General features: G+C 43.4%; 1 protein-coding gene and 1 pseudogene across 1 annotated transcript; one reads left to right on the forward strand and one right to left on the reverse strand.

Annotated features, from left to right (window-relative positions):
- Positions 1-2,826: 2,826 nt before the first annotated feature.
- ZDHHC9 (zinc finger DHHC-type palmitoyltransferase 9) lies at positions 2,827-42,244 on the reverse strand (the record flags this gene model as incomplete). The annotated part of the gene is given in 11 exon segments (NM_001133280.1): positions 2,827-3,983; positions 8,075-8,171; positions 8,575-8,678; positions 9,879-9,981; positions 10,838-10,886; positions 11,829-11,966; positions 22,024-22,182; positions 27,359-27,519; positions 40,152-40,453; positions 41,644-41,711; positions 42,081-42,244. Coding segments are annotated over 9 exon segments (1,095 nt in total). The 3' UTR covers positions 2,827-3,866.
- Positions 42,245-66,409: 24,165 nt separating this feature from the next.
- LOC100432004 (sal-like protein 4) overlaps positions 66,410-72,089 on the forward strand; it is a 7,188-nt pseudogene continuing 1,508 nt past the window's right edge.

Genomic DNA, 72,089 nt, shown 5'->3' on the forward strand with positions numbered 1-72,089 from the left:
TTTGAACAAAATAAAATATCCTCTTCCCCCAATGTACACAGTTGTTGCATTCCTGGAAATTCAGTGTATATATTAAAACCGTAAAAACATTTTGTCTTCATTTGTAAAATAACTAGGTCTAGCTAATTACACCAGGTTTTTCCACCTACATTAACATATAGAACATTGAAAGTTTTACTGATGTAGATTTGCAGTTCCCATTGCCCTTTCATATTAATCCCAAACATAAAGTTTATAATGATTCTTTTTTCTGTGAGCTGGGCTTGCATCCTTTAAAACAAATGATATTCAGAGTTGTAGCCTTTGACACTGTTTCTAAAGCCTATCACCAAGAACAGCAAGAGATTCCTAGAATGTATTCTCCAAACTGACACAAATGCTTTTTGAATTACTGGGAACATGACTCTTCTTTAGTAGCACCAAGGCATGAGAACGAATTATCATTTTTTTAAAACCATTTACTGTGCTCCCTTGGTGATTTTCCCTGGCCTGGCCCCAGCTCAGGAGTATAAAATGAACTGAGCTGGAAGAAAAGGACTAACAGGGGCCAGGCCATGGTGGTGGGGGGGGGGGGGTGCTGGGTTGCTAGGTTACTACTAGAGCCAATCCAAGTGGTCCCAGAGGGGTACCAGATACAGGACAGGTCCTTCTCTCTGCCCCACTAAGTTGAGGGCCCTCTCAGAGGAAGGGGGTCAAAAGGTGGGGGAGGGAGGCCAATCACTCACACTAGGCACAAGTAAAGAAATGAGGCAGAAGCACAAAGAAACAGACAGCCCTGTATTTCTAAAACCATTCAAGGCTCCTTCATTAATTGGCTTCCCCCCAAAAGAAAGATTTCTTTATTAAGAAATACCAGAGAGTGAAAAACCCCCAACACATATACATTTGTAGGCTCACACAAAAGTGCAGAGATTTACATATTAAATTGCATTTAAGTTAGAAAATAGATTTAAAAACAAAATACTTTTTTTCTCCAACAAAGTAAAGAGATTTGGTCAGTAGGAATGGGTGCTTTATGGGTAAAGGCAGGATGGTCAGGACAGGGAGAATGGAATTTAGCTGCTATGGAATCAGAATCCACCTCTAACCCAACCTCACTCCTGGGGTAAAAGCAAAGGAGGAGATGATGATCTCAGCTAGGGCCAGGAAGGCCTCAGAGCTGAATGGACATGAAGAAATGGCTCACTACAGCCAATTTCCACCTGCCCCCAGAGGTTTGGGATCAGTGCCAACCATCCTGGCCTGGGAAAGTAGGGTGCATAGGAAGCTTGAGGAAGAAAGAGGAAGGGGAGAGTTGGAGACAGTGTCAGCCATTGAAAAGACCAAACAATTTAAGGCCCTTTTCCCCTGGGAAGATTGATTCTTTAATCTCCCCTCTGATCAGATAGGGACAGTCCCGGCTGGTGCATGGTATGAATGGGACAGATCTTCAGGCCAACATCTTAAACACAGAAGATTTATTAAGGAAAAGAAAGAGGGCAGGGAGTATGAAAAAGCAGAAACTTAAAAAAAAAATCATTTCACACTAGAGATAAGAGATTTCCACTTTGACCCTTCCCATCAGAAAGAGAAAGCTTCTCTGTCTGACCTAAGGGTCCTCAGGAGAACACTTGAGGTAAGGTGAGGGAGGAGAGAGAGCCATCTGAGCCCAGGAAAGGAGATGGGCTGAGTACTTATTAAAATGGGGTTCATATGAGTGCCAAGTTACCTGGGAAAACCTAACAACTTACAAACTCTCCAGGTTTGGCTTTATAACTTCAAGAAAAAAAACTGAGAGAACCAGAAAAAGAAGCAGACAGGAGAGGGATCTGAGTCAGTCTCTCCCCATCTCTCTTCCAATCTCTCTCCCTCTCTCTTTATCTCTCTCTCTCTCTCTCAAGAATGCTCAACTTAAATCCTGTTACAAGGAAAATAGGAAGACATGGAAAAAAGTCTGGGAGCAGCCAAATTTCATTAATTCCAATTAACTGGGAAGTATGAGATGGGAATTGATAGGGAGTCTTGATTATACACCACCTAGAAAGAAATATATACCATCACTTGTAAAAGACCACTGATCAAATATTTCCAGGGGGGGGCCCTGATGAGCCTGCGTTAATAACTAAGACTTATTAGCAATTAACGGCATCCATCTGCTTCAAAACAATATCCTAATATAGAGCTTGTTCTCTTAAGTAAATATAATCCCTCTACCTTCCCGATCCTGTTCACACTATATCTCCTTGAAAGTCCTTTCTTCATAGTCCAGAATAAGAAAAACTTCAGCCCAGAATGTAGTATAGATCAATGGAGAGTTTGGAACTACCTCTCCAACCCAAGGGTGCCCTGGTTAATGGAAGTTTGGGGAGTAACAAGCAACCCTTTCCAACCCCCACCCCCACCCTACACACAAACATATTCTTGAAATGGAAGGGGGAAGGAGGAGGCAGGAAGTTTGCATTAGACACAGTTTAATCGCCTTCGAATAGATGAAAAGTTCTGGTTTACACTCCCCCACCGCGTAAGTCATCCAGACAGGACCCTGGCTTAGAAAGAGGAAAACACAGGTGCTCTAGGAAATATAGCCACATATAATACATAAATCTTCTTCCCTGAAATAGAGCAGGTCCTAAGCAGAGCTGACTGGGGGCCACAGCCCACCCCCAGGGTGAAGTGGCTCTGGGACTCTGCCGGTGGAAGTGCTGGAAGAGTGGGGCTTGGAGGAAGCCCTCAGTGTGGTTACCATAGCCAGAGGTGGGCCGAGGCCTTAGAGTGAGTTACCCGAGAGGGCAGCAGTACTGGGCTTTCCCTCACTCAGCCGAGGCTTAATGGAAGAACTGGTTAGCATTTTTTTTTTTTGAGGGTACATCGGGGGAGAGGAGAGGAGAGGAGAGCCTCTCTGTGCCTTGGTTTCCCATTTGTGCATTCAGGGCCTCTGCAGGCCTCACACAGGGAGTCTGAGGGGATAGTGTTTAAGTGAGCACTCGGGCTTCCTCTGAGGAAAAGAAATGACCAAAGTGCAGACTTTTATTACTGCCATTCCTGCTCCTAATGGGAGCAGGAGTCAAAAGGAAAAACAAATTAAAAGGGGCTAATGAGAAAGGAGGAGAGATGAGACAGAGAGTGTGAAGGGCTATGCCGTTGGCATCTCATAAATTCTTATTGAGAATGGCACAGGTATTAAAAAAGTTTCTGGGTAGTCTACAAGAAATGTCAATTATTATCTCTACTACAACTACTTACATATATCTAATGGGAAAAGAGTGGGGTTTAGGTGTCAGAGTGGATGGGAGACAAAGGAGAAGCTACACTAATAAATACAACGAGTGGAAGGTACCTGTCCCATTCCCAAAAGGATTTGTGGGCAATGCTGGCACCCGGTGGCCAGGAGAATCCTCTGACCCCACTCTCCCTCCTCTTCAATCCTGAAGACTCCAAGAACCCAGTTAGGATCCCCTGGCCAGAGGTCTCTGTGACCGCCTCTGGACTCGGGACGTGCAGCAGCTTGGGAGGATTTGAGCCAGTCTCAAAAACTTTTAGCCCCAGAATGAGACCAGTGACCCCAAGCAGGAGGGCTGGGATCTGGAGGGAAGAGAGGAGGTCCAAGGGGACCCTGTGGCTGAGGCCATGGAGAACCAGTGCCAGGGCCCAAGAGACCCATTTGTCCAGTTATCAGAGGTGACCGACATCTTCTGCCACTGCCTTGAGTTCAGAAATTTAAAAAAGCTTGCAGCAAGAAAATGCCAGTGTGCAACTGGGTGACTAAAGACCAAAGAAAAACAGTTAAAAGGGACAGCTTACTTGCTCTCTGTCTCAGGTTTATCTTCTCACCTGAAATCTCTCATAGCCCTAATTAAACACAAACAAAAGTCTCTTCCATAGATAGGCTACTTCTCAGCTTCAGCTGCCTCCTGTGGTGGCTCTGGGGGCTCTGGAGGTGGCATCTCTTCGGGAGTGCTGCTGTCGTCTGGCATCTCATTTGAGTTCAGGTGTTCTGTGGGGGCCTGAGAAGGAAAAGATATGAGATTCAACACAAAGCTGTCCCTCAAAATCCAAATGCAGATAAACGTTAGACACTGAACCCTTCCTCTCAGCCCCCTGACCACACTGATGCTACAGATATGCAGCCACCGACACCAAACTCAGAACCAACATCAGGCTATCGTCTTCTCGGCAGAACACAACTGAAGTTTATTTGAGTTTGATCCTTAACCGTCTGTTGGGGACAGATTTTTCTATTATTATTAATAGTCATAATAATAGGGATCAAATAATTACACAGGTCCTCCCCACTTCAGAACAAGTGTCATAACATACTTATGTAACGAGGCCCGACCCAATGGTCCTCAATCGTGTTTCTGCCCAAACACATAGCTCACTAGAATAGTGATTCTGAACCAAAGAAGGCCAAGTGTCCAAATTTTCAGCTGGTCATATGTGGTTTGAAAATGTCCCCAAGTGATTCTAAAATACCACCGTTCTCCACTTTGAATCAAGAATAACTAACCTAGATTGTTACAATTTGAGTCCAGACTCATTTAAAAAATAATATTAAAAATGACAACAATAATATACAAACATGGGTTGCTGTACTTTAAAAGGAAATTCAAAATTTAGGAAAGGCAAAGTAGAGAACAATTATCTACCTTATAAAAAGCATTCACTTAAACGTATGATTCTATTTTAAAACAAAGTTCAAACTACTAAAAATCTATTAGAACTAATGAACAAGGGCCAAGCACGGTGGCTCATGCCTATAATCCCAGCACTTTGGGAGGCCGAGGAGGGCAGATCACTTGAGGTCAGGAGTTTGAGACCAGCCTGGCCAACATGGTGAAACGCGGTCTCTACTAAAAACACAAAAATTAGCCAGCGTGGTGGTGGGCACCTGTAATCCCAGCTACTTGGGAGGCTGAGGCAGGAGAATCACTTGAACCTAGGAGGTGGAGGTTGCAGTGAGCCAAGATGGTGCCGCCACACTCCAGCCTGGGCAACAGAGTGAAACTCCATCTCATAAAATAAAAACAAAAACGAACTAATGAACAAGCTTGGCAAGGTTTTAGGATATAAGATCCATATATAAAAATCAATTGTATTTCTACACACACCAAGTGAAAAATCCAAAAATGAAATTAGTAAAACAATTTCACTTACAATAACATGAAAAATAATCAAATATTTATGAATAAATGTAACAAAAGTGTAAAACTTATACTCTGAAAACTACAAAATGTTGTTGAAAGAAATCAAATCATACTTAAATATGTGAAAATATAGTCCATGTAAATGGCTCAGAATATTTAATCTTGTTAGGATGGCAATATTTCCCCAAATTGATCTATAGATTCAATGAAATCCCCATCAAAATTCCCGCTGGCTTCTTTTCATAAACGACAAGTTGATCCTAAGATTCATATGGAAATTTAAGGCACTCAGAAGAGCCAAAACAATCATGAAAAAGAAGTATAAAGTTGGAGGACTCACATTTCCTGATTTCAAAACTTACTACAATGCTAAAGTAATCAAGACAGCGTGGTACTAGCATAAGAACAGACATATTGAGCAATACAATAGAACTGAAAGTCCAGAAACGAACACTCACATTTATAGATTTTCAACAAAGGTGCCAAGACAAGTCTATGGGAAAAGAATAGTCTTTTCAACAAATGGTGCAGAGACAATTGGATAGCTACAGGCAAAAGAAAGAATGTGGACCCTCTACCTCACACCATATATAAAAATTAACTCAAAATGGATCAAAAACCTAAATGTGAGAGCTAAAACTATACAACTCTTACAAGAAAACAAGGTCATAAATCTTCGTGACTTTGGATTAGGCAACAGTTTCTCAGATATAACACCAAAAAGTACAAACAACAAAAGAAAAACATAGACAAACAGGACTACATCAAAATTTAAAAATTTTGTGCTCCAAAAGACACTATCAAGAAAATTAAAAGATAACCCACAGAATAGGAGAAAATATTTGCAAATTGTATATCTGGTAAGGGACTTGCATACAGATTACATAAAGAACTCTTACAACTCAATAATAAAAAAGACAAACAATCCAATTAAAAAATAGACAAAAGCTCTGAACAGACACTTCTCCAATGAGCATATAAAAATGGCCAATAAGCACATGAAAAGATATTTGACATCATTAGTCATCAGGGAAATGCAAATCAAAACCACAATGAGATACCACTTCACATTCACTAAGATGGCTAGAATCAAAATGTCAGATAATAAGTGTGGCCGAGGATGTAGAGAAACTGGAACCCTCAGGCACTGTTAGTGGGGGTATAAAATGGTGCAGCCACTTTGGAAAACAGTTCAGCAGTACCTTAAAGGTTAAACATAGAGCTACCATATGACCTAGCTATTTTACTCCCAGGTATATAGCCAAGAGAAATGAAAATATATGGCCATGCAAAAATTGGTACACAAATGTTCATAGCAGCATCACTCATAATAATCAAAGGTGGAAACAATCCAAATGTCCATCAACTGATGAATGGATAAATGAAATGTGGTATATCCATATAATGGAATATCATTTGCCCATATAAAGGAACGAAGTACTGCTACGTAGTACAACATGGACAAACCTCAAAAACATGCTAAGTAAAAGAAGCCAGTCACAAAAGACCACATATTGTATGATTTCATTTACATGAAATACCCAGAAGAGAGAAATCTATACTAAAAGGAAGTAGATTAGTGGTTGCCTAGGGGTGTGGCTGGGGAAGTTGAGAGGAAAGGGAGAGAGACTGCTAATGGGTACAGGGTTTCTTAGGGTAGAAGGGTAACGAAAATGCTCTAAAACTGATTGTTATAAGATTGTACGACTCTGTGAATATTCTAGACCAGTGAATCATACATTTTAAATAGGGATCAGCTGGGCGCAGTGGCTCACGCCTATAATCCTCCACTTTGGGAGGCCGAGGTGGGCAGATCACCTGAGGTCAGAAGTTCGAGACCAGCCTGACCAACATGGAGAAACCCCGTCTCTACTAAAAAATACAAAATTAGCTGGGCGTGGTGGTACATGCCTGTAATCCCAGCTACTCAGGAGGCCGAGGCAGGAGAATCGCTTGAACCCGGGAGGCGGAGGTTGCAGTGAGCTGAGATTGCACTACTGCACTCCAGCCTGGGTGACAGAGCAAGACTCTGTCTCAAAAAAAAAAAAAAAAACAGGGATCTATGGTATGTGAATCATATCTCAATAAAGTTCTTATTAAAAAAAGAAAGCTCAGCTGGGCACGGTGGCTCACGCCTGTAATCCCAACACTTTGGGAGACTGAGGCGGGAGGATCACGAGGTCAGGGGATGGAGACCATCCTGGCCAGGATGGTGAAACCCTGTCTCTACTGAAAATACAAAAATTAGCCAGGCATGGTGGTGGGCACCTGTAATCCCAGCTACTCTGAGGCTGAGGCAGAGAATTGCTTGAACCTGGGAGGTGGAGTTGCAGTGAGCCGAGATCACACCACTGCGCTCCAGCCTAGGCGACAGAGCAAAACTCCATCTCAAAAAAAAAAAGCTCAAATAATGTTTATTTTTAGCAAAGTACTTTATATACTTTAAAGATATACTTTATATATCTTAAATAGGACAGCTGGGAGAGTTTCCACAACTTTTGAGTATTCCAGTTAGGAAGCCCCCTTCTACCAAGGTAACCACATCACTAACTCTAATACAATCCCCTGACCTCTGTCTTTGCCCCTATAGCATTTTATGTTTTCCTCATCAAGGCACTTTTTACAATGTTGAGCAATGGCCTGTTTACTTGTCTCTTGCCCCCACTAGACAATGAGCTCCTTGAGAGCAGGGACGTCGTTTGCCTCATTCATTGGTATATCCCTGGCAGCTAGTACAGTGGCTGGCACAGAGTCACTCAATATACACCAAAGAAATGACTAAATCTTAATCTACATCAAGGACACAAAGATCTGAAGGCAACGTCAGGGCAGGTGTAGAGGCAGGGAAGCTGGGGTGATTAGAATACAATATTGCCTAATTATATTTCCAAGGTGTAAATTAGCCTCCGCCCTCTCTATCATCGACCCAGCCTTAAGTCAGGAACACTTACTGGGCTCTGTGGCAAGAGGCTGCTACTGGTCTCTTGAGTACTGGGAGGTCGACTTCCACTTTCCTCCAGTGGCAAAATACCCCTTCGATCCAGCACGCTGAAGGAGATAAGAGAGTTAACAAAGAACTGGGCATTCACCCTTCCACCCACCCGGCCTACTGAATTTTGCTGCATAGACTGGAAAATATAAACCTGTCCTTTGGCAATCCAGCCTGAACATAGCACATGCCTCTTATCTCCCATTCACTTTTTCTTCCACAAACCAGGAAATGTCACGTTAACCAGGGAACAAACAAATGAAATAAGAATGAAAGATCATCCCTCCAAAACAACCAGCCCATGGTCTATGGTCCATGTAGACATGGTACCAAGTGGCAAGCCCTGGGAAGACCTATTTGACACCAAGAGGCCACACTCAGAAAAACACATCAGACCAGGTAACAGGATCAGGTTGAGCTGCTCATCCCAAGAGTCCCAGGACTTTTGAGTGCCCTGAGCACCTGGGGGGCAAGGGGCCACACAGCACTTCACAGCAGTTCTTCACAATATTGCCATGGCTATAGGGATTCTGGACGCGATTCTTCCCTGTCCATGATCCTTTGATCTGCAAGATAAAAGCCAAGGCTGACATTAAAAATAATGTTAAAATGAACAAATAATAAAATTAAAAACACACACAAAAAAGAAAAATAATAATAATGTTGAAGAAACACATGCAGCATAGGATAATAAAAAAGTTCTGGAAATGGATGGTGGCAATGGTTGCACAACAATGTGACACCACTGAACTGTACATTTAGGATGTGAGGGCGATCTGGCTGCAACATCTGTCACCCCATTGATCGCCAGGGTTGAAAGACATTTAATATAGCACACTTTATATTATGTATATTTTATCACAATAAAAAAGAAATACACAGCCATGAAAAATACTCACAATAGAGTGAAAAAAGCAGATAACTGAATGATATATATTATTTTTATTTAAAAGTACATAATATAAACACATAAATAAACATGGGAAAAAGTCTAGACAAGTCTAGAATATATAAATCATACTACTAACAAAGGTGATGTCTAAGAAGTAAAGTAAGACGAACTTACCTTTTCTTTTTGCTCATCTGTACTTTCTGATTTTCTACAGTGAATGTAGATTAACTGCTAACTTTTTTTTTTTTTTTTGAGACAGAGTCTCATTCTGTTCTCCAGGCTGGAGTGCAGTGGCATGATCTTTGCTCGCTGCAAACTCCACCTCCCGGGTTCAAGTGATTCTCCTGCTTCAGCCTCCCGAGTAGCTGGGACTACAGGTGCACCCTACCACACCCGGCTAATTTTTGCATTTTTAGTAGAGACAGGGTTTTGCCATGTCGGCCAGGCTGGTCTTGAACTCCTAACTTCAGGTGATCCACCCGCCTCAGCCTCCCAAAGTGCTGGGATTACAGGCGTGAGCCACCACACCCAGCCTAATTGGTAACTTTTTATGTAGCAAGGATTCATCCAGTGCAACTGTCCCTCTCCATGCCAAACAGAGGCACCAGCTAGCCTTTAAGGACCTGTGAACAGTTAAAGGCTGTATACCCACCCAACCTTTCAACCTCTTCTTCCTAATGCTCCACAAGCATTCAACTCCAAACAAAGCCCTCTCCTTTCTCTTCCACACATCTGACTTAACAATCTCATACACCACGTTTCTGCCTGCCTCAACCTCCCAGGCCCTGGAGACTCGGTAGTTCTCTAGCAGGTAGCAAGAGGATAGGCTTTGGGAAGAAGAATATGTGGTGAGGAGAAGAGAAAGTTGACTCACGTCTTCATTGGTTGTCTGGTTGAGAGCCACGAGGAAAGTGTGAAATCCAGTCAGTCCCACGACGGACCAGAGTGTAAAGAAGCAAATGAGGACTTCTAGAACAGTGAGGTGTGGTTAAGGAATATTGAAGAACTCAATATCAGGAGACTTGATGCCTCCGCCCATACTCAAGGCACAAGTCACACCATCTTTACCTCCTAGAACGTATATCACAAAAAGCCATGTTTCCATATATAAGAATAGATGAATTCTGAACTTACTGGATAGATCCCTTATGAAAGAATTTCTAGTGTATCTAGGGTATTTAAGAGTGTGCCTATTTACTCATCATTGGCTCTTGGAAGGGGATGTGTTGGAGGGGCCAAAGCTAAACAATGTTGGCCATCATTGCCAATGGAAATTCTGTCAAAAAACAAAATTCATGTAATCCCGGCACTTTGGGAGGCCAAGGTGGGCAGATCACGAGGTCAGCAGTTCAAGAACAGCCTGGCCAACATGGTGAAACCCCCGTCTGTACTAAAAATACAAAAAATTAGCTGGGCGTGGTGGCGGGCACCTGTAGTCCCAGCTACTCGGGAGGCTGAGGCAGGAGAATCCTTTGAACCCGGGAGGCGAGCTGGGGCGACAGTGCAAGACTCTGTCTCAAAAAAAGAAAATTCATAAATGAAGAACTGGTGGGGGGAAAAAAGAGGATGTGATTTATAGAAATCTCATCTGAACCCCCTTTGCAGAAATGCAGTCACTGTCCTGAGCAGGGGGTGAAGGAAAGACCTCCCTTTTAGTCCCGGTCATCTTCCATTCTGGTTGCTACCACTAAGACTATGTTTTTTTTTAATTATTTTAGACCTTGGCACTCTCTGATGTCTGAAAAACCAGATAGTGGGAGAACTGTGGGGAAAAAGCATGCTGGAAAGTAGCTTAAGAAGCCTTCACAGGGACATACTGCCAGGGGAGGATATGTTCCAGGAGTTTCTTTCAACGTCTCCAAGAAGCCAATTTTCAAAGATTCTGTGAAATTGGATGGAGGAGTAGAGAGAAAAATTAGTGACTTCAGTCAAAACTACACACTATCCTAGTGCCTACTCACTTCCTTCCCTCCGTCTCCCGTGTTACACACTGGCAAGAGCTAAGCTCTCACTCGGGCAAGGGTGAAGAGCCTCATCTCCTAGCTGGTAGTCTCATGACTAAAGAGTTCACATTTCCAGTGCAGGACCAGGCCCTGGACTAGACAGGTGGGCAGAAAAGCAGCAGGCTCCCTTCCCTTTTCCCTAGCCCCCAACTATGGACATGTTAGGGGGATATTAACAGATAAAAGAAATCAGAAATACCCAAGAAAAATCCTCTCTCCTCGCCAATACGTGTCCCTCCCTTGTTCAAAATTCAGCTCAGAACTCTTCTCTTTCCACAAAGCTGTCTTAAGACCACTCCCTTAACTCCACATCACATCTGCTCTTAGACTGGTGTGTGTGTGTGTGTGTGTGCGTGTGGGTGTGTTTGTATGTGCACTTGCATACATGTGGGTGTGCTTTCTATCTCTCAAACTAGACCACAAGCTACCAAAAGACATTTCTCAGGCAAAACCCTTTTCTACCCCTTAGCACAAGGCAAGTTTTACAAGGCAGAAGAAGAGAGGATGCTCCGAGACAAAATACATCCCCAACCTTTGGGATTACCTCAGAAATGCCCCAGTACTCTGGATACAGACCAGTAATTATGGTCCCAGTCCCCAGCAGTTGGCCAAAGAGAAGGCCAACACACTGATTAATACTCATTGATGTGCACTGAGGTTTGCAACCCTGCTCAAGAGCAGATAACTGTGCTCATTTCTAACCTGTCCTAAAGTACCTTTCACAATGGTACCACCAGGAAACCCAACCACCCTCTAAGCTGCCCTTAACTCTTCCCCCACCCCGCCCCACTCCAACAACGGACACTGCCCTGTGTACTCACTGAGGGCCACATAGACGATGTTGAAGGCGAAGACATAGATTGTGAGGAGGGAGAGAGAAAGGATGAAGAGGTAGAAGTAGCGGTAGTTCCTCTTTCCAACACAATTCCCCACCCAGGGGCAGTGATGGTCGAAGCGCTCTGTGGGAGAAAGAGAGAGTCCAAAGCCAAAAGCCTCCAGAACAAAAATCAACCCCGCCATCCCCATAATACCTAATTCAAAGACCTCCAGGATCATTGTCTATTTCAGTTGTAAAAAATACAGGGTTGTTTTTTTTTTTTACTTTTTCAAAATGTTTTCATAACCATCTCATTTGATCCTCACAATTTCCCTGGAATTGGGGCAAAAGGAGATCTTTTCCCCACTTTACAGATGAAAAAACAAAGGCATGGAGAGGTTAAGTGATCTGCCTCACTCTGCTCATTAAAAGCAGAGACACTGCTTTTCCAAATAAAATCTTAATCGGTGGGCCTACTAAGTTCAAGAAGAATAAACAGGTCAAAATAGCCAAGGAAAAATGTAAAACTACAATATTTAAAATGGTATGGCATAGCTCAATGGAATGGAAAGAGCCCAGAAACAGATCTTAGAATATATAAGATTTTGTTGTCTAATAAACTCAGCATTACAAAATCAGAGGTAAAAGGAAGTATTATTCCATAAACAATTATGTGACAATTGGCTATTTGGTGCAAAATAAGGATCGATTTTTTTGTCTTCATACTACTTGTCATAGTAAATTCCAGATGAATTAAAGAACTAAATGTAAAAACAAAGTGAATCCATAAAATAACTATAAAGAATAAATGTTTATTTGTCCTCTATATGCAGAAGGACTTTCTAAGCATAAAAGTACTGGAAGAAAACAGATGACAAGGAAAAATAGATTTGACTCCATAAACTTTAAAAAAGTATTTTGTGGTTTTGATTTGCATTTCCTTGGTGATCAGTGATGTGATTATTACACATTGCATGCCTGTATCAAAACTTCTCATGTACACCATAAATATATATACCTACTATATACCAACAAAAAGTTAAAAATTTAAAAAATATTTTGTGTATGTTAAAATTACCATAAAGAAGACTAAAGAAAAAAAAAACCAGTGGCAATCTGTGTAAAGTTGTACCTGACTATATGAAAAGTTCTTAGAAATCAATAGGAAAATACAAATACTTCATCAAGAAAATAATACTCAAAGGTTACTTGAAATTTGCTAAGAGAGTAATCTTAAGTGTCCTCACCACACACACACATGCACACACAATGGTAACTATGTGTGTTGATGAAATTTCATTTGATCGTGGTAAGCATTACAGGCAGATACCAAAATCCACCCATACTCAAGTCATTCAGCAGCCCTGCAGAACCCACGGATAAGAAAAGTTGCCCCTCATGTACACAGGTTTTGCATCTTGTGAATACTGTACATTTGAACCTTGAACAACTCAGGTTAGAACTGCGTGCGTCCACTTGTACATGGATTTGTTTCAATAAATACAGTTGGCCCTCCGTATCAACAGGTTCTGCATCCACAACTAAACCCAGATCAAAAATATGGTATTCACAAAATATGAAACTCCCGGATACGGATACAGAGGGCTGACTTTTCATATCCATGGGTTCCACAGGGCCACTGCAGGACTTGAGAATACATGGGGTTTGGTATTCAAGGGCAATCCCTGAAACCAATCCCCCAAGGATACTTAGGGACGACTGTATTTTGGATCCACACTTGGTTGCAGATGAGGAACACACTGATACTGTATTTACTGGAAAAAAAAAAAAAACCCCTCATTATTAAGTGGGCCCATGCAGTTCAAAACTGCATTGTTCAAGAGTCAACTGTACATAAAACAAAAACAAAAAACAAACAAATGGTATTTCTAGTTCTAGATCCCTGAGGAATCGCCACACTGACTTCCACAATGGTTGATTGAACTAGTTTATAGTCCCACCAACAGTGTAAAAGTGTTCCTATTTCTCCACATCCTCTCCAGCACCTGTTGTTTCCTGACTTTTTAATGATTGCCATTCTAACTGGTGTGAGATGGTATCTCATTGTGTGTCCTTTGTAGGGACATGGATGAAATTGGAAATCATCATTCTCAGTAAACTATCGCAAGAACAAAAAACCAAACACCACATATTCTCACTCATAGGTGGGAACTGAACAATGAGAACACATTGACACAGGAAGGGGAACATCACACTCTGGGGACTGTTGTGGGGTGGGGGGAGGGGGGAGGGATAGCATTGGGAGATATACCTAATGCTAGATGACGAGTTAGTGGGTGCGGCGCACCAGCATGGCACATGTATACATATGTAACTAACCTGCACATTGTGCACATGTACCCTAAAACCTAAAGTATAATAATAATAATTAATTAATTAATTAATTTAAAAAAACAAAAAGGAAATAGGGCAAAAACTAATAAATACCATAAAACCTATATTTAATATTTTTCCTAGCCACCAATAATTCAGTGTAATACTAGTAAAATAATAGCATATTTTATGCCTATCAAAATAAGAATATAAATAATAAAATCCAGTGCTAGTGAGAATAGGGTAAAATGGACACTCTAACATACTGCTTGTGGGAGCATAAAATGAAAGAACCTTTCCAGAAAGCAATTTGGCAGTACGTATCAAGAGCCTTCATAAAGCTTGTACCCCTTTGGCAGAATAAGTCCATTTTCAGCAATTTCTCATAAGAAAATAGAAATGTACACAGAAATTTTAAGTTCAAATTTTTATTTTTATTTATTTATTTATTTTTGAGACACGGTTTCATGCTTGTCACCCAGGCTGGAGTGCAATGGTGCGATCTCGGCTCACTGCAACCTCCGCCTCCCAGGTTCAAGCCTCATCAGCCACCCGAGTAGCTGGGATTACAGGCGTCCGCCACCACGCCCAGCTAATTTTTGTATTTTTAGTAGAGACGGGGTTTTGCCATGTTAGCCAGGCTGGTCTCGAACTCCTGACCTCAGGTGAAATGCCCGGCTCAGCCTCCCAAGGTACTGGGATTACAGGCATGAGCCACTGTGCCCAGCCGAACTTCAAACTTTTTTTTTTTTTTTTTTATACTTTAAGTTTTAGGGTACATGTGCACAATGTGCAGGTTAGTTACATATGTATACATGTGCCACGCTGGTGTGCTGCACCCAGTAACTCGTCATTTAGCATTAGGTATATCTCCTAATGCTATCCCTCCCCCCTCCCCCCACCCCACAACAGTCCCCAGAGTGTGATGTTCCCCTTCCTGTGTCCATGTGTTCTCATTGTTCAATTCCCATCTATGAGTGAGAACATGCAGTGTTTGGTTTTTTGTTCTTGCGATAGTTTACTGAGAATGATGATTTCCAATTTCATCCATGTCCCTACAAAGGACATGAACTCATCCTTTTTTATGGCTGCATAGTATTCCATGGTGTATATGTGCCACATTTTCTTAATCCAGTCTATCATTGTTGGATATTTGGGTTGGTTCCAAGTCTTTGCTATTGTGAATAGTGCCACAGAGGATGTGGAGAAATAGGAACACTTTTACACTGTTGGTGGGACTGTAAACTAGTTCAACCATTGTGGAAGTCAGTGTGGCGATTCCTCAGGGATCTAGAACTAGAAATACCATTTGACCCAGCCATCCCATTACTGGGTATACACCCAAAGGACTATAAATCATGCTGCTATAAAGACACATGCACATGTATGTTTATTGCGGCATTATTCAAACTTTTAAATTAAATTTTGTATTGTTTGGAAGGCCCAGGCAGGGGAATCACGAGGTCAGGAGTTTGAGACCAGCCTGGCCAACATGGTGAAACCCCATCTCTACCAAAAAATGCAAAAATTCATGGGTCGTGGTGGTGCATGCCTGTAATCCCAGCCAATCAGGAGGCTGAGGTGGGGGGATCACTTGAGCTCGGGAGGTGGAGGTTGCAGTGAGCTGAGATCATGCCACTGCACTCCAGCCTGGGTGACAGAGTGAGACCATGTCTTAAAAAAAAAATCTATTATGGTAAAATATACATAACATACAATTTGCCATTTTAACCATTTTAAGTGTGCAATTCAGTGGCATTAATTACATTCATAATGTTGTGGAACCATCACCATTATCTATTTCCAAAACCCTTTCATTACTCCAAACAGAAACTCTGCACCCATTAAGCAGTAACTCTCCATTTTCCCCTTCCCCTATCCCCTAGCAATCTCTAATCTTCTGTCTCTATGAATTTGCCCATTCTAGATATCTCATATAAGTGGAATCACACAATATTTGTCTTTTGTGTCTTTTTTTTTTTTTCACATAGCATGTTTTCAAGGTTCATCCACGTTGTATCAGTACTGTATTCCTTTTTATGACTGGATAATATTCCACCGTATGTACATACCACATTTTGTTTAGCCATTCATCTGTTGATAGACACTTGGGTTGGTTACACCTTTTGGCTACTGTGAATAATGATGCTACGAACACTGGCGTACAAGTAGGTTTTGAGTCCTTGTTGTCAATTCTTGTGGCTATTGTTATGGAATGAACCGTACCCTCACTCCCCAGTTCCATATGTTGAAGCCCTAACCCCCAATGTGGCTGCACTTGGAGGCAGAACCTTTAAGGAGGTAACTAAAGTTAAATGAGGTCATCTGGGTGGGGCCCTAATCCAATGGGACTGGTGTCCTTGTAAGGAGAGGATGAGACACCAGTAGTGTGTGAGCACGGAGAAAAGATCACGTGAGGACACAGCAAGAAGGCAGCCATCTGCAAGCCAGGGGGAGAGGCCTCACCAGAAACCATCCCTTCTCGCACCTCTATCTTGGACTTCCAGCCTCCAGAATTGTGAGAGAAAAATTCCCATTGTTTGAGCCAGCCAGACTGAGGTATTTTGTTATGGTAACCCAAGCAGATTAATATAGGTATACACCCAGGAGTGGAATTGCTGGGTCATGTGGTAATTCTATGTTTAACTTTTTGAGGAACCACCAAACTTTTCCACAGCAGCTGCATGATTTTACATTCTCACCAGAAATGTATGAAGGTTCCAATTGTTCCATATCCTTAAGTTTAATAATTATGATTGCAGTGTTACAACAATGAATAAAATAGAAGAATGAATAATGTCTAACGACAGAAGACTGCCTGAATAAACTTGAATAGAACCATATGATGGATTATGCAGTCATTAAAATAATATATTAAAGAAACATTTATTAAAGATGCAGAAAAATGCTCAGGATAGAATGTTAAATGACAAAAGCAGGATTAAAAACCCTATAATGTTACAGTCCAATTTTGCAGAAACACTAGTAGGAAATATAGCAAAATGGAGAGTGAATTTAGGATTAAGTTTTATTTATACTTTTTGCACTTCCCATATTTTCCACAATGAACATGTGTTATTTTAATGAATAAAAGACTACAAAAGAATAAAATACATCAATTTGGGCCAGGCGCGGTGGCTCATGCCAGTAATCCCAGCACTTTGGGAGGCCGACACGGGTGGATCACAAGGTCAGGAGATAGAGACCATTCTGGCTAACACGGTGAAACCCCGTCTCTACTAAAAATACAAAAAAATTAGCTGGGCGTGGTGGCGGAAGCCTGTAGTCCCAGCTACTCGGGAGGCTGAGGCAGAAGAATGGCGTGAACCTGGGAGGTGGAGCTTGCAGTGAACCGAGATCGCGCCACTGCACTCCAGACTGGAAGAGAGAGACAGCCTCCGTCTCAAAAAACAAAAAAAGAAGAAGAAAATATATCAATTTGAAAGAAAAGTGAGCTGTGTACTGGTCAAAAAATAAGGCTGTAAAAATGGTCTATCTCCTACTGAGGAGGCTACATCTTTTCAGGAAAGGGAAGAAAGGTATAGAGAAGAATGGTTATACAGATATATATTTTTTACAATATTTTAAATCACATCTTTTCTGATAATACAAGTAATACATGCTCATTGTAGAAAACTTGAAAAAAATAAAAACAAAAATGAAGAAATCACAGTAGTGGAGGATGGCATATGAAAAAATGAAGGAAACAAAATCACTCATAATCCCACAACCTATAGATAATAAACTATAAAAATCGTGGCATATTTCCTGTATTTCCTTGCATATTTCTTTACACATCATTAGATTTTTTTTAAATAGGTAACTGACTTCACACTATAAATGTAGCCTATCTCCTGTTTTGTCATTTAGCTTTCTGGTATGAACTCTTTCCATCAGTCTAATGTACGAATGTCCTATTATTTATTTATTTATTTATTTAAAGACAGAGTCTTACTCTGTCGCCCAGGCTGGAGTGCAGTGGCACAATCTCGGTTCAATGCAGCCTCCACCTCATGGGTTTTTGATTCTCATGCCTCAGCCGGGGTCTCAGCTGGGATTACAGGCACATGTCACCACGTCCAGCGAATTTTTGCATGTTTTAGTAGAGACGAGGTTTCACCATGTTGCTCAGGCCGGTCTCAAACTTCTGGCCTCAAGTGATCTGCCCACCTCGGCCTCCCAAAGTGCTGGGATTACAGGAGTGAGCCACTACGCCCGGCTCTATAATTTCTTTGGCTACTCATCTATTGGTAGACAATTAGGTTCTTTTCAACTTTTAACTGTCATAATAATCCTGAGTTAAACATTTCCACCCCGAAATATTTTCCCACATCTCTGATTTCATTGGACAGACTCCCTAGAAAGGGAACCACTGGCATCAAAAGGTATAGATGTTTTAAGGCTTTCAATTAATCTTACTAGGTTGCCTTCCAAAAAGTTTGTTCCAATTTACACTCTTGCTAGTGGAAGAGTAAACATCAGGTTTTCCTTGCTAATTTTCTAGATTTAAAAAAGCATATTGGGCTGGGGGTATTGGCTCACACCTGCAATCACAACACTTTGGGAGGCTGCAGCAGGTGGGTTGATTGAGCCCAGGAGTTTGAGACCAGCCTGGGCAACATGGGCAAAACCCATCTCTACAAAAAATACAAAAAAAAAAAAAAATGGCCAGGCATGGTAGTGCATGCCTGTAGTCTCAGCAACTTGGGAGGCTGAGGTGGGAGGATCACCTGAGCCCAGGAGGTTGAGTCTGCAGTGAGCTGTGATTGTGCCACTGCCCTCCAGCCTGGGAAAAAGAGTGAGATCCTATCTCAAAACAAAAGCATCCTGAAATCATTTCTTTGACTATTAGTCATGATAACTAGCCAATTATATTGTTATGAACTGTTTCTATTTCTCCTGGAATGTCAGTGCTTTTTAAAAAAATTGATTTGTATGAGTTCCTTATAGTTAAGAATGCTAATAAGGAAAGGGAATACTACCTCACATCAGACCTTTCTATTTTACTTAAGTTCTGGGGTACATGTGCAGGACGTGCAGGTTTGTTACATAGGTAAATGTGTGCCATGGTGGTTTGCTGTACCTATCAAGCCATCACCTAGGTATTAAGCCCAGCATGCGTTAGCTATTTTTCCTAATGCTCTCCCTCCCTTCCCCATCCCTCAACATGCCCCGGTGTGTGTTGTTCCCCTCCCTGTGTCCATGTGTTCTCATTGTTCTCAAAAGAAGACATTCATGCAGCCAACAAATATATGAAAAAATGCTCAACATCACTGATCATTAGAGAAATGCAAATCAAAAACCACACTGAGATACCATCTCATGCCAGTCAGAATGGCGATTATTAAAAAGTCAAAAAACAACAGATGCTGGCGAGGTTGCGGAGAAACAGGAACGCTATTGTTGTTGGGATTGTAAATTCGTTCAACCATTGTGGAAGATGTGGCGATTCCTCAAAGATCTAGAACCAGAAATACCATTTTTTTTTTTTTTTTGAGATGGAGTCTTGCTCTGTCACCCAGGCTGGAGTGCAGTGGCACGATCTTGGCTCACTGCAACCTCCGCCTCCCGGGTTCACGCCATTCTCCTGCCTTAGCCTCCCGAGTAGCTGGGACTACAGGCGCCCACCACCATGCCCGGCTAATTTTTTGTATTTTTAGTAGAGACGGGGTTTCACCGTGTTAGCCAGAATGGTCTCGATCTCCTGACCTCGTGATCCGCCCGCCTCGGTCCCCCAAAGTGCTGGGATTAGAGGCGTGAGCCACCGCGCCCAGCCAGACCTTCTTTAAATATCAAGTTTCCTGCTTCATTTAAAATGGGTTTCGACAGCCGGGTGCGGTGGCTCATGCCTGTAATCTCAGCACTTTGGGAGGCCTAGGTGGGTGGATCACAAGGTCAGGAGTTCCAGACCAGCCTGACCAACATGGTGAAACTCCATCTCTACTAAAAATACAAAAATTAGCCGGGCGTGGTGGTGTGCGCCTGTAATACCAGCTACTCAGGAGGATGAGGCAGGAGAATCGCTTGAACCCGGGAGGTGGAGGTTGCAGTGAGCCGAGATCATGCCACTGCACTCCAGCCTGGGCGACACAGTGAGACTCCATCTCAAAAAAATAAATAAATAAAATGGGCTTTGACAATAGATGCTGATGAGGCTGTGGAGAAATAGGAACACTTTTACACTGTTGATGGGACTGTAAATTAGTTCAACCATTGTGGAAGACAGTGTGGCGATTCCTCAAGGATCCAGTACCAGAAATACCATTTGACCCAGCAATCCCATTACTGGGTATATACCCAAAGCATTATAAATCATTCTACCATAAAGACACATGCACACATATGTTTATTGCAGCACTATTTATAATACCAAAGACTTGGAACCAACCCAAATGCTCATCAATGATAGACCGGATAAAGAAAATGTGGCACATATACACCATGGAATACTATGCAGCCATAAAAAAGGATGAGTTCATGTCCTTTGTAGGGACATGGATGAAGCTGGAAGCCATCATTCTCAGCAAACTAACACAGGAACAGAAAACCAAACACCGCATGTTCTCACTCATAAGTGGGAGTCGAACAATGAGAACACATGGACACAGGGAGGGGAACAACACATACTGGGGTCTGTCGGGGGGTGGGGTGAGGAGGGAGGGCATTAGGACAAATACCTAATGCATGCAGGGCTTAAAACCTAGATGACAGGTTGATAGGTGCAGCAAACCACCATGGCACATGTATACCTATGTAACAAACCTGCACATTCTGCACATGTATCCCAGAACTTAAAGTAAAATAAATAATAATAATAATAATAAAATGGGTTTTGATTTATAAAAATCTTATCTACATATAGTAGTTTTTTAGTATACATGCTGCCGAAGAGAGCACCATATAGCTTTTACCATATAAAGCAATATATATCTCCCAACCTTTGCCTAAAGAAATGGCTAGTAAGAGGAAAGCAACGCCCTCAGGATGCCACATGGTATACAGAAAAAAACATTATCCAATGATGGGAACTCAAGAAAAAGTAATTTTAAAAAGAACGTTAGAAGTATGCCTAGTGATTATATAAGCAATTTCACATATAGGCCTATCAACAGGAATCTTTATGGCCCATTTCTTGTTTTGGCCAGGGTTTAGCACACAGTAGGCAGTGATTACAACAAAGCCACATATATGTGGATGGAAGCACAGACCACTGTATTAGACACACATATACCTGACCCTCTTGCAGCAGCAGCAGAGAGAAGAAATAAGCAGTTTGGAATCAGACCTGCTCTAGCTTAATCTCATACTAATTATGTGAACTTACATACTGGTGCTTCACCTATTTCCTCATCCGTAAAATGGGGATTATACCAATCTCATGGGGCTGTTACAAGTCTTAAATGAGAGAAAGGTAAATCACTTAGCACAGTGCCCAATATGTAGTAGAAACTCAATAAATGCTAGCAACTTTCCTCTTCTTGGGTTGCGTCTTAGACAGAACTTCCTTCCTCAATGCTGCCCTCCAGTGGACTAGGTGTCTCCTCCCACTACGTAAGGTGGGTCCCACATGAAAATCCAGTACAGGAAAATCTAAATTTCAAAAATAGGTAAAGTTTATTTTTCCCATTTACTAAAGAGGTTTTTGTAAAGTTTAGGCTAGAGGATATTTAAATTTTGATTCGATCTACACAAGTACAGCTGATTTGCAGTTTTTCAGGAGCTTGTTGCCTATCTAAATTTCCTATCTAAATCTAGCTCATTTCTCATCTAAATCTATCTTCCCTCCTCCCAAAATTGGTGACCACCCTGACTTTCTTGTTCAACTCAGCCTTTTCCCTAGGCAATGTCCCCGCAGTTTTACTCACCCACACAGTTGTCACAGATGCTGCAATGGGAGGCCCGGGGAGGCCGGAAGATCTTGCATGTGTAACAGTATTTCAGTTTCACAATCTGGTTGTTTATCTGGAAATTCTTGATACGAGGGGGTGGTCGCTGGCCCTGGGGCACCGCACCATTGGTAGCTTCTGTAAATCAATAAAGACAGTTAATATCACAGCTAGCCATTATTTGAGCCCAAAAGTCTCACCACCTCTCCAAAACCAATGGGGGCATTCAAAGGTTCCCTAAGCCCCCTGTCTTTTATAGACTAGACACTCAACATCACAGAATATGCCCATAAAACTCCACTAAGTGCATGCAGTTCTGTTGTATACATACGAAAAAGTGTTTCTTCGAGGCTTTTTTTTCTGATTACAAAGAAAAACATTCATTTAAAAAAATAGCTAAAAATACATTAAATGAAAACATCCAATTTCACTAGTAATCAGAGAAATAAAAATTAAAGCACAAAGATACCATTTTTACCTATCATATTAAAAAACATTACAAAGAATAAAAATATATCCCATGTTAGCAAGGGTGGGGAAAGGTCATTCTTAGATCTTATCAGTGAGCAATATGGCAGCTGCTACTAAACTTTTTTTTTCTTCTAAGATGAAGTCTCGCTCTGTTGCCTAGGCTGGAGTGGAGTGGTGGGATCTCAGTCTTGGCTCACTGCAACTTCTGCCTCCTGGGTTCAAGTGATTCTCCTGTCTCAGCCTCCTGAATAGCTGGGATTACAGGGGCCCACCACCATGCCTGGCTGATTTTTGTATTTTTAATAGAGATGGGGTTTTATCATGTTTGTCAGGCCGGTCTCAAACTCCCTGCCTCAGCCTCCCAAAGTGCTGGGATTACAGGTGTGAGCCACCGTGCCCAGCCAGCTACCAAAGTTTTAAACGTGTATATTCATTTACTGATCAAGTCTACTTATAGAAACTTATCAAAATTATGAGATATATGAAAGATGTTTATATAAGGATATTTATATATCCTTATATATAAAAATATATATATTTATATATTAAAAGGAACAGAGTTCCTTTTAATAGTGAAAAACTAAAAATAGCTTCAATGTCACAATAGGAGGTTGGTTAAGTAAATTATGTTATGTGCATAGAATGGAATATTATGCAGCCATTAAAAATGATATAGACAAAAGAATGGTGAAAACAGGAAAATACAATATATGGCAAAATGAAAATGTATGTTAAAAAGCAATATGCATAAAACAATACTATCTTGCAAACATAAAATATATGCATGTGAAAAGAAAAGACTGGTAATACAAAAACAGTTATTGAAATAGAAGTAATGCTTGCTTATTGTAAAAATTTTGGAAAAAAACAGAATAGGGCCAGGCATGGTGGCTCACGCCTGTAATCCCAGCACTTTGGGAGGCTGAGGCAGGCGGAGCACCTGAGATCAGGAGTTCGAGACCAGTCTGGCCAACATGGCAAAACCCCGTGTCTACTAAAAATACAAAAATTAGCCAAGCATGGTGGCACGCATCTGTAATCCCAGCTACTCTGGAGGCTGAGGCAGGAGAATCGCTTGAACCTGGGAGGCAGCCTGGGTGACAGAGCGAGCGAGACTCCATCTCAAAAAAAAATTTTTTTTTGGAAAAAAACAGAAAGTATAAACAAGAAAACATAAAAATCACTGACAGTCTCTCAGCTCAGAGATATTTATATTTTTTGGTGTATTTCCTTCTAATCTTCTATTAACAGGTAAACATTCATAATTTTTAAAAAATTGAGATCATATTATAAATGCAGCTTTCTACCATGAAGTATTTACTTAATATTATATGCTGTGAACATGTTCTCATGGTTAATTTTTTTCTAAAACATAACTACTGGTAATATTCCATCATATACGTGTACTATGATTTATTTAAATATTCCATATTGTTGGGATTTTTTACTATTTAGGTGATGTTACATGTAAAAATTTAAAACATTACAGATAAAAGCTTAAATCCCCTTCAATCACCACCTCAATCCTAGTCCCCTCTTCCCTTCCAAGAACATACTCATGTGTTAAAATTAATTTCTAAAACACAAAGAATAAAGAAAAGAATGGTGAAGTCTAAGCAGTAATACATGAAGTTGCCGGCATTAAAATAGCTACTCATATTTAAAAGAAAAGAAAAAACGATGCACCAAAAATCCTTCTACAGTAATTTGTAAAAATCTGTTTATCTCCTTTAGCTAAACCCTCAGAGAAGTAGAACTACTAGGTCAAAGGGTATGACCCTTTAAAGTACATATTACTTGTTGCCAAACTGCTTCCCAGACAGACCGTATGAATTTGCATGCCTGCCCATCCGCAGCATATGAGAGTGCCTGTCTCATTGCACTCTCACCATGCAGTATAATTCTAAAAACAGAATATTTTTCAATTCACTTTGATTTTAAAAATATCTGCCATATGGAACATTTTTCCTTTTTTTGTGGAGTGGGGTAGATGCTGTGAAATCAAACAATAACAATGTGTCACAAGTCTTAAAAGGATGAGGACAGCTATTCATTAGAGGATAAGCACCAGCATGCCACCTTAATATTCTATGCATATGCTTTCCATGAGGGCACCTGGGAGACAGGGTTCATAGTTCACCTTTCTCAGGAGGCCGTATCAGGCAAGGGTATCACATGACTTCCTCTCTCCCCATCCCCCACCCACAGCATACCCAGTACAGGACTGAATATAAGATGATAAAAACTTGCTAACATAAACATACATACGAACGGAAAAATGTACTCTTCTAGTGAGAGAAACATGCTAAATGCAGAGGCCGCAATGTGACTGCTTGAGTCTGAGCCCCAGGCCCAGTGATCAGGCAGAAAAGAGCTAACTTTGTTAACAACCTGCTATGAGAGGCAGGAGACAAGTCAAGGTACTGCCTTGACTCTCAGTTTCTCCATATGTGAATGGGAAGGGAACTGGAAAAGAATAATCCAGATGGAGAAAAAACAGCACTCACAACTCTTCCTCATCATCTTGCTCCTAACTACTCCTAGTTCTATCGGGTCTCCCCAGGACTCCAGCTGTGCCAGCACACGTCGCCTCTGCTCTCTTCCCACTATCCCCACCCTCACCCCATCCCCAAATAGTTATAGCTCACATGTGCACAAACCCATTTCTCCTTAGCTCAACTAAAACAGGCTGGAATTTTTCAAAATGAAATCCATTAAGAAGCCTAATGGAAAACACAGCTAAAATAAACAAAAGAAATACATGGGCCGGGCGCGGTGGCTCACCCCTGTAATCCCAGAACTTTAGAAGGCCAAGGCGAGAGGATAACTTGAGGTCGGGAGTTCAAGACTAGCCTGGTCAATATGGTGAAACACCGTCTCTACTAAAAATACAAAAATTAGCTGGGAGTGGTGGTGGGCGCCCGTAATCCCAGCTACTCTGGAGGCTGAGGCACGAGAATCACTTGAACCTGGGAGGTGGTGGTTGCAGTGAGCTGAGATCACGCCACTGCACTCCAGCGTGGGGGACAGAGTGAAACTGTGAAAAATAAAAAAGAAGAAAGGAAGGAAAAATAAAAAAGAAGAAAGGAAGGAAGAAGAAAGGAAGGAAGAAGGAAGGAACGAAGGAACGAAGGAAGGGAGGGAGGGAGGAAGGGAGGGAAAGAAAAAGAAAAAAGAAATACATGGAAGCCTTCAAAGCACCCTCAAAGAACTAAAGGCTAGCCACAGATTGGTGCTCTACTGGCACAGCTTCTTAGTCTTACAAGTCCTGGGACCCTTTTTCTTACTCTGTCTAGCTTGGATGCTGACTCAAGCTACCTGGGTACCAAACCAGAGAACCATTTAGGTAGGCACTGCTGTTGATCTGGTGGGCTCCCACTCCCTCCTAGTACTCACATCATAGTCTTCTTTCTCACTGTGAGATCCCAGGATAACTCCTCCTCTGGCCCTGGGATGGTTCTGCTTCAATTTGTGAAGCCACCCTGGCTCCTAGATAATGTAGCACTTCATCTCTGTACCAAAGATCCTTATCCTGAGCTGCAATCTGCACTCTACTGAGCCTGCAATTGCTTCTTTTACCCCTCCTAGAATTCTCAGTGGTTCCTGGCACCACAGCTGCCCCCTTTCACGTTGCATGTTCCCCTAAAGCAGGGTTTTTTGTTTGTTTGTTTTGGTTTGGTTTTTTGAGACGGAGTCTCACTCTGTTGCCCAGGCTGGAGTGCAGTGGCGCAATCTAGACTCACTGCAACCTCTGCCTCCCAGGTTCAAGCGATTCTCGTGCCTCAGCCTCCCGAGTAGCTGGGATTACAGGCACATGCCACCACGCCCAGCTAATTTTTGTATTTTAAGTAGAGACAGGGTTTCACCATGTTGGCCAGGCTAGTCTTGAACTCCTGACCTCAATGATCTGCCCGCCTCAGCCTCCCCAAGTGCTGGGATTACAGGCGTGAGCCACAGCGCCCGGCCTAAAGCAGGAATTCTTGGTTGGGGGGGACATGAATGTGCTTCAGAAGATCTATGAATCCCTGAAATTACATACAAAACTGTGTACATGTACATGCATATAAGCATTTTTATGAGGAGAAGGTTTACAGCTTTCATCAAAAAACCAAAAAGTGGCTCTTGAGCCACTTGCTCGAGCCCCCTCCCACTCTGTGGAGTGTACTTTTGTTTCAATAAATTTGTGCTGGCCGGGTGTGGTGGCTCACACTTGTAATCCCAGCAATTTGGGAGACCAAGGCGGGCGGATCACAAGGTCAGGAGATCGAGACCATCCTGGCCAACATGGTGAAATCCCCATCTCTACTAAAAATACAAAAATTAGCTAGGTGTGGTGGCGTGTGCCTGTAATCCCAGCTACTCGGGAGGCTGAGGCAGGAGAATCACTTAAACCTGGGAGTCAGAGGTTGCAGTGAGCCAAGATCACGCCACTGCACTTCAGCCTGGTAACAGAGCCAGACTCTGTCTCTAAATAAATAAATAAATAAATAAATAAATAAATAAATAAATAATCTGTGCTTTCGTTGCTTCAGAAAAAATGTGTTGGTGACCACCTCTCCCAAAAAAGTAAAAAACCATCCTCCTGGGAACAATACAGCAGGACCTTGGTAACAAATCCTTGCTGAAATGTGACCAAATGCAGTGAAGGACGAAGTCTATGACTTTAGACTGTTGCTAGACCTGCATTACTAAATTCACAGGGTAGTCATGATCTCAGATTCAGGATCTCAGAGAGAAAAGGCTAGAAGTGATTATTAATCTGCAACTACTATTATGATTCCATTCTCTTACTGATTAGGGCCACCCACTACACAGCAGCTTGCCAGCTGGTTGGGAGACTCACCTATCTCCATTTCTATGAAAGCTGCTTCATCTGGTAGCGCCCGAGGAATCACTCCAGGGTCACTGAAGCTGGTCCTCAACAGTGTAGCCATGGAGAAAAGGAAGAGCATGGCAGCAAACACAGGGATGGCAGGAGACAGCTGAACAGCCAGGTAGCGGCACCTGAAGAAAGCAGGCAATTCAGCATTTAATGATACCTACCCTACATTGATCTCCAATTGTTACCAGTATGTCAATCTGGCCCCCACAACAGAATCAGCAGCACCTCAAGGGCAGGGACCATGTTTCTTCTCTTGAATTACCCAAAACTCCTAACATATGGCTTTACCCATAGCAGGAGCTCAACAAATAATTGACTGCTGCCACCTGTAACATACAGAAGACACTCTCGAGGACACTCTCTTACCCCCAAGTCCAGTCTATCCTATCAACCCACTGGGAGCTACATTTCCTCTACCTCAGGAAAGGTTCACACCTGCTAAGAATAGGGAAGCAACTGAATTTGGATTTCTAAGCAACACAGGTTGATCTCACTCTGGGAATCTCCAGGGCTTTTCATATCCACTGATCTGGCATTCAAGCTGAGCTTGATGAAGAGGGAGAAAAGATGAGGACCAACCAGAAAGCAGGTTCACAGTGTCAGACAGAGAGTATCTCAGCATGCTTCAAGACCAGTGAAAACCTTCAGGGCTGTTGACTGACTCTGCAACATCCATTCCTCTGGTCTCCTCAATTAGCTCAGCTAATAAGTGACTAATGACCAACAGCAAGAAAATAAGAAAATCGTTTATCCTTAGTACCCCTTCCCAACAACATGTTCACTCCCCTCTTTCCTCATAATGCATCTGGCAAGCTATTTCTCTTCCTCTCTGAATATCCCAACTCTACTCATCTTTCAGGTGCCAGAGACATCAATATCATTGTCATCATTGCAACTATAATTTATTGAGGGCTCTCCATAAGACAAGCACTGCACTAAGCTCTTCATCTACATTATCCCATCCAATTCTCACACTAAATCTATGAAATAGATTCTACTATACCCATTTGATAGACGAAGAATCTGAGACTTAGAGAATTCTTACCTCCTCCAAAAGGCTTATGCTAAGCTGCACCAATCTCTCTCTTCTCTACTCCCTGTGGTCCTCACTTCCAGAGCCTTGCATTATTTCCTAGCTATTTCTCAGTATGTTGATGGCATCTCCCTCAACTGGACTTCCTAAGAACAAGGACCTAGTCTTATTGGACTGGGAATGCTCGGGTTTGAATTCTGGCTCTACCAGCTCCTAGTTGGGTGACTTAGTTAACTTCAGTCTCCTTATCCATAAAATGAGGATAATAACAGTGCTTGATGAGGTCACTGTGTGGATCAAACACACTAGTATAAATAAAGTGCTTAGAACTGCACTTCACACACAGTAAATACTAAACACTAAGTAAAATGTTAGCTATTAACATTATCACCATGATTCTGTATCTCCCAGAGCTTTAATACAAGGGAACAAAGAAGCTATCAATAAATACTTGTTGATCTGAACTGAATTTCAAACAAAATAAATAGGAATATGTGAGGAGAGTTATCGCTGACCTATTTTTATCCTCCTCCTCCTGAGGCACATTTCTCCTTGAAAACAGAGTTTTCACTTGGAGGCAGACTATAAGTGGATGAGCAAGGAACAGAGAGAGAGCAGAGAAAGTAAGCTAAGAAAAACGCTTACCTCATCAGCACGGGGAGTAAGCAAGCTGCTGGCCATTCAAAGCAAACGTTTAACCTCCAGTTATATATTCTCTGCAGTTTTGGAACAACCCCCATGAGGTCTTCCCCTAGCTCCCTGCCACACACACAACTTCATGGGGGGACACAAGCCAAGTTTTATATTAGACTAAGCAGTTTTTGATGAAGGTGAACATATGTACTGAACCTGGAGGATGATTTTAGTGACTTTTGTGTTTGCTTGCTTGCTTATTTTTAACAAAATCCTTCATCTTAAGTTGCTTTTTTAATGATTTACTTCCTTCTCCTAAAAGCCAAGGGTTGGGGGAAAACTGGAGAACTGAAGGATCTGGCAGCTGAGTTCAGGGTAATTAAGGTTCTTACATATCACTAGCTTGTGGATTACCCTATTTTCCACTACTCCTTTTCACTGGTACAGATTAACCAAAAAGGGAATTCAGAAGCGAAAATCACCCCCACTTATCAGGAACCCAAAGGATGCAGGAGAAGCATGAGGCTTCATTTCATGAACAAGCCAAGTGAAATTACCACACTAACAGCAAATAGGAATCTTCCTGGCCACTGCCCATCACTAAGATCATTCTTGAAAACAAAGAAGTAATGTCTCCAGGACGCAAACTGCCCTGGATGTATAGTCTCCAATCAAAAGCCTTAAAAAATCAGATGTATCTGATTGGCCACCAAAGAGAGTTTAATTTTTTTATTAAAGGGAAAACATACAGAGTGAGTAGAGCAACAGCAAAAAATTCTAAATTAATGCTGCCCCGCTGCACAGAAGGACCCGAGCTTAACTAAGTCCAGTTCCAACACCTGCTTGTAGGCCAGACAAAGGACAACTTAGATTTGAATTACGCTATGCCATCAAGGATAAAGGTCTCTGTAATCTCCACACAGAGCATCTTCTGCACCTGCTAAAACAATCCACTCTGTATGTCAACAAGTACACAACAGGCCTATTGTATTGTTCTCCTCCAGAGATGAGGTTATTGGCAGCCAGTCGTCTCTAGTGAGTGGGTGTGGCTGGGAAGCCAGATGTGGGACTAGCAGGCCTTTCTACTCTGAGTAAGGGGAAACTTCGAGCGCCAGCCACTAAGACTTTTGTGAACTACAACCCATAGTGCTTGTCTTCAAAAGTTATGATAAAAAATACCCCCACCGGGCGTATTGGGAAGGGAGGATTGGGAAGATATTTGTCAAAGGACATAAAATTTCAGTAAGGAAGAATAAGTTCATGAGATCTATTGCCCAACATGGGGACTATGGTTAATAACACTATATTGTATACCAGAAAATTGCTAGGAGAGTAGATTTTAAGTGTTCTCACCATTAAAAAAATAAGTATGTAAGGTAATACATATGTTAATTAGCTTGATTTAACTATTCCAAATGTATACATGTATCAAAACATCATATTGTATACCAGATATATATATATATCTTTGTATATATATCTTTATATATATATATTAAATATTTGTCAATTTAAAAAATACTTCAAAAATATCACCCTAGGCTAATCCCATAATTGCTATAAGCTGGAAGTCTGTCTCTGACAAGAATAAGCTACGTGAAAGTTTGGTGGTAATTCCCAACACAGACCTCCAAAGTCAGGAGTATCCTCAAACATCACTAATTTGTCTTAGATAAAGACTAGATCAGCCAGGCGCAGTGGCTCACACCTGTAATCCTAGCACTTTGGGAGGCCAAGACAGGTGGATCATCTGAGGTCAGGAGTTCAAGACCATCCTGGCCAACATGGCAAAACCCCGTCTCTACTAAAAATACAAAAATAAGGCCGGGTGCAGTGGCTCATGCCTGTAATCCCAGTACTTTGGGAGGCTGAGGTGGGCGGATCACAAGGTCAGGAGATCAAGACCATCCTGGCTAACATAGTGAAACCCCGTCTCTACTAAAAATACAAAAAATTAGCCAGGCGTGGTGGCGGGCGCCTGTAGTCCCAGCTACTTGGGAGGCTGAGGCAGGAGAATGGCGTGAACCCGGGAGGTGGAGCTTACAGTGAGCGGAGATCGTGCCACTGCACTCCAGCCTGGGCGACAGTGCAAGACTCCATCTCAAAAATAAATAAATAAATAAATAAATAAGCCAGACGTGGTGGCATGCACCTGTAATCCCAGCTTACTCAGGAAGCTGAGACAGGAGAATCACTTGAACCCATGAGGTGGAGGTTGCAGTGAGCTGAGATTGCACCACTGCACTCCAGCCTGGTGACAGAGCAAGACTCCACCTCAAAAAAAAAAAAAAAAAGACTAGATCAGATCTGTCATCCACGAATATAAGCTAATTGTTTTTGAAACTCCCTATATCACTCCTTGGAATAATAATATCCATATACTTCTTAAAACAGAACTCTCCCGTATTCAAAGTACCAAGAGGCCTTTCTCCTTCCTGGGGATTAGAGTTCCTTTTCTCCCTTGTGAATTTTATAAATGCAACCATGTCCCAACTAAGTCTTCATTTCTGCCACCTGAAGGGACATCATCATTTTAAACCATCCTCTACTGACTTCTTGACTGTCCTCAGGCTACCATAGCTGGACTAGACAACTGGACTCCCACATGTCCCCTCAGGCGGCACGGTGGTACTGACCAGCAGTAACCATCAGTGCCAGGCTGGGCTCATGTGTTGTGTCCCATCCCCCATCCCTAGCATGCTAATTCACTGGAGGGATGATGATAATGACACAGACTTCAATTCACATGAAAACACTCAGAAGAGATTCATGAGTAGAATGGGTAAGAATCTAGACAGAGAGCTATGCCTTACAGATTGGCAGCTTGGATTGGTGTTCTGTACAATACACTGCTTCTATGCCTCCCTAACAGCTTTCTTGCTATGTTTTTTGGTTTGTTTGTTCTTTTATCAATGTAATCAGTCAGCCAACAAGTACTTGTTGGTCTAACAAATGAAGAACAAGGGAAATAGGAGTTAATTTTGTTGGGGAAAACATAACTGAAATATGAAACAGCTAAAGAATAAGATGACCGATAATCAAGTGTTAGAATGGTGACTCAGCCTCTAAGGGCTGTAAGTGGTCAGGGAAGAGTTCTGTAGGGGAGCTGCTGGCTGCTTGAAACTGCTCCAGTAGCAGCTGGTAAGTATGACTTTAAGGAAGAAGGCCCAAGGATCAGAGCCCCATGATACTCTTTGGTCACACATGAGAGAAATAAGCCTTTGCTATAATACCTCCCTGATATGGATGGCCATCTGTCCTCTTACTACCTACCTGCTACTGACTGAATGTCTGTATCCCTGCAAAATTCAGATGTTGAAATCTTAACATCCAATGTGATGGATTTTGGAGGTGGGGCCTTTGGGGGGTGATTAGGTCACCTAAGGCTCCACCGTCATGAATGGGATTAGTATCCTTATAAAAGAAATCCTAGCAAGCTCCCTCGCCCCTTTGGCCATGTGAACACACAGAGAGAAGACAGCCATCTATGAATCAGAAAGCAGGCCTTCATCAGTCACCAAACCTGCAGGCATCTTGATCTTGTACTTGCCAGCCTCCAGAACTATGAGACACAAATTTCTGTTGTTTATAAGCCACCCAGTTGATGGTAGTTTCTTACAGCAGCCAGAACAGACTAAGACACTACCTCTAGAACACAATAAACATGTAGAACCACCCATAAGACTGTTTCAAGATTCTTCTGATGACCCTCAGAGTCTGCTGAGAGGGGAAGTTTCCCTTAACACTAAAACATAATTTACAATCAGCCTCCAGATTTACTTCTATGTGAAGGTCAGAGAAAAATGTACAACCCTTTTTTGCTCCAGTAGCAATAAAGAAAATTAACCAAACAGGGACACTTTCAATTCTGAAGTGAGAAGCCATCCTCTCATCAAAATCTCTATCCAGGCAAACCCGCTCAGTAGTTTCCAAATTTCAGTTATAATAACAAAGTTCAAATTTCAGTTACAATATACCCCTGCTCGAGAACTTAGAACCATTCACTGCTGCCTATTATATTATGCCCCAAACTCCACAGGTCAGTATTCCAAGGCTCTCCATTAACTGGCCTTATCTAATCATCATCATAAGGGCCCTGTCTTCCCCACTCCATTCCAGAAACATCCCACTAATTAATTAGTCTGAATTAGCTAGCTTCTTGCTACTGCAAATAGCCTAAGGTACCTCCTTTGTTCTTAAGCACAATACCAGCTCCAACATCTCTGAGGAGAAAGATTTAGGAGTCTCTTCTTTCCCTCAATAACATCTCAACTGATGTCAGCATGTTGGGGAACATCTCTGTTCTCTGGGCTTGCTTTTCCCAAAACAGAGGATCACTGTATTTAATTAAGACTCATCCTCAAAAGATGGGAGAGGCATTCAGTGGAGACTGACAATGTGAAACTCATTACCACAAATAGAGGCTGAAATAGAGGCTGAAAATGTAGAGAAATTCTGAATGACAGAACCATAAAGAATTATTAAAAGAGCCAGGCATGGTGGCTCACACCTGTAATCCCAGCACTTTGGGAGGCCAAGGCTGTTGGATCACTTGAGCTCAGGAGTTCAAGACCAGCCTGGGCAAGATGGTGAGATCCTGTCTCTACAAAAAATACAAAACTTAGTCAGGCATAGTGGCTCACTCCTATAGTCCCAGATACTTGGGAGGCTGAGGTGGGAGGACTGTTTAAGCCCAGGAGGCAGAGGATGTAGTGAGCCAAGATCACACCACTGCACTCCAGCCTGGGCAAGAGAGGGAGACCCTATCTCAAAAAAAAAAAAAAAAAAGAGGAAAAAAAAGAATTATTAAAAGAAAGCAAACTGCCGCCAGGTGCAGTGGCTCACGCCTGTAATCCCAGCACTTTGGGAGGCAGAGGTGGGCGGATTACCTGAGGTCAGGAGTTCGAGACCAGCCTGGCCAACATGGAAAACTCTGTCTCTACTAAAAAATACAAAATTAGCAAGGCGTGGTGGCGCATGCCTGTAATCCCAGCTACTCAGGAGGCTGAGGCAGGAGAATCGCTTGAACCCGGGAGGCGGAGGTTGCAGTGAGCCGAGATCGCGCCATTGCACTCCAGCCTGGGCAACAAGAATGAAACTCCGTCTCAAAGAAAAAGAAAGCAAACTGTTCAGGAGATACAACCCAAGGAACTCTTGGGAAGAACTCTCTCAAGGAACATACTTCATCAGGAAGTTAAGTTTAGCTAAGTACTGTAACAGATTGTTATCAAAGAGGCAACTATGTCTTTCTAAAACTCATTTGGTTAGCCAAGTCACAGACAGAATCCGAAGCTAGATAAAGCCAAGACTGACCTCCATAGAGTCATTCCCCAGAGAATGCACTCTTGGTTACAGAGCACAATATAGTCACTTTTTCCTCTTCCCAATCTCACATAAGGATGCTCTTCAGGAACCTGGACCTTGTCACTGTGGGCACTAACATTCTGGCATGTCAAAGTTTGGCTTTGGTCTACATAGTCTTGTGTCTCCTCAAACCTAGTAAGTTCATATTATCAGGTCTGCTTTTTCTACTTCACCTGTCTGCCAGACATGCCTCCTCTTTCTTTATTTTATTTTATTTATGTATTTATTTACTTAGATGGAGTTTTGTTCTTGTTTTGTTGCCCAGGCTGGAGTGTAATGGCACAATTTCGGCTCACTGCAACCTCCACCTCCCAGGTTCAAGTGATTCTCCTGCCTCAGCCTCCCAAGTAGCTGGGAATACAGGTGTGCACCACCAAGCCCAGCTGACTTTTCGTACTTTTAGTAGAGACAGAGTTTCACCATGTTGGCCCGGCTGCTCTCAAACTCCTGACCTCAAGTGATCCACCTGCCTCAGCATCCCAAAGTGCTAGGATTACAGGCATGAGCCACTGCGCCCAGCCCACGCTGCCCCTTTCATCAGGATAACTCACTAAGTAACAATGTACAGAGCACACATTGCTCGATTTTTCTCCAAGCCATCCTCATCTTGGCAGCAGGGACCAGGAGTGACCACAGCAGTGATGATCCCTCGTTAACTCACAAAGCTCCTGATAGGCTTCCCTGTTCCTGCAAGGCTACCAGAAATGCCATGCTGCAATACCATCAGTTCTCTACAAAGATGCCTTCATTTTGTAGGAGCATAAGCTTGGGAGACCCAAAGAGCCTAGACGCCATTGGGCAACACACACACTAGCTCGCAAGAATCCAGAATACGCTGGCCTAGTATTTGGTACTATGTACACTTTACTAAAGCATGTGTGTTTGAATGTCTTCAGGATTCCATAGCCAAAGGGTAACAACGAACAATGAGATGAAATGTCGAAATTAGAAGAAAAAGCCCTGAGTCAGTATAGAGACGTTGGCTGGCCAACTCATCTTGATGAAGGAACCTCACTTCTGTGGGCCTGGTTTCCTCACCCACACAAGGATGGAGATAGTCTCCAAAGCCCTTTCCAGATCTACCATCCTATGATTCTGTGGGTCAAGATTGTTAAATTTTAAGTACATCCAGAATGTTTTAATTCAGCAACACTTATTGGCCATCTACTCTATGTAAGGCATGGTAGAGAGCACTGTGGGGGCTACACAGCCATTGAACATAGTCTCTGACCTTGAAAGAGACTAGCTGTGGGGGACAACAACAGTTAGAAGTGTAATCACCATATAGCTCCAAACTATAAGAAATGTCATGTGATTATCTGTTGAATAAGCGGTGTGTACAATTAGCCCAATGAATGCAGAAATTACTGGAAAGTTTTCATGAAGAAAGACTCAAGAAAGAATTTGAAAGAGGGGTAGAATTTGGATAGGCTAGAAAAGTATTTTTTGTATTGATTACTATTGATTACTAAGCAGTGTTACAAAGCTGTTTTCAGTTCATCCAATTCAATGACTCTTCTGCCAATATATACATCAAAAGCTCTAATGGGGACCAATCTGACAGAACCTGGTCTGACAGTGCCTTGATAAGATTTCCTTCATATACAGAGGCCACAGTGAGACCATAAGCACTGATTATAGCAGCAAACTGCTTCTGCTTCAGGGGTCAAGAGTCTCATAGTCATTCTTGCCACAAGAGAAGTCTGAGGACCTTGACCCCACTAGTGGCCAGGTCAGAAAGCTAAAAGAGAAAGCTGGAAGCCAATTCCAGGAGACAGTGCACTTGTTCCTTTCTCCAGGATCACACTTTATCAGGAAGTTGAATTTGACTGAATACCACGATAGCCTTTCAGTAGCTGGATGGCTCCTAGGTTGTCAGTGGCATTCTGCTACAGTGTCCTGACACTTCAGGCCAAGCTGGTAGCTATGTGTTCATCGCGCAAGATGGATAGAGCTTGAGCGGAAAGAACTGAAAATTGTTCATGTGCTCAAAGCTGAAACTGGCAATACACACTCACATTTCTTAAATACCTCACCCTAAGAATTAATTAGAAAATCCTTTTTCTTTAAGCATTATACCATTTTTCACTCTGCTTTTAAACTTAAATACGTTTACCATGAATACAATTATATTTAAATATAGCAACCTACTGGTAATCTATAATCTCCTTTTGTGTGTATTTGAGTCTTCCAGACAGACACAGAGTTATACAGAATTTCAGGTTCTTGGAGTTGCAACAGGCTTAGTGAATATTCGGCCAAATTTCTACTCTGTGACAGCGGCCCTGAGAGAGACCCCCCGGCTTCTTCAGAAACACCTCTAACAGGCCGGGCGCAGTGGCTCATGCCTGTAATCCCAGCACTTGGTGAGGCTGAGGCGGGTGGATCACTTGAGGTCAGGAGTTCGAGACAAGCCTGGCCAACATGGTGAAACCCTGTCTCTACTGAAAATACAAAAATTATTTGTATGCGGCAGGTGTCTGTAATCCCAGCTACTCGGGAGGCTGAGGCAGGAGAAGTGCTTGAACCCGGAAGGCAGAGGTTGCAAAAGCAGAGATCATGCCACTGCACTCCAGCCTGGGTGATGGGGCAAGGCCCTGTCTCAAAAAATAAATAAAAAATAAAAAATAATTAAAAAAAAAAAAGAAACACTCTAACAATACAGAGCTAACTGGCCCCAGGATGGACAACTTTTTTTTGTTTTATGTATTCAATCTACTATCTGTCCACTGAAAATTACAGGTCACTCATTTGAAAAGTCTTCTAGAAGATATGTAAAGGCATAATCCAAAAATAAAAGGACATCTGCCAGCACTGCTAACATTATGCGTCTTTCATTAAGGGGCACCCACATGCCTGACCAGACTTCTCAAGCCATCTGGCTGGCCCAGAGCTGTGCTGTAGGCAGCTATAAATCAACTCACACTTGTTCCTAAGCACCTGCTACAAGCAGGACCCTGCTACTAAAATGCAGCTCCAGATGTGCCTCAAGATTTGGACTATCTTCCCACAAGGCAAAAATGCAGCAGCCAGAGGATGTGGATTCTCTACTCCTAGACAATGTAAGAATGAAAATAGATCACCATTTGTCTATTCAGACACCCTCACCTGCCTGAAGGCAGGGGGCTAGATCAACTGATTTCCTGAGGCCTCACTAAGTTCTTTTTTTTTTTTAAGACAGAGTCTCACTCTGTCATCCACGCTAAGATCTCAGCTCACTGCAACCTTCGCCTCCCAGGTGCAAGGGATTCTCCTGCCTCAGCCTTCCGAGTAACTGGGACTACAGGCAGGCAACATCCACACGGGGCTAATTTTTGTATTTTCAGTAGAGACGGGGGTTTCACCATGTTGGCCAGGCTGGTCTCAAACTCCTGACCTCAAGTGATCTGCCTGCCTCGGCCTCCCCAAGTGCTGGGATTACAGGCATGAGCCACTGCGCTAAGTCCTAATACTAACAAAGCAGCCCACATTTTGCTCCCCAAACCCTGCCCCCACTATGTGGTGGACAGGAAATTATAGACGCCAAAGAAAAAGGCCGACCAGAAGGAGATTTCATTCCTCAGAGGCATGCTGGTGTACCTTGTACAACCTGTCACTGGCTAGGCACAAGGCAGCCACCACCTAAAGTGTCTATGTGTCTGTATATGACAGACACACACACACACAAGCACGCACATTCACAAACAGAAATTCCGCCATTCTCAGTACAAAGTATTCATCACCAGGGTCCTCTCCTCTGTGGTCACATTTCCACCTCCCCACTCCACTCCTCTGCTAACACATTTACTTCCTTCTCCCCTCTTCTTCCCACTACTCCCTCCGCCAGCCCTATCTTCAAAAATATTTAGTCTTTCACACAGACAGCTGGTACTCAATTAAGTTTTACAAATAACCTCACCCTTCAAAATGCAAGAAATAACCTCGGGGGGGAAGTCATCATGGTAGAAAACTCAACCTGCCTCTGTCAAACAGTAACTTGGCTAATTAGAAGCTTCATCCCACCAGCGGTTTTCTTCAGAGGCCTGCAGGGGCCTCAGTGGAACAGATTCCAATCAGATTCTTCTGCTGGCTCCCAGATACAAAAGGGGACAAATGGCAATAGCTCCAAATTTCAAGTACCCCTGGCCAGTCAAACCAGAGGTTTCCTGGGCCCAGAACTACCAACTAACTCAAAGCCTGGGAACAAGGCTCATCTCTGTTTGGAATAGTTGCAATAATAAAAATTTAACCTGGGGGTGGGGGTGGGGACAAAAAGAGAAAAAGAGAGGAAGAATGATAAAGAACAGAGGTCAGCTTTGCACTTCCAAGAAGAAGCAGGGCAGGAATGAGGCAAGGAAGACTTGGAGAGAAGGGTGAGGAGAAGGAAAAACAATTTTTAACGCTAGGGGCTTATGCCTGCCTGACTACACATGCTCACTGGTACCACACACAAGCACGTGCGTGCACACATGCACACATACACACTCATTCAGGGAACTCAAACTGGAAAGCAAATAAGAAGCCTTCAGCAACCTGCCTGACTTCGCTAAACACTTCACAAAGTCAGCAGTAGCGGCAGCAGCAGCAAAAGGACCTTTAACAAAGAGTTCCTCTGACCTTACTTTCCCAGCCCCATTATAAACTGGGTCCCCCTCCTCTGCTGTTACTCAAGCCAGCTGCAACCACCCAAAAGTCTGGCAAAGCAGCCCAAAAATCACTCTGGGTGCACTGGGAAAGCCTGAAGCCCTCACAGAAGGACAAAAATGAGCCCCAAGGGACCAGAGCTCATTTTACTTCCCCACTAGGCTGGCCAAGGTGCCCCCTCCTACCTCCCATGGCCACACCCCAGCATGAGCCCTCCATTTCCAGGTCACCCATGTACATACACCATAGCACACTCACCTCAGGTGTGGCTTACAGTCCACACACACACCTCTTGGCTCTCAAAGGCCTCCTCACAGTAATCCCAAAACAATTAGCAATGCTCCCATCCCTAGAGTGTAGAGCATTCTCAGCACACCCAGGAGACACGCCACAGTGCCCTAGAATCCAGCCGGCCACCTCCCCTAGAGACGAGACCTACACAGACTTCAAACAGTGGCTCGAGTACGAGGTATTACACCACAGAAAAAAAATCACTCCAAGGCTGGTACCAGGCATACACAGAATATAGAGTTGTTTACGTTGAGTGATTTTGAGGGAAAGAGCAACTCACTTCTAATAAGCACGTATGTGCCACGCACACAACTAGTACGTGGTCCAGCTGAGGCTGGAACTAATCCGTAGGTTCCCAACTCAGTTGGCTTTTCACTGTAACAGCTAGCTGAGAGCTCAGCCTTAAGGAAACAGGACCCAGAATAACAAAATAGGTGAGGAGTGCTGAGTGACGTAACAATGAGGGGTGCCCTTAGGTTTGTGTGCAGGGGAGGCCATCTGTCATTTAGCTTCTAAGGAGACCACTAAAAGGGAGAGGTGAGTAATTAAGACAAACTTCCTTTTTCCCAAGTCTATCAAGGATAGCTCCAAATCAGTACTACAAAATTGGTATCAAAGGTATTGGTCTTTTTAGGAAGCACATACTCTGTGATGACCACGAAGCAATGAATTCAGCTGGCATCTCTACAGACATTGCTCAAGAGGACGTTAAAGTCATCCAAGGACCAGCCCCAAACTCCCCAGAAAGCAGGTTCTTCCCCTGGACCCAAAGTAACCATAATCAGGCAACTCTACTCAACCGAAACTCACTCAAAGGCGAAGAAGAGTGTACATGTCCCCAGGATGAGGAAAAGGGTCAGGTAGAAAATGCCCTTTTGCCGGGCCATCATGACGCGGCCATCACAGCAAAAGGTGTTCCTGCCTGGGAGTTTCTCCCATTTCCGTGTCACCTTCTTTCTCACCACCATCACAGACATGATTGGAATTCCTGCTCCAAAATGCGTTTTGCGATTACACGAGAGAAGAAACAGAGGCTGAGCCCAGCTTTAAAATCACGTTGCCTGCTATTCCTGCCGCTGGGTCAAACATCATCAAAAGTCCAATTGCTAGCCCTAAGAAAAAGCAGAAAAAGAAAAAAAAAAATGAGGCAATAATAAGAAAATACAGTTCAACCCTCCTTTCCCAGAGACAGAAAGTTGAAAACTGACTGAAGGGGTGGGGACGGGGAAGTGGGAAAAGTTTATTTCCAATTCGTGTTTGTTCTCTAAAAGAAGGTATGATTAAAGGTTCTCAAAAAAGGAAAGGGGCTAGTATTTCTTCTTAAATAAGCCTCTATGCTTCCAATCTAATGCTGATGATCTGATCATCACAGAACCTTGGAACTAGAGAGGATTTTATAGGTGATCGTGCCAACTATTAATACTCTGTTTTGTAAATGAGTAAACTGAGGACCAGAGAGAGGAAATAACTTATCCAGGGCCACACAGCAGCAATGCTGATACTGCTAACTTCCAGTCAAGGGCATGTTCCACTATGCCACAATGTTCTTTCAATATCATTAAAAGGACTCTAAAAATAATAGTAGAGTTTCTGTCCTTATAAAGCCTCCCTCCCTTCCTCCACTTCACCTTCTTTCTTCAATTAGCCACTCGAATATGAATCACAGTGGGGAACAAGTCACCCTCTGGCAGGGCCAGGAGGTTCTGGACGCTCTGTGCACATACATGCATTGTATTTACACAAAACAGATTTCCCCTCATCAAACCCTCTGCAGCTTCCTGAGTCCGGGAAATGAAACAATCTGGCTGGTCTAGCCTAACATTTGTGGGAATCTTAATGAAACCACATCAGAGACCTGTAGGTGAAAGGCTGACTTAAGCAGGAGAGATTCTGGAATGGTTGGTGACTGCTGATGGCTGGTTGGGGGGTGGGGAATGGCAGCAGCTAAGAAAAGTCACAAGGGCGCTTTCTGGGGCATGTCCTAAGTACCATCTCTACTCAGCATCCTGAATTCCCAGGCCCAGACTTTCTCAGCCTCTGCCACCCTTCTCCTCCACTCAGGTGTGGTGCTGTGGCCTCTATTTACCGACACCACATGCCCCACGCTGGCAGGACTGAGGCGGAAGCCTGCAGCCCGACGGAAGGAGGGAGAAACGGCCAACTCGAGATCATTCCCGGGCTGGAGAGGGCAAAGGTCCAAAAACAGCCTAGGAGCGGAGCAGGGAAACGAGAAGGTAGAAGGCTCGGGGAAGGGGAGGGGGACCCAGAGGTGCAGAGAACCCGTTCTTTGTGTAAAACTAACCTGGAAGACAATCTCCTCCCGATAAACCGGCCCAGCGGGAGAAGGGAGACCAGGAAGGGGGAGCCGGCCTGGAAGAACAAAGATCAAAATCCGTCGGGAAGCAGCGACCGGCTCCCCAGCGGGGGGCCGGAGGCCGGAGGCCGGAGTCCGGGGCCGAGCCGCGGGCGCGGCCTCTTGAGGCCCGCCCTGACTCCGCCACGCCGCGGACCACCGCCCCAGGCAGGTTGGGACGCGCGCCTCATCCACACGCACACGCAGCCACACGCTCGTACACACTCACACACGCCCCGCCACGTGTAGTCACCCCGGGCCAGGGGCTCGGCGGCTGCCGAGTTGAGAAGGGCGGTGCCGACGTCCCCGCGTCCAGGCGCCGCGTAAGGGGAGGCAGCCCACCCTGCAGCCGAGCCCGGGAGACCCCCGCCCCCACCCCTCGTTACCTGAACCACGGAGACCCAACTCGGCCGGCAGCTGACGGCAGGAAACGGACCGTCCCAGGGAATCGCGTCGGCAGCCAAAGGTGGCAGCGACTTCTCCTCCCCGGGCCGGGAGGCTGTCTCCTCCTGACAAGGGGCCCCAGTGGTCGGGGCCCTAAACCAGCTGTGGCAACCGCCCACCACTGGCCAAATGGAACGCTCCTCACGTCACCAGGTCGCTCCAGTAGTTGCTCGCCCTCTATTGGCCGATCGGCCTCGGCGCCTCCGCCCCGGCCGCCCCTATCCCGAACTGCCATTGGTTTTGCCGAACGCCACTCGACGATGCCTCCGCCCACCCCTCCACCCATCTCCCTGCTGCATGCCCACCTGCCAAGCCACTGCCAGCCTCTCTTTGGGGTCTGAGCGCCAGTATGTGAAGTGTTGCCTTCTATTAATATAGTTACGCAGAGACGGAGGTTAAGGGTAGTGCCGATGGGACAGCGAAGGGTGGAACCAGCCTACACACAGACGCGCGCGCGCGCGCGCGCACACACACACACACACACACACACACACACACACACACACACACACACACACACACACACACACACAGTGAGATGCTGAAGCAACACTAGCTCACAGATCCGGGTGCTCACCCCAAACTAGGTCTGCCGTGGGCCTCTCCAGCCCTACTTGCATTTTAAAATCAACCGCAACTTGAGATTTTACTCTTTATCAGCATAAAAACAAGTCCTCTGCCTCCCAAGTCTCATTCAGTAGCCAGGGACCCCATATCTGTCCCAGTCACCCTAGCCTGCATCTCTAAGGCTTTCAAATCAAAACACACAAACAAGCATAAAAAGCATGTTGTAAAGGATAAATGTCCCCAAGAACATATTATCATTTTGCAGCACCTAAAACAACTAATTGATATTAATGGAGTTAAAGAAACTCCTCTGAGGACATAAATTCTTCCAGGTAGGTAATGAAGTAAAGATTGCCAAGAGGTTGTAAATTTTTATTCGGTTTGGAAAGCTTATGATAATTAAGGGGAGAATCCAAGGCAGAATTCCCACCCACCAACCAGATTGATTCTTTCCTTCTGCCACCCAGCTCTGCATTACTGCCACCATGAGCCACTGCTACTGATCCGAGTGAGTTGCATGCATGAAAAGTTTGAGATTGGGCTGGGCATGGTGGCTCACACCTGTAATCCCAGCACTTTGGGAGGCCGAGGTGGGTGGATCACCTGAGGTCAGGAGTTCAAGACCAGCCTGGCCAACATGGCAAAACCTGTCTCTACTAGAAATACAAAAGTTAGTGGGGAGCGGTGGGACTCGCCTGTAGTCCCAGCTACCAGGGAAGCTGAGGCAGGAGGATCGCTTGAACCCAGGAGGTGAAGGTTGCAGTGAGCCAAGATCATGCCACTGCACTCCAGCCTGGGCGACAGAGAGCGACCCTGTCTTAAAAAAAAAAAAAAGTTTGAGATTGAAGTGGGGAAACAATTGAGAACCACAGTATTATACTATAGGGTGACTTTAAAAGACACTAGGTCTGTTTTCACCAGTATGGCTCCTGCCTTCCAAATATAAGAGGAAATAAGAGAAAAGGTTGAAGATTGGAGGAGAATGCCTACATTACCAGCCTAGGTTTTCCTAAGCGTGATAAAAATTTCAAAGTTTTAGAAATTTGGTATTTGGAATTAGTACAGAAGAGACTGCCAAAGCTCTTCCTAAGGCAGTTGTATGTTAGTTGAAGGACCACATACATGATCAAAAACTATTTTTCCTTTACAGCATATGTGTCCCACACGATATGAAACAAAAAGCTACATAATAATTACATTTGACACTTTCATGGCACCCTTCAAAATTTTTAAAGGATTTTAAAAACACTAGGTAATTCTGAGATGTGTTGTAATTAATTTGCAAAGGAAGGTTTGTCTTTATAAAGCTTCCATTGTTCCTTAGCACTCATGCTGATTATAATCATCAGTTTATTCATCATTAAGTGTACGATCAGTATCATTGCCTCCAATTCTCCTGCTTTGAATTCTGGAGGGTGCTGGTATTGCACACACTTGGTATGGGAGGGAGAAGAACTTCCCTAAACCTCATCAGCTCTCTGGATTTCCAAGCCTATGTATATCAGATGCCCTTAGGAATAGTATGGTCACCCCAGCTGCCATCCTTCTGACTATGGAGCAGTGAAAAATAAGCCTCTGTAGCACTCAAACATATTTTGTCCATAGCTCAAGTGCAGGTGAAGCCTGAGGAGTCCTGGAATCGATGTGTCATGGTGACACGTTCCTGAGCTCTGCCCCTCCCTGCTCTGGGTCACATTCCCTCTGGGATTAAGTGGCTATGTGAGTCAGGCTTGTTTTATTACAATCTGTTATTATTTATGCTCAACACTCAAAGAAAAATAAGGAAAATTTACTTGGACAAACATCCCATAGTACTTCCTTCTATGTAGTTACATCATTTTATATAATCCTTAAAGTCTTAATACACACACACAACTAAATTGTGACTATAAACTGAGACTGTTTTTTCCTATTCTTTTCTCTTCTCTTTTCAACAGACTTCCCACTATTTACATCCAGGTCAGTGTTGGCTCTTTCGAAAAGAGGTTATAGGCCGGGCGGAGTGGCTCACATCTGTAATGCCAGCACTATGGGAGGCCAAGGCGGACAGATCACTTGAGGACAGGAGTTTGAGACCAGCCTGGCCAACATGGTGAAACCCTGTCTCTAGCCAGGCGTGGTGGCAGGCGCCTGTAATTGCAGCTACTCAGGAGGCTGAGCATGAGAATCACTTGAACCTGGGAGGCGGAGGTTGCAATGAGCCCAGATCGCTCCGCTGCACTCCAGCCTGGACGACAGAGCGAGATTCCGTCTGAGAGAGAGAGAGAGAGAAAGAAAGAAAGAAAGAGAGAGAAGAAAAGGGGTTATAGTCATGTGATGAGCACTAGAAACACCACAAAAATCAAGGTATAGCCTTCCAATTTATAAGACAGCTCCTTGTGTTATCATGTATGTTCTGGAGTATTTGTTTAAAAATACCTGTCTCCACATTTATGCTTCGTGTGTGTGTGTGTTTGTGTGTGTGTGTGTGTGTGTGTGTGTGTGTAGGCATGTGTAGGTGTAGGTGTAATATGCTGTTTGATCCTGAGTGCCACCACTGGGTTGAAGCTTTCCTGTTAGTGTTGCTTCAAAGACTCTCTTCTGTAACCACCCAGAGACCCATTCAGTACTACATCCAGGAGCAGACATAAAGCATCAGCCCCCATCCTGCTTTTGAGCTCATGATAGCTCCTTTATTCTCTGTTTTCTGTAGCCTCAAACTTGTCATGTCACTTTGCCCTCCTCCCCACACACACGGCCCTTTCCACCCCACCTCTCTGACTTGCACATCTCTTTCTGCTTTCTGGCTATAAATACATGTGTGTGTAGAACAAATTGATGAACAAAAGAATGAACCACGGAATGCCCTACCCACGCATGATGAGCTAGTATTCTTAAGCAACATCTGTTTCTCTGAGGCCTGGGCTGCTATCACTGACATAGAAGAGCCAAGATGGTAGGTAGCTCAGAAAGCACATAAGCCTTATGGCCAGACAGGCCTAGGTTCAAATCCTGGCTCTGCTACATAATAGCTTGTATAACCTGTGGCAAGTAATTTATTCTTTCTGAGACTATTTCTTCGTCTGTAAAATAAAGCTAATACCTATTTCATGGAGTTATAAAGGGAATTGTGTGCTAACTGTCTGGCATGGAAGAGAGACACAGTCAATGCTGTATGTTATAATGACGTCTCCATTACTGCCCCCTCCCACCTCCCTCCCTTAGCCACCCTGCTGACTGGGGTAGAGAGATAGAAAAAATGAGACCCATTCTTCACTGTATAGAGTCCTTGTCATCCATGTACCACCACGTTTTCCTAACCTCTAAATTCATCACTGAATTGAATCCTTATCTGACTGGGTTTCCCAGTCCCCTACCCCACCCGGGACTGGGGAAAGCCTGGATAGTAATCTTGTTCTAGTAGAATGGCTGATCCTTAGCCTCATCTTCTCAAGTAAATCATTGACATTCCTTCCACATTATCTGTTTCAACAGGCAAAAGGTAAATGGGATTGCTTTCACTGAGCACCTCCTATGTTCACAGCCCTGTGCTGAGATTGTTGGCTTCTCTTGGGAACTGAGCAGGACCTTAAAGATGTCCTCACATGGCCAGGTGCGGTGGCTCACGCTTGTAATCCCAGAACTTTGGGGGGCTGAGGCGGGTGGATCACCTGAGGTCAGCAGTTCAAGACCAGCCTGACCAACATGGCGAAACCCTGACTCTAATAAAAACACAAAAATTGGCTGGGCTTGGTGGCAGGTGCCTATAATCCCAGCTACTTGGGAGGCTGAGGCACAAGAATCGCTTCAGCCTGGGAGACAAAGGTTGCAGTGGGCTGAGATTGCGCCACTGCACTCCAACCTGGGCAACAGAGCAAGACTCCGTCTCAAAAACAAACAAACAAAAAAGATACTTTTGCATGAAAGCCAAACATGTAGAAAGCCCCCCCAAAAAAACAGCCTGAGATGGCCAGGAAAGTGTTCATCACAATGCAGCTGAACTGCCCAAACCCAGGTCTCTGTTTCTGCCTCAGATGCCTGGCTGCTCCCACTGGTTCCCAATTTGACTTCATCTCTAGACTATGGATTTCTGACTCTGCCTGGGATGGCTTTAGGTCCTATGCTTGAACCCTCAACAGTAGCCCTAAGACAATCCTCTCATTAAAAGAGAATCATAACAGCAATAGAAATCATTTATTGGGGACCTCCTCTGAGCCAGGGGTTGTAGTAGGTGCTTTATACATTTAGATTCTCAGATTACGGTCTAAACTTGATGTGCAAGTGACAGCATCTGATACTGACCCTGCACAGCCCTAGTCTCTGACTCTGCCCAGCTCTCTCATTCCAAGAGCTGACCTCAATCACTGTGCAGCCCAAAAATAGAACCAGTTTATCAGTCAATCATGAAGTATGTATTAAGCAGCAGCCATAGTTTGTTCCGCCTGTACTAGGCAATATGGGAAATACTAAGGAAGTATATGACATGATCCCAGCCTCCAAGGAACTTAAAATATTCTAGGGGCAAAAAGACTAGCACCTATGAAGTCATTAAAGATAAATACAAAACAGTACAGAGCCAAATTCTCAACTATGCATAGCAGAGTCTCCAACTTCTTAAGGAGATCTTGCCTCAAAGGGTTGTAGCTTCTCAAATACTATTGGTAGAGGAGTAAACTGGTAAAAATCTTTCAGCAGGGCTATTTGGCGGTATCTTTTAACATTTTTGCATTACACAACCACTGACCCAACAATCCTACTTCTATCTAGAAGTACTCACACAAATGTTCAAAGATACACGTTCAAAGATGTTCACTACACACATTGCAATTGTTTGTGAATGTGCATAATTGTGTATGTGTAATTGCAAAAATTAGCAAACAAAAAAGGCCATTAACTATTGGAAATCTAAATAGTGCAGTACTATGCAACTATTAAAAATAATGGTATATAACATTCATACAGAAAAGAGCAGACCACTGCCTTCCTATATGTGGGAATATTTCAATGGAAATTTTACATTAAAATACTTTCTTGAGGCCGGGCACACTAGCTCACGCCTGTAATCCCAGCACTTTGGGAGGCTAAGGCGGGTGGATTGCTTGGGGCCAGGAGTTTGAGACCAGCCTGGCCAACATGGTGAAACCCCGTCTCTACTAAAAATACAAAAATTAGCCAGGTGTGGTGGTGCACACCTGTAGTCCCAGGTACTCAGGAGGCTGAGGCAGGGGAATCATTTGAACCCAGGAGGCGGAGGTTGCAGTGAGCCGAGATTGCGCCACTGCACTCCAGCCTGGTGACAGAGTGAGACTCCGTCTCAGAAAAAATAAAAAATAAAAACATTTTTTTCAAAAAGAAGCTCTGGAAGCATATAGGCAAGAGCAGAAAGGCAAGAAGGGGGCCTCAGAGCAAAAGAAGAAGGACAAAGACAAAAAAAAAAAAAACAGACTTGGAAGAGCAAGACAAGAGCAGAGATGAGAACAATGATGAAGATGAAGAAAGGCTGGAAGAAGAACAGAACGAAGAGGAAGAAGTAGACAACTGAATAGGGCAGGAGACTGTGGCACCTTGGAAGGTACCACTTGAGCTGAGATGTGCTACATGTTTCTGTGAAGCTTTTTCATGCTGGGCAGAGTAGTCTCAGGCAGAAGTGCCTGAAAAGATCAGAATAAAAACTGACTAGAAATACCATCAAAACCAGTACTTCTAAACTCAAAGCATCTGAGTAGCAGAATCCTGTTTTACTTCATCAACCTCAAGGTTATGACTTTTTGGCAAGAGGGATTCTGAACGGCTAAATTAGTCAGTTTGATCACTTTTGGTTACTTATTTGTATGGTTAGGTGGTTTTTGATCCGCAGTCTTTCCTATTCCCCCAAATAAGTAATAATAACTTCCATGCTGCCTGCTGTGTTCCAGATCACAGAGGCAGCCAAGGCTCAGGAAAATTGGGGCTTTGCTTATGGTCAGCCTATGTTTGATTGCACAGTCTTTGACAATAGTAGCTTGCTAAGACTGGTCAGAATGAGTAAGCTTTAGGAAACTACTAAAATGCTGTGAGAGAATAACAAAATCTGTTCTGTCTCTTCAATTGACAGAAGCATTAACTGAATTTTGTTTTTCATAGACCCACTTGGCTCAAAACCTTTCTAAATTGCCTGTAGATATTCGACCTGCTGGGGTGGGGGTAATCTAGTCACAGATGTTCTTAAATCAGCAGTTTAAAATGGTATTCATCAAGCAAGGGTGCCAGTGTCTTACTTTTACAAAAACAGATGGCATAGTGTCACATGTACCTTACTCTCTGCTACTGTACAGCTTTAGGATTTGTCATCACCTGCTGGAAGGGGTAAAACCCCAGGCTTCCTCTTTTTGAAGTCCATCTCCCAGACTTGTGACTATGGCTTTTCATTCTTCAGTTCATGATGAGTTCCAAACTTTATTTCCTCTAGGCACAGCTTCCTCCCTCTGCGCCTCTTACTTCCTTTCTCTCTTCTGCCTCTCCTCTGCTCCCCATCCTACTTTCTGCTCTCCCTCCTTTTCTCACTTCTGTCAGTCTAGGAGCTTTTATTACCTGCTTAGTACTCCAAAGTGTGAGTTCCTCTGATCTCTTGATTCCTTAGTTCTAATCTCATCATGTTTTTTGTTGTCGTTGTGGCTGTTTGTTTGTTTGTTTGTTTTTGAGATGGAGTCTTGCTCTGTCGCCAGGCTGGAGTGCAGTGGCATGATCTCGGCTCACTGTAACCTCCACCTCCTGGGTTCCAGTGATTCCCCTACCTCAGCCTTTCAAGTAGCTGGGACTACAGGTGCGCACCACCATGTCCAGGTAATTTTTTTGCATTTTTGTAGAGAAAGGGTTTCACCATGTTGGCCAGGATGGTCTCGATCTCCTGACCTCATGATCCACCCACCTCGGCCTCCCAAAGTGCTGGGATTACAGGCGTGAACCACCATGCCCGGCCTTGTTTATTTATTTATTTATTTAATTATACTTTAAGTTCTAGGGTACATGTGCACAACGAGCAAGTTTGCTACAAATGTACACATGTGCCATGTTGGTGTGCTGCACCCATTAACTTGTCATTTATATTAGGTATATCTCCTAATGCTATCCCTCCCCCCTCCCCCCACCCCATGACAGGCCCCGGTGTGTGATGTTCCCTTTCCTGTGTCCAAGTGTTCTCATTGGTCAATTCCAACCTATGAGGGAGAACATGCGGTGTTTCGTTTTCTGTCCTTGCGATAGTTTGCTGAGAATGATGGTTTCCAGCTTCATCCATGTCCCTACAAAGGACATGAACTCATCCTTTTTTATGGCTGCATAGTATTCCATGGTGTATATGTGCCACATTTTCTTAATCCAGTCTATCATTGATGGACATTTGGGTTGGTTCCAAGTCTTTGATATTGTGAATAGTGCCACAATAAACATACGTGTGCATGGGTCTTTATAGCAGCATGATTTATAATCCTTCGGGTATATACCCAGTAATGGGATGGCTGGTTCAAATGGTATTTCCAGTTCTAGATCCTTGAGGAATCACCACACTGTCTTCCACAATGGTTGAACTAGTTTACAGTCCCAGCAACAGTGTAAAAGTGTTCCTGTTTCTCCACATCCTCTCCAGCACCTGTTGTTTCCTGACTTTTTAATGATCGCCATTCTAACTGGTGTGAGATGGTATCTCATTGTGGTTTTGATTTGCATTCCTCTGATGGCCAGTGATGATGAGCATTTTTTCATGTGTCTTTTGGCTGCATAAATGTCTTCTTTTGAGAAGAGTCTGTTCATGTCCTTTGCCCATTTTTTGATGGTGTTGTTTGATTTTTTTCTTGTAAATTTGTTTAAGTTCTTTGTAGATTCTGGATATTAGCCCTTTGTCAGATGGGTAGACTGCAAAAATTTTCTCCCGTTCTGTAGGTTGCCTGTTCACTCTGATGGTAGTTTCTTTTGCTGTGCAGAAGCTCTTTACTTTAATTAGATCCCATTTGTCAATTTTGGCTTTTGTTGCCATTGCTTTTGGTGTTTTAGACATGAAGTCCTTGCCCATGCCTATGTCCTGAATGGTATTGCCTAGGTTTTCTTCTAGGGTTTTTATGGTTTTAGGTCTAACATTTAAGTCTTTAATACATCTTGAATTAATTTTTGTACAAGGTGTAAGGAAGGGATCCAGTTTCAGCTTTCTACATATGGCTAGCTAGTTTTCCCAGCACCATTTATTAAACAGGGAATGCTTTCCCCATTTCTTGTGTTTTTCAGGTTTGTCAAAGATCAGATGGTTGTAGATGTGTGGTGTTATTTCTGAGGCCTCTGTTCGGTTCCATTGGTCTATATCTCTGTTTTGGAACCAGTACCATGCTGTTTTGGTTACTGTAGCCTTGTAGTATAGTTTGAAGTCAGGTAGCATGACGCCTCTAGCTATGTTCTTTTTGCTTAGGATTGTCTTGGCAATGCGGGCTCTTTTTTGGTTCCATATGAACTTTAAAGTACTTTTTTCCAATTCTGTGAAGAAAGTCATTGGTATCTTGATGGGGATGGCATTGAATCTATAAATTACCTTGGGCAGTATGGCCATTTTCATGATATTGATTCTTCCTACCCATGAGCATGGAATGTTCTTCCATTTGTTTGTGTCCTCTCTTATTTCATTGAGAAACGGTTTGTAGTTCTCCTTGAAGAGGTCCTTCACATCCCTTGTAAGTTGGATTCCTAGGTATTTTATTCTCTTTGAAGCAATTGTGAGTGGGAGTTCACTCATGATTTGGCTCTCTGTTTGTCTGTTATTGGTGTATAGGAATGCTTGTGATTTTTGCACATTGATTTTGTATCCTGTGACTTTGCTGAACTTGCTTATCAGCTTAAGGAGATTTTGGGCTGAGACGATGGGGTTTTCTAAATACACAATCATGTCATCTGCAAACAGGGACAATTTGACTTCCTCCTTTCCTAATTGAATACCCTTTATTTATTTCTCCTGCCTGATTGCCCTGGCCAGAACTTCCAACACTATGTTGAATAGGAGTGGTGAGAGGGCATCCCTGTCTTGTGCCAGTTTTCAAAGGGAATGCTTCCAGTTTTTGCCCATTCAGTATGATATTGGCTGTGAGTTTGCCATAAATAGCTCTAATTATTTTGAGATATGTCCCATCAATACCTAATTTATTGAGAGTTTTTAGCATGAAGGGCTGTTGAATTTTGTTGAAGGCCTTTTCTGCATCTGTTGAGATAATCATGTGGTTTTTGTCTTTGGTTCTCTTTATATGATGGATTATGTTTATTGATTTGTATATGTTGAACCAGCCTTGCATCCCAGGGATGAAGCCCACTTGATCATGGTGGATAAGCTTTTTGATGTGCTGCTGGATTCGGTTTGCCAGTATTTTATTGAGGATTTTTGCATCGATATTCATCAGGGATATTGGTCTAAAATTCCCTTTTTTTGTTGTGTCTCTGTCAGGCTTTGGTATCGGGATGATGCTGGCCTCATAAAATGAGTTAGGGAGTATTCCCTCTTTTTCTATTGATTAGAATAGTTTCAGAAGGAATGGTACCAGCTCCTCCTTGTACTTCTGGTAGAATTTGGCTGTGAATCCGTCTGGTTCTGGACTTTTTTTGGTTGCTAGGCTATTAATTACTGCCTAAATTTCAGAGCCTGTTATTGGTCTATTCAGGGATTCAATTTCTTCCTGGTTTAGTCTTGGGAGGGTATATGTGTTGAGGAATTTATCCATTTCTTCTAGATTTTCTAGTTTATTTGCATAGAGGTGTTTATAGTATTCTCTGATGGTAGTTTGTATTTCTGTGGGATTGGTGGTGATAACCCCTTTATCATTTTTTATTGCATCTATTTGATTCTTCTCTCTTTTCTTCTTTATTAGTCTTGCTAGCAGTCTATCAATTTTGTTGATCTTTTCAAAAAACCAGCTCCTGGATTCATTGATTTTTTGAAGGGTTTTTTTGTGTCTCTATTTCCTTTAGTTCTGCTCTGATCTTAGTTATTTCTTGCCTTCTGCTAGCTTTTGAATGTGTTTGCTCTTGCTTCTCTAGTTCCTTTAATTGTGATGTTAGGGTGTCAGTTTTAGATCTTTCCTGCTTTCTCTTGTGGGCGTTGAGTGCCATAAATTTCCCTCTACACACTGCTTTAAATGTGTCCCAGAGATTCTGGTATGTTGTGTCTTTGTTCTCATTGGTTTCAAAGAACATCTTTATTTCTGCCTTCATTTCGTTATGTACCCAGTAGTCATTCAGGAGCAGGTTGTTCAGTTTCCATGTAGTTGAGTGATTTTGAGTGAGTTTCTTAATCCTGAGTTCTAGTTTGATTGCACTGTGGTCTGAGAGACAGTTTGTTATAATTTCTATTCTTTTACATTTGCTGACGAGTGCTTTACTTCCAACTATGTGGTCAATTTTGGAATAAATGCGATGTGGTGCTGAGAAGAATGTATATTCTGTTGATTTGGGGTGGAGAGTTCGGTAGATGTCTATTAGGTCCACTTGGTGCAGAGCTGAGTTCAATTCCTGGATATCCTTGTTAACTTTCTGTCTAGTTGATCTGTCTAATGTTGACAGTGGGGTGTTAAAGTCTCCCATTATTATTGTGTGGGAGTCTAAGTCTCTTTGTAGGTCTCTAAGGACTTGCTTTATGAATCTGGGTGCTCCTGTATTGGGTGCATATATATTTAGGATAGTTAGCTCTTCTTGTTGAATTGATCCCTTTACCATTATGTAATGGCCTTCTTTGTGTCTTCTGATCTTTGTTGGTTTAAAGTCTGTTTTATCAGCGACTAGGATTGCAACCCTTGCTTTTTTTTTTTTTGTTTTCCATTTGCTTAGTAGATCTTCCTCCATCCCTTTATTTTAAGCCTATGTGTGTCTCTGCATGTGAGATGGGTTTCCTGAATACAGCACACTGATGGGTCTTGACTCTTTATCCAATTTGCGAGTCTGTGTCTTTTAACTGGAGCATTTAGCCCATTTACATTTAAGGTTAATACTGTTATGTGTGATTTTGATCCTGTCATTATGATGTTAGCTGGTTATTTTGCTCGTTAGTTGATGCAGTTTCTTCCTAGTATTGATGGTCTTTACAATTTGGCATGTTTTTGCAGTGGCTGGTACCGGTTGATCCTTTCCATGTTTATTGCTTCCTTCGGGAGCTCTTGTAAGGCAGGCCTGGTGGTGACAAAATCTCTCAGTATTTGCTTGTCTATAAAGGATTTTATTTCTCCTTCACTTATGAAGCTTACTTTGGCTGGATATGAAATTCTGGGTTGAAAACTCTTTTCTTTAAGAATGTTGAATATTGGCCCCCACTCTCTTCTGGCTTGTAGAGTTTCTGCCGAGAGATCCGCTGTTAGTCTGATGGGCTTCCCTTTGTGGGTAACCCGACCTTTCTCTCTGGCTGCCCTTAACATTTTTTCCTTCATTTCAACTTTGGTGAATCTGACAATTACATGTCTTGGAGTTGCTCTTCTCAAGGAGTATCTTTGTGGCATTCTCTGTATTTCCTGAATTTGAATGTTGGCATGCCTTGCTAGTTTGTGGAACTTCTCCTGGATAATATCCTGCAGAGTGTTTTCCAACTTGGTTCCATTCTCCCCGTCACTTTCAGGTACACCAATCAGATGTAGATTTGGTCTTTTCACATAGTCCCATATTTCTTGGAGGCTTTGTTCATTTCTTTTTACTCTTTTTTCTCTAAACTTCTCTTCTTGCTTCATTTCATTCATTTGATCTTCTATCACTGATACCCTTTCTTCCAGTTGATTGAATCAGCTACTGAAGCTTGTGCATGCATCACGTAGTTCTCATGCCATGGTTTTCAGCTCCATCAGGTCATTTAAGGACTTCTCTACACTGGTTACTCTAGTTAGCCATTCATCTAATCTTTTTTCAAGGTTTTTAGCTTCTTTGAGATGGGTTCGAACATCCTCCTTTAGCTTAGAGATGTTTGATCGTCTGAAGCCTTCTTCTCTCAACTTGTCAAAGTTATTCTCCATCCAGCTTTGTTCCATTGCTGGCAAGGAGCTGCATTCCTTTGGAGGAGAAGAGGCACTCTGATTTTTAGAATTTTCAGCTTTTCTGCTCTGGTTTCTCCCCCTCTTTGTGGTTTTATCTACCTTTGGTCTTTGATGATGGTGACGTACAGATGGGGTTTTGGTGTGGATGTCCTTTCTGCTTGTTAGTTTTCCTTCTAACAGTCAGGACCCTTAGCTGCAGGTCTGTTGGAGTTTGCTGGAGGTCCACTCCAGACCCTGTTTGCCTGGGTATCACCAGTGGAGGCTGCAGAACAGCAAATATTGCAGAACAGCAAATGTTGCTGCCTGATCATCCCTCTGGAAGCTTCATCTCAGAGGGGCACCCGGCCATGTGAGGTGTCAGTAGGCACCTACTGGGAGGTGCCTCCCAGTTAGGCTACTTGTGGCTCAGGGACCCACTTGAGGAGGCAGTGTGTCTGTTCTCAGATCTCAAACTCCATGCTGGGAGAACCACTACCCTCTTCAAAGCTGTCAGACAGGGACATTTAAGTCTGCAGAAGTTTCTGCTGCCTTTTGTTCAGCTATGCCCTGCCCCCAGAGGTGGAGTCTGCAGAGGCAGGCAGGCCTCCTTGAGCTGCGGTGGGCTCCACCCAGTTCGAGCTTCCTGGCTGCTTTGTTTACCTACTCAAGCCTCAGCAATGGCTGGCACCCCTCCCCCATATTTATTTAATTTTTTAAGAGATGGGATCTCTCACTCTGGCCCAGGGTGGAGTGCAGTGGCATGATCGTAGCTCACTGCATGCTTGAACTCCTGGGCTCAAGTCATCCTCCTGCCTGAGCCTTCTGAGTATCTGGGACTACAGATGCATGACACCAAGCCCAGCTAATTTTGTCTCATGTCTTCTAAAAATTATTTTGTGAAGCCCCTCTGAACCTTAAGGGAAATCTGATGTTGCTCAGGAATCTAACTCTCCCCAAACCATTCTCTTTGACTGCTTCTAAAATATCTCTGTTGGCCTTTCTTAGCGTTTTTCTGTTTCCATTCAGTGCTCCAAGCACTTTTTGTTTGTGTCTAAGTTGAGCGCTTGGGGCTTGAAAGGTAGTAACATGTAGTTTGACACTGTTAACTTGTTAAATAAATATAGTGAAAAGTTTGTGAATAAAGAATGCTGAGAAGATTGTAATGCTTCGTACAAATAAAGAACACTCTTGTTAAAAATATATATATATTTTCTCAATAATTAAGTATCTATGTGCTGACAGGCAAGTGTCCCCTAAATATTAACTCTAAACATTTATATTAATAAAATACAACTTTTAGGCCAGGTGCAGTGGCTTGCACCTGTAATCCCAGTACTTTGGAAGGCTGAGGTGAGCAGATCACCTGAGGACAGGAGTTTGGGACCACCCTGGCCAACATGGTGAAACCCCTTCTCTACTAGAAATACAAAAATTAGCCGGGCGTGGTGGTGCATGCCTGTAATCCCAGCTACTCGGGAGGCTGAGGCAGGAGAATCACTTGAACCCAAGAGGTGGAGGCTGCAATGGGCCCAGATCATGCCACTGCACTCCAGCCTGGGTGACAGAGCAAGATTCCGTCTTCATAAAAAAAAAAAAAAAAAAAAACCGACAACAACAAAAGAACTAACACAGGAAGTGGGCTTTAAGAAGCATGGACTTTATTCTAAGCAATAGACAAAATAAGGAAAAAGCTGGAAGATAGCAGAGATGTGGTAAAGAAGGCATATATCTAGCTTAACTACAAAAAAAGGCAATCAAGAATGCCATTTTCTAATAATAAAGGCAGCTAGAACATGGAATGATATAGAGTAATTGATGGAGATTGTGACATTGGAACTATAAAGAAGAAAATGCAATCAAGGCACATCCCTTGACTTTACACTGAAAAATATTTATATAATTATAACAATGTAAACACTATCTTTATTGGTTTTCAACTTTTGGAATCTAACCTAGAGACAAATCACAGGAAATTTAACTTTGATTACAAAGTATAAAGGAAATGTTAACAAACTTAATGTAAAAGCATAGCTTATAGAAGTTGGAAAGTAGACAGAATGAGGGGAGGTGGAAGGATGTGTAGCAGCACTAATACTCTAATTTTAGAAAATGTACAATTAAGAGATATTATCTATAGATGAACAAGAAGTAGAGGTTTATGTACCTTATATAAAGGCACAAAGAGGCCAGGCACAGTGGCTCGTGCCTGTAATCATAGGGCTTTTGGAGCCTGAGGTGGTGGATTGCTGGAGCCCAGGAGTTCAAGACTAGCCTGGGCAACATGGCAACACTTGTCTCTACAAAAAAATCAAAAAATTAGCTGGGCATGGTGGTGTAAGTCTGTCACTCCAGCTACTCAGAAGGCTGAGATGGGAGGATCACTTGAGCCCAGGAAGTTGAGGCTGCAGTGAGCAGTGATCACATAACTGCACTCCAGTCTGGGCAACAGAGCGAGACTTTGTCTCAAAAAAAAAAAAAGGCACAAAGATAACCGAAAAGGCATACAAACGAAAAGATACCACTAGAATGATTGCCTCTGGAGGAAGGACCTAAACAGAGAAACTAAAACTAGTGATGTATTAGCAGGAAGAAAAAGGTGGTGCTGCAGCAGAAGTGAGCTAAATCCCCACCTATCAGAGCAGGTCAATAGAGGATGTCTAGAGCTGGTAAACCAAGGAAGGATTCAGAAAAAATGGATTATTGCAACATTCCCCTTACTGGTCTCCCTGCTTCCTCCCTAACCCCTTTTTAGTCTGTTATTCACAGAGCAGCTAGAGAAATTCTTTTGAAACCTACCTCCACCCATGACTTGCCCAACGGCTTGCTATCTCACTCAGAACAAAAGCCAAAGCCATGACAATGGTTTACTAGGCCTTATGCCATCATCTGCTTCACCATCCCCCTACCCCTGCAGCTCCTGCTACTCCCCCTTGCTCATTCCGCACCAGCCCCAGGAGCCTCCTTGCTGTTCCTTGAGCAAACTGGACATGTTCCCACCTCAGGACCTTGGCACCAGCTGTTCCTTCTGCCTAGAATTATCCTTCCCCAGACATTTGCATGACTTTATCACCTTCTTCAGGTCCTTACTCAAATGTCCACTTCTCAGAGAGATTTTCCCTGGCTACTCTATTTGTTTTTGTTTTTGAGACAGAGTCTCACTCTGTCACCCAGGCTGGAGTGCAGTGCTGCAATCTTGGCTCACTGCAACCTCCACCTCCCAGGTTCAAGTGATTCTCCTGCCTCAGCCTCCCAAGTAACTGGGATTACAGGCACCTGCCACCATGCCCGGTTATTTTTTGTACTTTTAGTAGAGATGGGGTTTCGCCATGTTGGCCAGGCTGGTCTCAAACTCCCGACCTCAGATGATCCACCTGCCTCAGCCTCCCAAAGTGCTGGGATTACAGGCTTGAGCCACTGCGCCAGCCAAGAGCAGAGATTTTCATCCGTTTTGTTGGCTGTTCCATGCCCAGTGTTTAGAACGGTGACTGGCACACAGTAGGTACTTGTTATGGGTTGAATAGTGTCCCCCAAAATTCATGTACTGAAATGCCAGTACCTCAGTATGAAACTATGTTTGGAGATAAGGTCTTCACTAAGGTGATTAAATTAAACTGAGGCCACTGGGGTATGGCCCTGCTCCAATATGACTAGTGTCCTTAGAAGAGGAAAAGACACCAGGGACACACATGTACAGAGGGACAACCAGGTCTGGAGGCAGCAAGACAGCAACCATCTCCAAGCCAAGGAGAGAGGCCTGGAACAGATCCTTCCCTGGTGGCCCTCAAAGGAAACCAGCCCTGCCAGCACCTTGATCTTGAACTTGCAGCCTCCAGAACAGTGAGAAAATTAATTTCTATTGTTAAAGCCACCCAGTGGTATTTTGTGATGGCAGCCCGAGCAAACAAACACAGTGCTCAACTAATATATTGTTTAAATAAATGGATAAACAGGTGAATGTATATGGCAGAAATCATTAGAAAAACCCAAACCAGAAACAGTTAAGTGGCAGTTCTTAGGGAATGGGACTACAGGTAGGCAGGAGCAAGGCAGGAGATAGTTGCTTTCTATTATGAGTGATTTTTATTTACATAAATGCATTATTATCATTATTATTATTATTATTATTATTATTATTATTTTCGAGATGGGTCTTGCTGTGTCACCCAGGCTGGAATGCAGTGGTGCAATCATGGCTCACTGCAACCTCAACCTCCCAGGCTCAAGCCATCGTCCCACCTCAGCTTCCTGAGTAACTGGGACTACAGGTGCACACCACCACGCCCAGCTAATTTTTCAAAATTTTTTTGTAGAGATGGGGGTCTTGCTATGTTGCCCAAGCTGGTATTGAACTCCTGGGCTCAAGCAATCCACCCTCCTCAGCCTCCCAAAGGGCTAGGATTATAGGCGGGAGCCACCTTACCCAGCCCAATGCATTATTTTGATGAAGATTTTTAAATGTTAATTTTTTGAGACAGGGTCTTGCTATGTTCCCAAGGCTGGAGTGCAGTGACTATTCACAGGCTCAATCATGGCACACTACAGCCTTTAATTCCTGGGCTCAAGAGATCCTCCCACCCCAGCCTCTGGAGTACCCAGGACTACAGATGAGCACCACCACATCCAGTTTAGATGTTAATTTTTTTAAAGGGGTTTTTTGGGAGGCCGAGGCAGGCGGATCACCTGAGTTCGGGAGTTAGAGACCAGCCTGACCAACATGGAGAAACCCCATCTCTACTAAAAATACAAAAATATCTGGGCAAGAGCAGAACTCTGTCTCAAAAAAAAAAAGGTGGGGGGAATTTACAGAACAAAACATACGTCTGTGAAGTTTTATATTAGTGGTTCCCCATGAGGGTGATTTTGCCCCCTTCCCAAGGGATATTTGCCAATGTCTAGAGACATTTTTGGGAGAGTGTTACTGGCATCAAAGATGCTGCTAAGCATCTTACAATGCACAGGACAGATTGCCGCAACAAGGAATTATTCAAACCAGAATGCCAATGGGGCAAAGCTAAGGAACCCTGCTTTACATAAATGTGTGGATCATAGATGCATAACAAGTTATTAGGGAGCGTTATGACTGTTTAGTAAATAGAGTCAACCTGTGAGAAGAACATGATGTAGGAAACCCACCATACTATCCCACAATCCATTCTTTTTTTTCTTTTTCTTTTTTTTTGAGACAGAGTCTTACTCTGTCGCCCAGGCTGGAGTGCAATGGCGCGATCTCGGCTCACTGCAACCTCCGCCTCCTGGGTTCAAGTGATTCTCCTGCCTCAGCCTCCTGAGTAGCTGGAATTACAGCCACATGCCACCATGCCCGGCTAATTTTTGTATTTTTAGTAGAGACAGGGTTTTACCATGTTGGCCAGGCTGGTCTCGAACTCCTGGCCTCAAGTGATCCACCCACCTCGACTTCCCAAAGTGCTGGGATTATAGGCGTGAGCCACCGCGCCCAGACCCACAATTCATTCTTTAGTGCCTCAGAGAAAAATTCTAGACCAAGTGATAGTTCCGACGGCAGTGCTAGGAATATAGGAAGCATAGTAAATACAGAGTTCTTTACTGACTTCTGTCCACAGGTGGTATACAAGCCTTCATTATCTACAAATGCAAATCCCATATTACCTCACTCTCCCTTCACTGCCTCCTCCTGCCAATCTAATGCCTCCCCTTGCTCTTCACGAGTCAACACTCAACACTACCGTCTTTCTTTTATCCCAAACCTCAATTCCAACATTTCTCCCAGACCACAACTTATGCTGTAATGCCTTCTCTGTATCTCCTTTCTGTCATTTACACAGCACCTCTTTGATGAAATCCTCTCCAACTTCTTGGAAAAGAGTGAATAATTTCTCCCTGATTCTGTCTTGCATAAAACCGCAACCCCCTCCTTGCTCAACAACCTACCAAAAGCATCTACCTTTTTACACATATGCACTAAATAAATAATAAACTTCTGGATGTGTTAGGTGTTTGGGTTCTTGTACACTCATGATAAAGGTGTCTGTGTTCATGTTATGTCCAGCTAGAAGTGGTTTAGACAAATGTCTGCTGATCCGGTCTGGGAATATGGTTTCTAGGGAGGAGTTTGAGAAGGAACAAGGGTGGTCACTGTTCCATGGTACTACTCGGAACATTAGTTTTTCACCTTGAAGAGCAACATTTTTTGCTGCCAGATACTGAGAGCTTGCTAAGGAGGGGGAAATGTCCTGTTCCAGAATCAGTGCACTGTGGAATATTTGTAAAAGGAAACGTAAGAAACTTGTAATAGTGGTTACCTTCAGGGGAAGGAACTGGAGAACTTGGAGATAAGGGAGAAAGAGAGACCTAATTTTCAGTGTATGCCCTTTGATAACTTTGGAACTTTGCTCCATGTGCATATATTAGCTATACAAAAATATTAATTTTTGTATCTGTATATTGTACAAAACTATACTTTTTTTTTTTTTTGAGACAGAGTCTTGCTCTTGTTGCCCAGGCTGGGGTGCAGTGGCACGATCACAGCTCACTGCAACCTCTGCCTGCTGGATTCAAGCAATTCTCCTGCCTCAGCCTCCCAAGTAGCTGGGATTACAGGCATGTCCCAACACACCCGGCTAATTTTTGTATTTTTAGTAAAGACAGGATTTCACTATGTTGGCCAGGCTGGTCTTGAACTTCTGACCTCAGGTGATGCGCTCATCTTGGCCTCCCAAAGTGCTGGGATTACAGGCATGAGCCACTGTGCCCGGCTGAGCTATACTATTTGGATCTTAAGCCAAACCTCTGCACAGCTACAATTGGATGTAGTATTATCATATTTCTTATATTTAAAACTGAGGTATTAAATATGTATTTCAGCAATCTATTAGACTCTGAGTCCCACACTGTGAAAAAACTAAAAAGAAATTAGGTCAGGTGTGGTGTTTCACAACTGTAATCCCAGCATTTTGAAAGGCCAAGGGAGGTGGATCACTTGAGCCAAGGAGTTCGATATCAGTCTGGGCAACGTGGCGAGATCCCCATCTCTACAAAAAAAGTCAAGAAATTAGCTGGGCATGGTGGTGCACACCTGTAGTCTCAGCTACTTGGGAGGCTGAACTGGGAGGATTGCTTGAGCCTGGGAGGATCGTTTGAGCCCAGGAGGTCAAGGCTGCAGTCAGCTATAATCACACCATTGTACTCCCACCCAGGAAACAGAGGGAGATTCTGTCTCAAAAAAATAAATAAATGAGGATAAATGGAGGTCTGAAAAAGTTGCAGTGACAAAATTTTAATTACATTTCAATGTACGATATATAATTGATTGATCAAGAGTTTTAAGTACTCTAATACAGATTACAAGTGAAGACCATTTTATCAAGGAATACATAGTTCCCTGTCTTGTTTTAATTTGGATGTAATAATGATAAGAGACCAAATACCTTAGGGTAAAAGAATGCTTTATTGAGGACTCCTTTTCCTCAAAATTTCTGCCTTTTCCCAGTGACTGTAAGATCAAATGTCACAAATTCACAAATTTTAAACACACACACACACACACACCAAAATTTCCCTTGTCCAAACTGAGCCTCTAATATGAAGATACACTCCTTTTTCATCTGAACTCTAAGGCCTGTCTAAACTTGAGGATGTCTACCAAACCTCTGGCCATCCAAGATAAATGGTCCCCATTCTTTTTTTCTTTTCTTTTCTTTTTTCTTTATTTCTTCTAAAAAAAATGGGATACATGTGCAGAATGTGCAGGTTTGTGGAACCAACCCGAATGCCCATCAGTGATAGACTGGATAAAGAAAATGTGGTACATATACACCATGGAATACTATGCAGCCATAAAAAGGAATGAGATCATGTCCTTGGCCGGGATATGAATGAAGCTGGAAGCCATCATCCTCAGCAAACTAACACAGGAACAGAAAACCAAACACCGCATGTTCTCACTGATAAGTGGGAGTTGAACATTAAGAACAAATGGCCCCTGTTCTAATATACCTTCCCCAGGCAAGTCTAGGAAATTGGCTTTCATTCTCACTGATGAGCCTCACCCTACCTCCCAACACATCTTGCTTCTAAACTCTGAATTCATTGCACAAAAGCTAAACTGAAGACTAATTTTCAAAAGGTGATATGAGTATGAAAAAAAAAAAAAGACAAAGAAGAAGAATGTGCTTTTTAACCTTTCTCTTCTAAATGGGGAAGGTATCAGGTTAAGCGGAATCCCAGCCATGCTATCTACCTTACCTGGAGCTGTTCAGTATACTTTCTATCCCTCTACTTTCTGTGTTTCTGTTCCGGGTTAGATAGATACCCCACCAGTTATTACACTTATCTGTGGAAATTTAATCTCTCTAATTTTTTTTTTTTTTTTGAGACAGAGTCTCACTCTGTCATCCAGGCTGGAATGCAATAGTGTGATCTCGGCTCACTGCAACCTCCACCTCCCGGGTTCAAGCAATTCTCCTGCCTCAGCCTCCTGAGTAACTGGGATTACAGGCACGTACCACCATACCCGGCTAATTTTTGTATTTTTAGTAGAGACAGGGTTTCACCATGTTGGTCAGGCTGATCTTGAACTCCTGACCTCAAGTGATCCACCCACCTCGGCCTCTCAAAGTACTGGGATTACAGGCGTGAGCCAATGCGCCTGGCCTAATCTCTCTAATTCTAAAATAAAAATATTAGGCCAGGCATGGTGGCTCACACCTATAATCCCAAGACTTTAGGAGGTCAAGGCAAGAGGGAGTTCAAGACCAGCCTGGGCAACATGGTGAAACCCCATCTCTACAAAGAATACAAAAATTTGCCAGGCATGGTGGCACATGCCTGTGGTCCCAGCTACTCGGGAGACCGAGGTGGGAGGATCACTTGAGCCTGGAAGGTCAAGGCTGATGTGAGCCATGATCACACCACTGCACTCCATCCTGGATGACAGAGAGACTCTGTCTCAAATAAATACATAAAATAAAAAGTCTTCTCTTCACCCTTACTAAATCTATTCCTATCTAACAATAGCTTAATCGGTTGTGCATGTACACTGACTGGTGTATAGGCTGCTCAGGCTGCCATAACAAAATACCACAGACTCACTGGCTTAAACAACACAAATGTATTTTCTCAGAGTTCTGGAGACTGGAAGTCCCAGATCAAGGTGCCAGCCAGTTTGATTACTTGAGAGTGCCCTCTTCCTGGCTTACAGAAAGCCTCCTTTTTATGAAATAGGAAAGAAGAAACAGCAGCACCCTATTCTCGCGCCCTTTAACCAAGGAAGTGCTGAGATGCTAGTAAAGTCTTGTATCAAAGCAAACAAATACCACAACGTTGATTTGTCTTCTTTGAATCCCCATTCCTCCTAATATCCACTAGGTCAAAACTCTGCCTGGGAGACTGGAATACAGACATTGGCCTACCCTGTCCTATTCTGATTGCAGGTTCACAGGAAAGTGGCAACTATGTCCATTTAACTCACTCTCTATGGTATTGTTGGGCAGAGAAGCATTTAAATGCTTTTGATGACAATGATTATAGAGAAAAATGAAATATAAATGGCTACTGACAAGTCTCATTGTAGCAACTTTTATAACCCCATTATTAAGGAGATGAATATTTTCATATTCCTAAACAAGAGGTAATAACATGTCTAAAGCCTCTTTGCCCCTCACTTATTTTGTTAAAATGCTATTCTCATTTATTCTCCATCTTTTCCCCCTTGGTGTGCATTAGTTACTATGGAAACATCAGGATACCATAGTTTGAGCTTATCAACATTCTCAAGTTCTATTAGAGTTTGAAGGCAATTTATATCAAGGTGTTGGAGAGGGGGGTTGTTGCTGAGGCTTACAAATGAATGAAAGAGAAAATAAAATGTATGGCACAGCCAGACAAACACAGGCCTTATTCAGAAAGCACCAGAGAAGGGTTAGGAGTTCATCTCATCTGCCCAATCAATTTATCTACCAGAATCCTGACTGTAATCAATGAGGTCTATCAAGTAAAGATATTTATGTATAACAACACCACCATGGGTTCTTTCAACTCAGAGCTTTAGCGGAACAGTTTTAAAAATTAGTCGAGTGACTGAACCACACACACTACGGAATTTATTATATGCACATTACTGAGTAATTGACTTCATTATAAACAAAGACACACACACACCAAGTACATTGAATACGAAGTCCACATTCCAACCATCAGATTAACCAACCTACATGTATCTGTATCTATTCTTTCTGCCGTTCATCCTATTACAATATATGAGAGTCCCAGAAGAGTTCAACCACTTTTATGATTTCAACTATCACCCATATGCTGAAGATTCCCAAATAGATATTTTGATCCCAGACCTTTGCCCACTTGCGTGTGGGTATCTAGTATAAGTCTCCACCACAATGCCTCACATACAATTAAAACTGAATTTATCTTGTGTATTAGTCAAGGTTCCTGAGGGTTCTCCAGGATATATATAACGAGAGAGACAGAAATTTATTATAAGGAATTGGCTCATGCAGTGATGGAGACTGAGAAGTCCCATGATGTGCCATCTGCAAGCCGGAGATCCGAGACAGCTGGTGGTATAGTTCCAGTCCAAGTCTCCTGAGAACAGGAGAAGCAAGGTGTAAGTTCCAGTTCAACTGCAAGAGAAGACCAATGTCCCAGCTCAGAAACAGTCAGGCAGAGAAAATGAATTCTCCCTTACCCTGCCTTTTGTTCTATAAAGGCCTCCAACAGATTGGAAGAGACTCACCCACACTGAGGAAGGCAATCAGTTTTACTTGCTCTATCAATGTAAGTGTTAATCTCATCTAGAACCACTCTCACAGACACCCCCAGAATAATGTTTAGCCAAATATCTGGACACCCTTTGTTCCACTCAAGTTGACACATAAAATTAACCACCACATCATCTCCCCACTTGAACTAGATAGTACCCCATATTCTTTACTCCAGTCATCATATCACATCCACCCAATCACTCAATCTAGAACCCTTCAAATCACCTTTGCCTCCTCCCTCTCCCTTTTTCACTGTATTAGGTTAATCACTAAGTCCTACAATTTTTTTTTTTTTTTTTTGAGATGGAGTCTCACTCTGTTACCCAGGCTGGAGTGCAATGGTGCAATTTCGGCTCACTGCAACCTCCGCCTCCTGGATTCAAGAGATTCTCCTGCCTCAGCCTCCCAAGTAGCTGGAAGTACAGGCACCCGCCATCATGCCTGGCTAATTTTTGTAGTTTTGTAGAGATGGGGTTTCACCATGTTGGCTAGGCTGGTCTTGAACTACTGACCTCAGGTGACCTGCCTACCTTGGCCTCCCAAGTGCTGGGATTACAGGTGTGAGCCATTGCGCCCAGCCAAGTCCTGCAAATTTTACCTTCTAAAAAATTCCTCAAATTTGTCCCTGCCTTGGCTGGGCGTTGTGGTTCATGCCTGTAATCCCAGAACTTTGGGACGCCGGGGCAGGTGGATCACGAGGTCAGGAGTTTGAGACCAGCCCGGCCAACATAGTGAAACCCCCGTCTCTACTAAAGATACAAAAAAATTAGCTGGGCGTTGTGGCATGCACCTGTAATCCCAGCTACATAGGAGGCTGAGGCAGGAGAATCGCTTGAACCTGGAAGGCAGAGGTTGCAGTGAGCCGAGATCTCGCCATCACCCTCCAGCCTGGGTGACAGGGCAAGACTCCATCTCAAAAAATAAATAAATAAATAAATAAAAATATTTGTCCCTGCCTGTATATTTCTGTCACCCATGCCGGAGTACAGTGGCGCGATCACAGTTCACTGCAGCCTCAACCTCCCGGACTCAAGCTATCCTCACACCTCAATTTCACTAGTAGCTAGGAACACATGTGCACTCCACTGCCACCACACCCGACGAATTTTTTAATTTTCATAGAGATGGGATCTCCCATGTTGCCCAGGGTGGTCTTGAACTTCTGAGCTCAAGCGATCCTCCCACCTTGGCCCCCCAAAGTGCTGGAATTACAGACATAAGCCACTGCACCTGGCTTATATTTCTTTTTTGACATTATCTATTAATGCTATGAGAGACGAGGAATTTTTTTTGAGACAGTCTCACTCTGTCACCCAGGCTGGAGTGCAGTGGCATCATCATGGCTCACTGCCACCTTGACCTCCCCAGGCTCAGGTGATCTTCCTGCCTCAATCTCCTGAGTAGCTGGGACCACAGTCGTGCACCATCACATCTGACTGATTTTTGTATATTTTTTGTTGTTGTTGTAGAGATGGGGTTTCATCAGTTGCCCAGGCTGATCTCAAACTCCTGGGCTCAAGGGATCTGCCCACCTCAGCCTCCCAAAGTGCTGGGATTACAGGTGTGAGCCACCATGCCCAGCCAGAGATGAGGATTAAGCTCAATTCCACCATTCCTACCTTCCATCCACCCCTTCCAATAAAGTTGTAGCATTATTTTTATTTCCTCTAATAGATATCTTTTTCACTTTAAATAACATACATCCACTTATATTTTCTGTTTAATCAACCATAGAGAGTATCTCCTTAACGGCTTACTTTGCAAGATGAAGACATATTAGTGTTCTATATTTCTCTCTAGCCTTCCTTACCCCTACCTCCCAACCTATATCCATTTCTCCACATCTCTATGTTCACCCTTTTCCAAGCGATCATCTTAACAAGCCAGGTGCTCCAATGAACCACCCAGGGAATGGTGATGAAGTGAATGAGGACAAAGTGATGGTAAAGCAGCTTCATGGGTAGGAAACTCACATCTCTAAGAAATGTTGTGCAGAACTCGTTAGCATCTCTGAGTTCTTGGAACATAAGAAAAAATCGCACTAAAAATCCACCTGTCCTCACCATGAATGACAACGAGGAGTCAGTGCCTTCAGAAGACTTTTGTGCAGCTGTACCAAGCCACCAGCCACCCAGTTCAAGCAGCGACAGTCCCAAGGAAAATGGTGGCAGCTAAGGGGACATAAAGGAGAAGCTGGGCGCAGAGTCTGTCTTGCACTTAAAGACAGAGACTGCCCTACCATCCACACTCCAGAACATAAGCTATTTACCCAAAGGCAAAGTGGCCAATATTAATTTGACTCTTCAGGCATTACAAGGAGACAAGGGAGTGGTAAATCAGTGGAGCTCATATGTGCTGCTGGCCCCTCTGCCCAGCGCCAACAGCATTTTTTCAACGACAGCAGATCTAGCTCACTGAGCAGATTTGCATTCAAGTGAACTCGTGGGCCTCCCACACTCTCCACTCAGGCTAATACCCTGAAGACCTTAGATAGCCACATGTCCAAGCAAGTTTCTGCAGCTGTGGCTTTGCTCAGCCAGAAAGCTGGAAGCCAAGGTCTGTCTCTGGACACCTTAAACAAGCCAAGCTATCTCATCAGCATCCCTTCTGCTGCCAGCTCTGTGACCCCATGGCTGACACCCTTCACCCTGAAGCTGGATAGGACACGGGTGCTCCTGAATATTGTGTCTCAGCTCCCAAGTGCTTTGCTACCTCAGGCTTGGGTTCTGTGCTCTTCCAGAGTCCTTTCTCTACTGTGGCATTATACCCATCCAAGAAAGAGAAAGATAAGCCACCAAACATCTGAGATGTATGTCGAACGCAAAGACGAGGCCATCCTCTACAAGCACAACTGTAAGAACTGTAGCAAGGTTTGGGAGACTGGTAGCTCCTTGCAGATCTATCCCCACATGCATACTGGAGAGAGACCCTTCATGTTCTCTGTGTGTGGTCATGGCTTCACCACCAAGGGTAACCTCAAGGTATACTTTCATCAATATCCCCAGGTGAAGGCAAACCCCCAGCTGTTTGCCAAGTTCCAGAACAAAATGGTGGTAGGCAATGGCACCCCATGCACTCTCTGTACCCATCCCCATAGATGAATCCAGTCTCTCTTTAGACAGCAAACTTGTCCTTGTAACAAGGACCCCCTCCATAGAGCTATCACAAAATCTTTCTTCAGGGGTTAACCCCAATGACCACAAGGGTGGCTCATTGTTGGGCCTTCTCCAGAAAGTAAGGGTGGACCCACACTCCCTGGGGTGGTGCCAAACCGTAATTCCCCAAGGGTTGGTGGCTTTCAAGGGAGTGGGACCACCAAGCCAGGGTCAGAGACCATGAAATTGCAGCAGCTGGTAGAAAACAGCAACAAGGCCACTTCTGACCCCAGTGAATGTCTCATTTGCCACCGAGTCTTAAGCTGCCAAAGTTCCTTCACAATGCATTACCTCCCTTGGGAAAACTGGCCTCCATACCTTGTCTACACAGTCCCTCTACAGGGTTCCTGATCGGTAAGTAAAAAATGTTGCTTTCTAACAGGCCCAGGAGCCCCAAGTTATCTTGGGACCTCAAGAGAAGAGGAAATTTAGGTATTTGATGGTACAAACCCATGGCTGGGTTCGGCTTTAAAAAAGTCTTATCTGGCCAGGCACGGTGGCTCACGCCTGTAATCCCAGCACTTTGGGAGGCCGAGGCGGGCAGATAACGAGGTCAGGAGATTGAGACCATCCTGGCTAACACTGTGAAACCCCATCTCTACTTAAAAAATACAAAAAATTAGCCAGGCATGGTGGCACATGCCTGTAGTCCCAGCTACTCAGGAGGCTGAGGCGGGAGAATTGCTTGAACCCGGGGGCAGAGGTTGCAGTGAGCTGAGATTGCGCCACTGCACTCCAGCCTGGGCAACAGAGCAAGACTCTACCTCAAAAAAAAAAAAAGTGTTATCGAAGATTTCTTAAGGAACAGAGTTCCATCAAAGACAATTTTAAAAGCCTATGTTAAAAATAATTATTCTTGAAGTCAAGGCAGGAGGATCACTTGAGGTCAGGAGTTCAAGACCAGCCAGGCTGATATGGTGAGACCCTGTCTCTACTAAAAACAGAAAAATTAGCTGGGCGTGGCAGCATGTGCCTGTAATCCCAGCTACTTGGAAGGTTGAGACATAAGAATCGCTTGAACTCAGGAGGCGAAGGTTGCAGTGAGCCAAGATCGTGCCACTGCACTCCAGCCTAGGCGATACAGTGAGACTCTATCTCAAAAAAAAAAAAAAAAAAACTAACAATTATTATTATTATTGCTACACTTCATACAAATAATCAGGCCAAGTATAATAAAGCAAATCAGTCTTACCATGATTTGTCTTTAGTAAAAATGGGAGACTGGAGAGAGAAAAATTGTTTCAAGAACAATGGTACACCTGTTATTAAATTATAGTCTCATTCATTGTTTTTAAGGGTTTTTTTTCCTGCAATTTACACTAACCATGCTTATTCCTGTGAACCAACCAGTGATCTCTGGCTGCTGCTCAGAAGAAACAAGAGGGATGGGTAATGTAAAAATCTGGGTCAGTATTCTAATTCTGGGCACATATTAGAATCAGCTAGCGACACCATATCAGCTTGGTTTCAACAATTGCCCAGTTCGTGGAAAGCTTTCTTATTCAGTTCACTTGGAATAATTTTACTTACCTTGTTTTACTGTTGTGGAAAATATTGCTGTTGTACTCTTTGTGTAGGAATGCAGGATAAGCTTACTCAACATTTTCTTAAATTGAATACTTACTTCAGATATCACCTTTTGTCAGAACTCAAGAGTTATGGATGGCCCTCACCATACTTACACTTTCTGACTGAGCTCTTCTCTACCCTAAATACAAGAGACCCTAATAGGTAGGCAGGAATATCATTGCCCAATTCAGCCTGAAGAAGTTACAGAAGATGGATCTTTGTCCCTCTATAACCCTTAAGATTAAGGGTTCCTGGCCAGACACGGAGGCTCACAGCTGTAATCCCAGCACTTTGGGAGGCCAAGGAGGGTGAATCACCTGAGCTCACGAGTTTGACACCAGCCTGGCCAACATGGCAAAACCCCATCTCTACTAAAAATACAAAAATTAGCCGGGCATGGTGGCACGCACATGTGGTCCCAGATACCTGGCAGGCTGAGGCAGGAGAATCACTTGAACTCGGGAGGCGAAGGTTGCAGAGGGCTGAGATTACACCACTGCACTCCAGCCTGGGTGACAGAGCAAGCCTCCGTCTCAAAAAAAAAAATTAATTAATAATAATAATAATAATAATAATAAAAGATTAAGGATCCCTTTGTAAAAGGCAGGGGAGAAATATGTCAGAGGTGTTCAAACCAGAGTGCCTCCATCCTGAATAGGGGCTGGGTAAAATGAGGCTGAGATCTACTGGGCTGCATTCCCAGGAGGTTAAGCATTCTAAGTCACAGGATGAGATAGGATGTTGGCACAAGATACAGGTCACAAAGACCTTGCTGATAAAACAACGTGTGGTAAAGAAGCAGACCAAATCCCACCCAAACCAAGATGGTGAGGAAAGTAACCTCTGGTCATCCTCACTGCTCATTATATGCTAATTATAATACATTAGCATGCTAAAAGACATTCCCACCAGCACCATGACAGTTTACAAATGCCAAGGCAATGTCAGGAAGTTACCATGTATGGTCTAAAAGGGGGAGGAACCCTCAGTTCCAAGAGTTGCCCACCACTTTCCCGGAAAACTCGTGAAAAACCCGCCACTTGTTTAGCATGTAGTCAAGAAATAACAACAAAAATAGCCAACCAGCAGCCCTCAGGGCTGCTCTGCCTATGGAGTAGCCATTCTTTTATTCCTTTACTTTAATAAATTTGCTCTCACTTGGAAAAAAAACATACATTACCACACCCACACTGGGGAGAGACCCATCCAATGTGAAATCTGTGGACAAGCTTTTTGTACCAAAGGCAACGTAAGGACACTTCTCAGGGTTCACGGAACCAACTCATCCATAAGTACATACCCTATTAGTCAAAAGAAATTTACCAACGTGGTCATGTTGCAACAACATATTTGGATGAACATGGGCACTCAGATTCCCAGCATGTCCCCGCCAGAGAATCCCTGTGATTTTAGGGGTCCTGAGCCAATGATGGTCAGTGAGAACGGTAATACAAGTGCCATCTGCCATGATGATGTTGAAAGAAGATGCCACTGTGGACAAAGTCAGCTCCCAGGATGCCCCCAGTAGCTACTCAAAGGTCCTCACACCTCTTCTTAGCATCCACTTAATATAACCCACTCTAGGGTTTGCCCTGAAGGCTTCCCTAGCAGTCACCAGGAAAGTGGGTCCTGTTCCTTCTAGCCTGCAGAGGCAGAGCAGCTGAAAAAACGATTCAGTGGAGAGCAACAGTTTAACGACTCATTCTCACTGATGGGACACCAGGACTATTAGCCAAACTCCAGATGCTGTGGAAACCACATCCTTCCGGGCACGCTCCCTGGCAAGTAGCCAAGCAGAAAGCATTTTGTCAAAGTCTCCAGATGCTGGGGGCAAAGCTGAGCACCCCAAGAACAGCCACACTGAGATGGGCTGTCTCCCATCAACGTTTTTCTGAGCCCAGTCAACCTATGTCAAAGTTCAAGTTTTAACA

The sequence above is a fragment of the Pongo abelii genome, chromosome X, assembly GCF_028885655.2.
Source record: "Pongo abelii isolate AG06213 chromosome X, NHGRI_mPonAbe1-v2.0_pri, whole genome shotgun sequence".
In the NCBI taxonomy this organism is placed as follows: Eukaryota; Metazoa; Chordata; class Mammalia; order Primates; family Hominidae; genus Pongo; species Pongo abelii.